The 54,751-nt window shown below is 37.7% G+C and overlaps 1 protein-coding gene across 1 annotated transcript; it reads left to right on the top strand.

The window, feature by feature from the left end:
- Positions 1-503: 503 nt before the first annotated feature.
- Positions 504-50,210, top strand: CIMIP6 (ciliary microtubule inner protein 6). The gene is made up of 5 exons (XM_079110241.1): positions 504-631; positions 10,436-10,646; positions 18,287-18,440; positions 48,942-49,057; positions 49,869-50,210. Exons 1-5 carry the CDS (start codon positions 606-608, stop codon positions 50,067-50,069), a joined length of 708 nt encoding a protein of 235 aa, XP_078966367.1. The 5' UTR covers positions 504-605; the 3' UTR covers positions 50,070-50,210.
- Positions 50,211-54,751: the final 4,541 nt, after the last annotated feature.

Below are 54,751 nucleotides of genomic sequence, written 5' to 3'. Positions count from 1 at the left end.
CTACAGGTAAGCGAATCACGACTTGCACAGCATTTAATGGTTCACGAGAAAACCAAGTTTCCTTCCTGCCTGTCCGCACTTTTGAAGCCAGCTTGGGCAGCTGCGGGCACCGGTGCAACGTCCTACCAGGATCTGGACGCTGCGGAGACCCTTAGCAGCACCGCCCCGGCATCTGAACCCTGAACTGCGGGGGAGGCTCCGGAAACGGCGCCTAGCCTATCCCTCCCACCCAGGACCCAGTTGCGGTGATAAACACCAGTCCCGGCCCTACCAGGGGAAGGGCAAGTTCAAACGCAGGGTATCCACCCTGCAGCGGATGGGCGGGGGAAACGCCGAGACAACCGGCCAGCCGCCCCGCCCGCTCCGCCGGGCAGCCGCATCCGCCACCGCGGAGCCGACCGGGATCATTGCGCATGCGCATCCGGGTCCCGCCCTCCCGTCCTCCCGCCCCATTCCGCGGCGCTGTTGCCAGGAGGCCGCTGTCGCTTAGCAACGCAACGCAAGAGTCACAGTTCGCGCTTTCTCGCGCTCCTTTCCTAGCAGGGCTATGTCCCTGTTCTTCTGGTAGAGGCTCTTCGCTGCCACGTGCCAGGCCGTAGGCGCCCATGGAGGGAAAGGAGGAAAAGCAGCAGTAAGTGCAGGGGTTTGGATTTTTATTTCTCCTTTCAAGAAAATTATTTTCCTCCCTAAGAGGGAGGGTTAGATGAAACCCGAAGGGTAGTCCCCAGTCCTATCCAGGCCAAACCTCATCCAGTCCCCTTCCTAATTGTGATTTCTAGGGGCTGAATGCTTAACGTAACAGTTTTTTAAAATGCACTGTTTACTGCTCACCATACTGTTTGTCAGCAACTTCACATGCATTGCCTTGCCTAAAACTCTTGAAGTCATCTTGAAATCACTCCTTTTCACTTCCCACATTTAACTTATTAGCAAATTCTGTAGGCTTTACTGTTAAAATCATCCAGACTTTATCCCTGTTAATCATTTCCACTATCATCCCCACCCTGTCCCAAGTCCCAGCTTCCCACTCCTGGATACTGCTACAGCCTTGGCTCCCTTGCCCCTCTGCAGCAACTCAACATAGCAGACAGAATGGTCTTTTTACAAGGTAAGTTAGATCACTGTCCTCCATTGAGCATAGCACAGCAAAAGCCAAGGCTTCTACATGAGGCCTACACAACTTGCCCCTTTTCCCTTATTTGGCCTTGTCTGCTGCTTACCTCCCTCTGGCAAGACCCTGCTCCAGTATACAGGCCTCCTTGCTGTTTTCTGCAGAGATTCTCAGAGTGATTCCCAGACCAGTTTAGCATGACCTGGGAACTTGTAGAAATGCAGATTCTTAGGGGATCCCTGTGGGGTGCAATAATCTGGGCTTTAACAAACCCTCCCACATGCGGAATGTTGTGTGATCCACTGAATCAAGGTAGTATGGCTAGTTAAGAGTGATGTGGAACCAGCAGAACCAGTGCCAGCATTTTAGTGGGTAGAAGAGTAGTTCTCAAACCTTAACGTGCCTGAGTCAGCTAGACAGCTGGTTAAAACAGGTTCCTGGGAATGAGCCCCAGAGATAATGATTTAGTAGACTGAAACGTGCCTTTAAAGTTGTATTTCTAAGGAGATCACATTGGTGCCAATGTGGCTACTCCAGCAATCACACTTTAGGTAGTACTGTTCTAAGGGTGGGGATATTCCTGCTGCAAAGCTTTGCAGTTACAGTTCACTGTTTTGGAGCGCTCTTCCCTCAGATATCCACTTAGATCTCTTCCCTCCCCTGTTTCTTTTTTCAATTGCCACCTTCACAAGCAGCCTCCACCCTACCTAAAAATGCAGCCTACCTCCCACATGCATGCACTCCTTTTCCCTGCTTTATTGTTGTTCTCACCACTTAACATGGGTCCTCAGCACTTACTGAACTGTGCATTGTATGGTTATGTTATATCTCATCTGCCTTCCCCCATTAGAATGTAAGCTCTATGAGGGCAGCAATGTTGTATCCTCCATGCTTCAAACAGCACTTGGCACATAGTAACTATTTATTGTAAGAAGGAATTATTCAGTGTTATTCTCACATCTGTCATAATAGATACTATTGTTCTTATCATGTCAATAAGGAAACTGCAGTTCAGATTTTAAATGGCAGAGTTGTGATTCTAATCTAGATCTGACTAGCTACAGAGCCTATTAGGGTTTTTATCTGTATTTTCCTTCTATAAGAAATTACTGAAGAGTCATATATTTCACATTTCTTTATCTACAACCATTCACACAAGTGCTTAATTGAAGGTTTGAATAAATGTGTAAACAAAAAGCTGTTGTCCTTCAAAGACCTGGTTCTAGCACAAATGTATTGCTGGGTTACAACCATGAGAAGCAGATGGGAAAAGACTGATGCCACAATTCTACAATGATAAATTAATTAACCCCAAAGTCACAATCTTGAAATAAATACTTATGTTCCTGGAAAGATAGTACTAAAGGCTTAGAAGTTATTTACATTTTACCAGTAATCAGTTTTTTCAACTCCTTTGCAGAAGGCAATTTTTGTTGGGAAGTGGGAACTACAATCACAAGGATCCAGTATTGTTTATGTAGTGGAGGGAGTGTAGAGGATACACAGGTAAAACAAACCCAGGGTGAAGAAAAATTCCAGCAGACTCACCAGAAAGATGTAAATATTGTAATGGCACCGTGTTTACCTTCAGGGAACAGAACCCCTTGCCCAGAAATTGGGTAAATAATAAGTCAAACAATCTCCACCTCAGGAACTTATTGACTATGACTACTAGGGTATTTCTCATGTTTACTAAAAATGAGTAAATAAAAAACTGGGTACATGCATTATAAATTGTGGTCAGGGTCATAAAGTAAATGGACAAAGCATTAAAATAGTGAATATAGAGAGGCAGGAGAAGGAAATAAATTAAAAGCTTCTGAGGGGATGACTTGCAGACTGAGAGCTAAAAGATAACCAGCAAGCTGTGCAGGGAGCTGGAGATGAGAAGTACTAGCCAGGGGCACAACATGTCAAAGGCCCTGAGGAGGAAAGAAAATGAAAAGCTGTAGGAGTGAAGCAAAGAGGCTTCAATGAGGGTGAAGAGATGAGCAGGTCACACATGAGCTCCAATCAAGAAGCAGTATTTTGGTCTTTTTTGAGTGCAGATTGCTCACTGTCAGGCGCCTATCATCTGCCATTTGCCTGCTTCTCGCCTGTCCATCACCTGCCTTACACCTATCCATCACCCAGCGCACAAGGTTCACCTCCAGATGGTCCAACAACAGTCAGCAAACTGATCGCTGACCGCCATTGGAGCACCAGCTGCCTGCTGTTGCCTGGAAGTTCACTGTTACAGTACCTGCAGGTTTGATTACACGTGGCTGCTGCCATTTTGAGACAACAGCTAGGCCCCATAGGACCCCTGGCCAGACTGACTGAGCCCCGTCTCCAGGATAACGCAGCCCAACCGATCACTCCCTGCCTCTGGGGCCCTCACATCAACTGACTGCTCCCTGCCACCAGGACCCCCAGACCAACTGACTGTGCCCTATCACCAGGACCCCAGACCGACTGATTGCACCCAACATCCAGGATCCCACAACCACACCAAACACATCGGACCTCCAGGACCCCTGCCGGACCAACCGCACCCCACCTCCAGGACCTCCAGCCGACCACGTCCACCCCTGAGCTGCAGCTCCCTATTCACCAACACATTTTGAAGCCAGAGTGGCCATCTTGGATAATCCTGGAAGCCGTGGCTCCGATCTTTTGGTGGGGCAAATCCCATCCTGAGACGCCTGCTAGAGGCTTGAAGCTCACTGTCAGGTACCTCTCATGCATCAGGCTACTGAACACTGGGAGGTTTCATTAGTATATGACTGTTATACTGCAGATTTTCTTTTTTCTCCTTTTTAAAAAAAAATTAAGTTTTTATTTCTTTACTTTTCTTGCTCTCTTTTCCTTTTGTTTACCTGTTCCCTCAGAGTCTCTTTCTCCCTTTTTTGCATGCTAATAACCAATTTCTTTTGATTACACTCTCACACTTTCTATTTTCTAGAACTTCTGTATAGTCTTTTCTTATCCCATTAACAGCCACATTCTATATCTCTCTGCATCCTCTTTGTCCTCCATTAGAAACTGCAGACCTCATTGCAAACCTGTTTGTTTTACTGAAGATAATATTGAAAAACTCATTCTGTTTACTATGACAATTTTGTTATTGTCCCCATAGGGGCTATTTGGTCTAAGATTGCATAGTGTCTGATTTGGGCACTGCTAATATTGATCTCCCGTTAAAGAAAGGGTTTTGGAAACCTATAGGGCCACTATAAGCCTATAGGGGGGAAAGTGCAATACCCCAGATCTACACTGCTAGAGGGGAAGATACATGAACAACATGAAAAAACAAGGGAAGAAAATGATCCAAACAAATCTAGATTCTATATTAATAGAATCCAATGACAGTATGTTAGAAGAAATGTCAGAAAAAGACTTCAGATTATACATGATTAAGATGATTAGCAAAACAAAGGATGAGATTAGAGAACAAATGCAGGCAATGAATGAGAATACGAATAAGCTGAGAGAATACCTGCAGGAAGCAAAAGATCATTTAAACAAGAGATAGAGATTATCAAAAAACAAAAACAAAAAACAAAAAAAACCAGAAATCCTTGAAATGAAGGAAACAATAAGCCAAATAAAAAGAATTGAAAGCATCACCAAAAGACTAGACCACTTAGAAGACAGAATCTCAGACAATGAAGACAAAATGTTTAATCTTGAAAATAAAGTTGCCCAAACAGAGAAGATGGTAAGAAATCAGGAACAGACTCTCCAAGAACTATGGGACATCATGAAAAGACCAAATTTAAGAATTATTGGGATTGAGGAAGGCACAGAGATACAAACCAAAGGAATGAACAACCTATTCAATGAAATAATATCAGAAAATTTCCCAAGCCTGAAGAATGAAATGGAAAATCAAATACAAGAGGCTAACAGAACACCAAATGCACAAAATCACAACAGATCCACACCGAGGCACATTATAATGAAAATGCCTAACATTCAAAATAAAGATAGGATTTTGAAGGCCGCAAGAGAAAAGCATCAGATTACATATAGGGGGAGACCAATACGGATAGCAGCTGACTTCTCAACCCAGACTCTAAAATCTAGAAGGGCCTGGAACAACAAATTTCACGCTCTGAAAGAACATGGTGGCCAACAAGAATCCTATACCCAGCAAAACTAACCTTCAGATTTGAAGATGAAATAAAATCCTTCCATGATAAACAAAAGTTAAAATAATTTACAAATAGAAAGCCTGCCCTACAGAATGTTCTCAACAAAATATTCCATGAGGAGAAAAAGAAAAACAGCAATGGAGGTCAGCAAAGGGAGGAACTACATTAGAGAAAAGCCACTCAAAGGAGAAACCAAGCCAACTTAAAAACCAAAAATAAGCCCAAATGACTGGGAATACAAATCATATCTCAATAATAACCCTGAATGTTAATGGCCTAAACTCATCAATCAAAAGACATAGTCTGGCAGAATGGATTAAAAAGAAAGACCCAACAATATGCTTCCTGCAAGAGACTTATCTCATAGAAAAAGACATCCATAGACTAAAGGTGAAAGGATGGGAAAAAACCTACCACACACATGGACTCAGTAAAAAAGCGGGGGTTTCCATCCTTATATCAGATAAAGTAGACTTCAAGTCAAAGTTAGTCAGAAGGGATAAAGAAGGACATTTCATACTGCTTAAGGGAACTAAATCAGAAAGACATAACGATAGTAAATATTTATGCCCCAAACAATGGAACATCCCTGTATATCAAACAAATTCTTCTCAATTTCAGGAATCACATAGACCACAACACTAATTCTGGGTGACTTTAACACACGACTCTCACCACTGGATAGATCTTCCAAACAAAAACCAAACAAAGAAACCATAGAACTCAATAACACAATCAATAACCTAGGCTTAATAGACATATATAGAATATTCCATCCATCAACAAATGGATTCACTTTCTTCTCAGCAGCACATGGAAACTTCTCGAAAATAGACCATATATTATGCCACAAAGCAGCCCTTAGGAAATGCAAAAAAATAGAGATACTGCCTTGTTCTATCACATCATAATGGAATGAGAGTAGAAATCAATGACAAAATAAAAAACAGAAATTACTCCAACACCTGGAGCCTAAATAATATGCTATTGAATGAAACATGGATAACAAAAAACATAAGGGAGGAGTTAAAAAAATTCTTAGAGCTCAATGAGAACGACGATACAATATATCAAAATCTCTGGGACACTATGAAAGTAGTACTAAGAGGAAAATTCATTGCATGGAGTGCATTCCAGAAAAGAATGAAAAGTCAACTAAATGACCTAACATTACAGCTCAAAGCCCTAGAAAAAGAAGAACAGAATAACAGAGAAGTAGTACAAAACAGGAAATAATTAAACTCAGAGCTGAAAATCAGTGAAATTGAAACAAAAGAAACAATTCAAAAAATTGACAAAACAAAAAGTTGGTTCTTTGAGAAAGTAAACAAAATAGACAAACCCTTAGCCACACTAACAAAGAGAAGGAGAGAGAAAATTCAAATTACTAAAATACATGATGCAAAAGGAAACATCACGACAGACACCACTGAGATACAGAACATGAGAAGCTACTTCGAAAATCTGTATTCCAACAAAATAGAAACCACCAAAGACATTGACAAATTTCTAGAGACATATGCTCCTCCCAAACTGAACCAGGAGGACATACACAATTTAAACAGATCAATATCAAGCAATGAAATAGAAGAAGCCATTAAAAACCTACCATCCAAGAAAGGTCCAGGACCAGACGGATTCTCAGCCGAGTTCTACAAGACCTTCAAAGAAAACCTCATTCCAATACTTCTCAAAGTATTCCAGGAAATAGAAAAGGAGGAGACCCTCCCAAACTCATTCTATGAAGCTAATATCACCTTCATACCCAAACCAGGCAAAGACACATCAAGGAAAGAAAATTTTAGACCAATATTTTTGATGAATATAGATGCAAAGATCCTTAACAAAATATTGGCAAACTGTATCCAAAAACATATTAAGAAAATTGTGCACCACGATCAAGTGGGGTTCATCCCTGGAATGCAAGGATGGGTCAACATTCGTAAATCAATAAACGTAATCCATCATGTTAATAGACTTAAGGATAAGAATCATATGGTTATTTCAATTGATGCAGAAAAGCGTTCGACAAAATACAACACCCCTTCATGCTCAAAACACTAGAAAAATTAGGGATAGTAGGAACATACCTGAACATTGTAAAGGCAATTTATGCTAAGCCAATGGCCAACATCATTCTTAATGGAGAAAAACTGAAACCATTCCCTTTAAAAACGGGAACAAGACAGGGATGTCCTCTTTCACCACTTCTATTCAACATTGTCCTCTAGACAGAGCAGTTAGGCAGACCAAAGAAATTAAAGGGATACGAATTGGAAAAGAGGAACTTAAGCTGTCACTATTTGCTGATGACATGATTCTATATTTAGAGGATCCAAAAACCTCCTCCAGAAAACTTCTAGACCTCATCAATGAATTCAGCAAAATAGCAGGCTATAAAATCAGCACGCATAAATCTAAAGCATTTTTATATGCAAGTGACAAAACAGCTGAAAGGGAAATGAGGAAAACAATCCCATTTGCAATAGCCTCAAAAAAAAAAAATAAATAAAATACTTGGGAATCAATCTAACCAAAGAGGTACAAGATCTCTACAATGAAAACTACATAACATTGAAGAAAGTAATTGAGGAAGACCTTAGAAGATGGAAAGATCTCCCATGTTCTTGGATAGGCAGAATTAATATTGTCAAAATGGCCATACTACCAAAAGTGCTATACAGATTTAATGCAATTCCAATTAAAATCCCAATGACATACCTTACAGAAATAGAGCAAGCAATCATGAAATTCATCTGGAAGAATAAGAAACCCAGAATAACTAAAGCATTCCTTAGCAGGAAGAATGAAGCAGGGGATATCGCAATACTAGAACTTCAACTATACTACAAAGCAATAGTAACAAAAACAGCATGGTATTAGCACCAAAATAGTCAGGTAGATCAATGGTAGAATAGAGAACACGGACACATACTCAAATAAATACAATTTTCTCATACTAGACAAAGGGGCCAAAAATATGCAATGGAGAAAAGATAGCCTCTTTAACAAATGGTGCTGGGAAAACTGGAAATCCATATGCAACAGAATGAAATTAAACCCCTATCTCTCACCCTGCACAAAAATCAACTCACAGTGGATCAAGGACCTTGAAATTAGACCAGAGACCCTGCATCTTAATGAAGAAAAAGTAGGTCCAAATCTTCACCTTATTGGCTTAGGATCAGACTTCCTTAACAGGACTCCCATAGCACAAGAAATAAAAGCAAGAATCAATAACTGGGATAGATTCAAACTAAATAGCTTTCTCTCAGCAAAGGAAACTATCAGCAATGTGAAGAGAGAGCCTACAGAGAGGAAGAAAATCTTTGCCACTCATACTTCAGATAGAGCACTAATTTCCAGAATCTATAAAGAACTCAAAAAACTCTACACGAAGAATATAAATAACCCAATCAACAAATGGTCTAAGGATATGAACAGACACTTCACAGAAGAACATCTACAAGTAATGAACAAACATATGAAAAAATGTTCACCATCTTTAGTAATAAGAGAAATGCAAATCAAAACTACCCTAAGATTTCATCTCACCCCAATTAGAATGGCGATTATCAAGAATACAAGCAACAATAGGTGTTGGAGAGGATGTGGGGAAAAAGGTACACTCATACATTGCTGGTGGGGCTGCAAATTAGTGCAGCCACTCTGGAAAGCAGTGTGGAGATTCCTTAGAAAACTTGGAATGGACCTACCATTTGACCCAGCTATCCCACTCCTTGGCCTATACCCAAAGGACTTAAAATCAGCCTACTATAGAGATACAACCACATCAATGTTCATAGCTGCTCAATTCACAATAGCCAGACTGTGGAATGAACCTACATGCCCTTCAATTGGTGAATGGATAAAGAAACTGTGATATATATATATATATATATATATATATATATATATACACACACACACACACGCACACACACACACAGAATGGAATATTACTTAGCCATAAAGAATAATAAAATTATGGCATTTGCAGGCAAATGGATGAAATTGGAGAATATCATGTTTAGTGAGATAAGCCAATCTCAAAAATCCAAAAGACGAATGATCTCACTGATAAGCGGATGATGACCCATAACAGAGGGTGGGAGGGGGTCAAGAATGGAGGAAGGAGGGACTGTGTAGAGGGAAAAGAGAGGTGGGAGGAGTGGGGGGGAGATAAATTAACAGAATGAATCAAACACCATTACCCTATGTAAATGTATGATTATTCAAATGGTATGCTGTTACTCCATGTACAAACAGAAAAACATGTATCCCATTTCTTTACAATAAAAATAAATTTTAAAAAAAGCAGTATTTTATTTTACTTGCGGATTTTAATTGAAAAATGACATGATAAAAGAGATGGGCCCACCTCTGGTTTGAAATAAGGTAGGGATTATAGTTTATGGACTGAGCATAAGGCTATCAATTTGATATCTTCCTAATTCACCTTTTGTGGGGTCAGAGCTTTGATTTTAAAAACCTCTACGTAAAAATTATTCAAATTAATATATTCTTTATTTTTCAAATATGTGAAATTTTAAGACTTTTATAATATGTTTTTCCTTACTTAAATGGAAAACATTCCAGAGACTTTAAACATCTCTTTAATGTTTCTCATTTCAATAATTTTACTTTTTATAGCAGTATAATTATTAGAAGTATAAAGTGATGAGACTTAATTATTTTGCCTACAAAGTAGTTTTGCCTAAAAAGATAAATATTGCTGGTCATTTGGTAGCTTTTATAAGTTTTCTGGATAAACTTTTAAAATTAAGTAGTAATCTTTGTTCGGATGGCTGAATTTATGATATAAAGTAGGGAGGTATCTCTTGGTAATAAAATTTTGAAAGAAAAAGTCTTCAGATTAGCATATAACTTAGCCACATGTATAAATACTGCAAACATGATTTGTAAGCACAAATTACTACTCTTTACTCCAGACCAATGAGAGTCTATACTCTACAATGGTCAAAATAATCATTATTGATACAAATTCCTTTATCTCATATATTTAGAATGAGAAAATGCCTCCCTAAGTTTTAATAGCACAAGCTATCAAAAACTATTAATAAAACTTAACTTGTCTTGACTAATACCTGAAATATATTTGAATCTTATTTAATTATGACTGTATGATTATTGGAAAAATTATTTACTATTTAATTATGTTTTTCAGACAGCATAAAATAGAAGATGATGGCATAGTATGTATAACTACAAAAAAAGAAGAAATCACCCAAGGGAAAAAACCTGAGAAAAGCATACAACATTCAAAACCGTGTGTCAGGAGAGGACGTGTAATTTATGCTAAATTTATTAACACAAATGCAAGAACATACTATGAACCAGTTCCCTACATAGATCCCAAAAAAGGGACAGAAGAACAGGTTGGACAGATGTTTGCTATATACGAATATAGATTTAGTTTTGGAAACTGTTTTGCAGGACAGCTTGGTCACAGACTTATTTAAAAAGATGTGACACATCTCAGTACTACTGTTTATAATCCAATAGTTAAATAACTTGGACCTGTTTTAGTAGAGAAATTTGGCATACAAGCAATATGTCTATAGGGAGGGAATCCAAATCATTATTTTTCTAAATCAAATCTGATTTTTCTAGATTATAGCCAGTATGTAATAGTTGGAGGCTTATTTCTGCTATAATATTATATTTTTGATATACTAATATGAAAATATCCCATGGCAATCAGCTAAAATAATAGCTACCACTTATTGAAAGCATATAAAATGCTAGGAATTAGCTAAGTTTTTGTATTAATTATATCTTTTAGTCCCTGAATTTAATTTCTAGGACATATTATTGGAAATATTTTACAGATGATAATACATACTCCAGTGAGGTTAATTAACATGTCAGTTACAGAGCAAGCAAGTAATCAGTCATGGTTCTGACCCAGGACTGTTGCCTTAGCCAAACCCCTCTTATTTGCTGTACTATACTAAATATATTCCATTTCTTTTTTTTAAAGTCAGATTTGTTGAGGTATGATTTATTGTATTTGCTTCCTTATTGTGGATGTTAAAAATTACTGAAAACTTATACACTGGCTGAAAGCAACACAAATCTATTCTAGTTCTGAAGTTCAGAAGTCCAAAATCAGTCTCACTGGCTATTGGCAGGGCAGGTTCCTTCTGGAGACCCTCAGAGAGAATCTGTTTCTTTGCCTTTCCCAGCCTCCAGAGGCTGTCCTCATTCCTGGGCTCTTGGCACCTTCCTTTTCAAAGCTGGCACCACAGCATTTCCAATCTTGCCCTGACTCTCCTGCCTCCTCCTTGTGGAACCCTTGTGATTACACTGCGCTCATAGTAATCACATATATGCCCAAAAGACCCAAGCTAATCTCTCCATCTCAGGATCCTGAATCACATCTACAAAGTCCCGTTGCTATCTAAAGTAACATATTTCCAGGTTCGGAGAGTAAGACATGAATATCTTTGGAGATGGGGGAGCATTTTTCTGCCCATCACATTTACACAGTAGATTCACCTTTTTTTAACATGTACAAGTCTGTGAGTTTTGGTAAAGGTGAGTCATGTTACCCAACCACAGTCAAGCTATGGAACAGTTCTGTCATTCCCAGAAGTTCTCCCTTGCTCTTTTGTAGTTATCATCTTCCCCTACTTCAGCCCATGGAGCCACTGATTTGTTTTCTGAGGTTTTACTTTTTCTAGAAAGTCCATACCAATGGAATTAGACAATGTGGAGCTTTTGAAATCCTTTTCTTGCTTTTGAGAATTCTCTAGATTGTTGCATATACCATTTGTTCATTCCTTTTTGTTGCTACTGCACACTTGTCATGTGACTTTGGGCAAGTAATTTATGCTTTCAAAACTTCAATTTTCTTCTCTATAAAATAGAGTTCGTAGGCATCTTACAGAGTTTTTGTGAGGATTAAGAGAGATTTTTGTCAGGTCCTATTTTAGGTACTTGAAGTATAGTAGTAAAATAAATGGATAAAAATAAATGGATAAAATAAATGCTTACATTCGAGTAGGAAAATAAGCATAATATACTGTGTTAGGATGTTAGATGGTAATAAGGGTTACCTTGGAAAAGGAGGTAAGAAGGAGAACCGCAAGTTTAAATCGGTAGTCTGAGAAAGCGTCACCAAAAAGGTGATATTTGAGTGAAGACCTGAAGGAGTCTGGGTGCTTGACCACATAGGAACCTGGCAGAAGAGAATTCATGGTGCACCAAGGAAACACTCAATAAACATTAGCTCTTGGTAGCAGTAGAATCCTAATCTACTGCTCTTCACACAGTTGTGGGAACTGAGAAGCCCACCATTTCCCATGGAGAGCAGGATTCTACGATACACGACCTAATACAATGCTGGGCTCAGGAAGTGATCAACAGATGGTATGCAAAATATGCCACCGGAGAGGTAATCATGATTTTCATAGGTGTTTTCCAGCATTTGAAGAAGAGAATGTGTACCATCCAAATGGTTTCAGACCGTCTTGCTGTGTTCCACTGGCCTCATCTCTGTCAGTGCGCATTAGGTGGAGTTGGGATTTTACTTGACATTTAAATGGAGATCCCTTTTGTGAACTCTCCACATCTATGACATCACCTGTTCTTGTCACAAAACTGCACGCATTGGTACTGTATGCAAATATGAAATCTCAGGGAAAGAATTCTCATGGTCAAATATGCTTTAATATCATGTTGCAACCATTGCAAGGATTGTTTGAGGCACTTCATTTTATAAACTTGTTCTTGTACCCTTTATTTGGGATTTAAAAGAAATCCATTATTATATTGTTAGACCAGACATACACTAGGGAAATAAATCTGGTACAGAAATCCAGGTGAGTGTAGTTCTCATATTTCTTACATAAGCTAATGAGTAACTTTCTTGAGCTCTAGTTCAGGGCTGAATCTAAGGGAAACTGTCAACTCCACCCATCCCTACATTGCGGACACTGTAGAAAAGCTGGTTCAAGAATAGAAATGTGTTAGACCTTAAGAAATGGTGAAAGGAAGTTTGAAATGAAGTAAGAGCACAGGTAAGAGAAGCTGATAGGGGATATGAAGAAAGGGTTACAGAGAAAAACAAGGTGCATCACAGACTTAAAGTCATGTGATTTGGGTGAGTATCAAGGGGAACATTTGTGTTTCAAAAACAAAATTAAAATGAACTTTTTAAAGCACTCATTTCCAAGTAGCCAAGAAGCAATAAAGAATGCTGGTTTGCATGTAGGTGAACTTTGTTCTTTTATTTAAGATGACAGGCTTCTTTTTAAGAATTAGCTTGGTTAAAAAAATTATAGTAAAGCTGTCTTGAAGAAATAAAATGAAGTTGACTAAATATATTTACTGACATCTGTTTTATGCATTTTGCTAAGATAATATCTTCAGAACTCAACACCAGATTGGTTGGTTTTATTTGTTTACGGGATTTTAAAATGAAATCGTCCTTTATACATTTCTAACTAAGGACATAAAATTAGTGGTACTGGAAAAAGTAAAACAGTATTTTAGCTTAGTCACTTCTAATGAAAACAAGTTATCTTGGTTTTCTAAATATTGATATTATGTAAAAGAAATTGTAGTGAGTGAGTCGATATTTTCCAAAGTGCATTTTTTCAAAGCACTAGCCCTTACCTGCAGGCTTGAAAAAATAAATTTCCAAAATTAAACATGTGTTGTAAAACATGTACTTTTATATACCATTCTTAGAGCTTAAGTTTACATTGGTTTATAAAGGTATGAGAAATCCTGTGATAAACTTTTTAACTTTGTTTATCTGACTAGTTCCCAAATTTATTTAACTATGGGAAGCTCTTTTGCATAACATCTACTAATATGCCAGGGATCTAGTGTTCCACAGTACACAGGTGAGTAACCGTATGGGAGACATTAAATGTCTCTTTAAAAGAGACATTTTTAGTATTCCTGGTATCTATAGCAAAACAACTTTAGTTTTTCTATATTTAGGAATCCCCAAAGGAGGATTTTATAAAATGTATCACAGATGACTGCTGTCACCACAGCCGTCTTGGCCAAGCTGCTTCTGGCTGCCCAACTTACTCCCTCTTGCTTTTTCTTAACTGGTTTCTCCAGGATATTCCTCATGTTTTTACCACATCTCTCCTGAGGATTCTCCCACAATTTTCCAAAGAATGAAAAATAATGTTTACTAAAACATTTCTGATAACTTAGAAGTATTAGTATTATAGACTCCCTCACACTGGCTTCTAAATTTAATTGATGGGCCCACAGTGCAGTGGCCATTAGACTTTTCAGGATTGAGGGGTTAGAAGGAGCCCTACCCAGGAATCTCCAGGAATTTTCTAACCAGGGAACCCTAGTAACTATCAGTCCTGAGTTAGAAAGGAGATAAGGCTTAAAGTGTGTGTGGGGATTGGGGAGAGTAGAGACCAGAGTGGAGGCCTCTTTTTCTCTCTGGGTCCAAAGTTTTGATTTGCAAACACCATCTCTTTAGGCAAAACCCCCTCTTACAATCTGCAAATGTAATCTGTCCCCCAAGGCCTAGCCATCACACTTAGGTGACTTCCCAGTTTGGCTTATTTTGTCTTAAATATTTCCATGTCAACCCCTCACAAATCCAATGTTAGTGATGAGCCACAGAACAGTAAATATTTTATTAGTCTCTCTCTTCAGTGTGAGGTGAAGGCAAAAGCAAGCTCCATCCATTTCTCTGATCTCATAAACTCTTATGCATAAATGCTTGGACCAAAAAGTTGCGTGACTAGGCATGGCAGTCACGCTCTCACTCCTCAGGGACAAACTATACTTTCCAGACATAGGAAGACTGTCCAGAAATAGGAAAGATAATATTCTTTGGACTGTAGGATTTCATTTAGCTGAAGTAAGGTGCATCTAATTTTAACATTCATCAGAACTCTTTCACCAACTATAGGGTCTTAAAGTCATCAATCAAATTTTAGGAAAAAATCATTCATTATTTCCTTTTTATCTATGAGAGATCATTGTGATAATATTCTCAATATAAAGAATTTTGCTTGAAAGATGAACTGGTATCTCTGCTTTAAGAATAGTTTTTGCATTGCACTTGTTTGAAAAAAGAATTGGAGTCCACCAGGCATCCGCTAGTAGTTTGCTCACCCAATATCCCTTTTCCAATAACTTGGATATTAACAAAACAAGTTTCTGATCAATAAAAATAGACGTGCTATACTATAAAGTGTATGCTTTATAACCCCTTCATAGGACTTTCTTAGGATACTAACTGCTATGGTTTGGAAGTTTGTGCCCTACAAAACTCATGTAGAAATGTAATTGCCATTGTAACAGTATTAAGAGGTGAGAAGTCAAGAGGTGATTAGACCATTCACCTTCATGACTGGAATTAATTCTGTTATAAAAGGGCAAGGTCAACTCCCTTGTGCCTTCCTTTTACCCTTACACTTCCCCACTACATGAGCATTCTAGAGGCCAACCTGAAATTAGAATTGTCAAACCTAGGGCTGGGGAGATAGCTCAATCGGTAGAGTGCTCGCCTTGCAAGCACAAGGCCCTGGGGTTGATCCCCAGCATCGAAAAAAAAAAAAAAAAAAATACCTGCCCACACCATGGCTCCTTGATATCAGGCTCCTGGGCTTCCAGAACTGTGAGCCAGTAAAATTATATTCATTATAGCTGCACAAAACAGACTAAGACACTTACTTAAAGCCAGTTTTGAAATAATATAATTAAGCTCGTGCTTTTTTGGTTTAGTATTTTATGGGAGATTTGATATAGCAATGGAGCACAGAGATTAGGGTTGTGTCTAGATAGGTGGGGGATTGAGTTGCGGCAGTCCTACTGCCTGCTAGTGATGTGCCTTGGTAAAGTTACTCAATCCGGCAGTTTTCTCATCGTAAAGTGGATGTACCTACCTTGTAGAATTGTGGTAAGATAAGGCCTGTAAATCTTATACCTTGGAGCATAATAAGCACTGTCATAATTATGAATTGCTGTGGAGGAGAGAGAGCTGTGAGAAGCAGGCACTCTGACAACAGTAAGATGTGACTATTTTTAGCCAGATAGTGAGAAGACACCATCTGCTTAGTAATCTGCTCTAGAATTTTCTGAGGATCCATATCAATTTGTCTTAATTTTAAAAATCCACCTTTTAGCCCATTCTGAAAATACATGAGGCATAACCAATCTCTCCTGTTCTCCAAAATACCCTAGTTCCTAAATTTCTGTGATCTCTGCAGAAATCACCTATTTACAATTACCCATTAGTCCATTACTCCTAGTTACAATTTGTCATTGGCCTAAAAACTGGCACTAAATTAAAGTAACAACTATTTAGTTCTAACTTCCCCCTTCATTATGTGTTCATTCCATCTTTTTCAGTCTGAAGGTAATATTTTCTTTAACAAAGGAACTCAAGTTGAGTAGTTCTGACTTTTCAGCTTTAAATAGTCTACTCCTTCCCAAATCATTAGTCTTTCCTTAATTTCTTGCTCTAAACATTTTTTTTTTTAAAACAAACCTTATTTTTGGTGCCTTTAGCGTATTTCATGAATTTCTTCTATTTATAAGCTGTTCAAGTCTTCTAACAGGTCGACTCCATCACATTTAAAAAATTTTTTTTTAGTTGTTGATGGACATTTATTTTGTTCATTTATTTATACGTGGTGCTGAGGATCAAACCCAGTGCCTCACACATGCCAGGCAAGTGCTCCACCACTGAGCCACAACCCTAGCCCCTCCACTACATTTTATTTTGAGTTGGATATTGTACTTCTTACATGTGCTTGTCTTTTTGTAAACTAAGCTCATTTGAGAGCTGACTCCCTTTGAAGCCACATAGGTTTCTTCAGATGCCTCTTCTTTTTGAATCAATGTAGCCTCAATTGTATTATCAGAACTTTTATCATTAGAATCACATATTCATTTCACTGAAATCACATTTTCAAAGTCTTTGATTACGGAATCATCACTGATTTTTTTAGGCAGATCTACTTTCTAGTCAAGCATTCTTCCACTGAGCTATATCCCCAGCCCAGGCAGATCTACTTTCTTAGCCCAACGTGTGCACTGGACACATCCCTAACTATGCCCAAGAACTCAGTTGTCACAGTTGCCTTTCCCCAAGCTTTCCTTTCTACTCATCAAGCAGTTTTTAAATTTTTGATCAAAATTAACTTGAATAGCAGTTTTCCTCCCTGCTTTCCCAACTTCTAAGAGATCAAATAGGGTTTGGATATGCTAATGAAGAATCTGTCACTTTCCTGTATACCTAGGTTTTGATACCAAAAATTCAGTATTATTGGAAACAATGAAATTTTTCAAACTGAGTCATTAGTGAATTATAAATCAATGTGAATTGTAATCAGCACTATGAAAGAAATAGAAGAGACATAGAATAATAGAAAAATGACTGAATACTCTGCAAAATAGTAAAAATAAATATTTTGTGAAATTTTTTGTTTCAGTTTTATGTATGTGTAGTACTGTGTACTCTTGCATGATATAAAATGTATTTCATGGTGTGGGTCATGGACTAAAAACTTTGAAAGCTGCCATTTTAGATGATGATACATTATTTGTATTGTCATGATAAAAAGTATAGAATGTAACTTTTAGATTAAATCATGTTTAAGGACTGGGAATATAACTCAGGTGGTATAGCACTAGCATACAGGAGGGCCTTTGTTCAGTCCCCAGTAGGGCAAAATTAAATAAATAAATCATGTTTCGTATATCCATGTATATACATGTGTATATATTAAAATAAAATCATATGCAAAACAGAGATAAAACTATTTTGTTGATTTTTACCACTTCATCTATTAATAGAAGGTAGCTTATATATTTAGCAGCTGTATTTTAGCTAAAAATATAATAATTTATTTTTAGCTACTTTTTAAGAAATACTGTCCTTATGAAAAGGTATTCCTAGATTTCAGAACTCCTTTTTAGTACTGGAATAGCCAGTAACTTGTTGAATTAGACATAAAATAACACATGAAAATGTCCTACTAGTATTCAATTTTGTGTTTCCAATTTTTTTTCTATAAAGAGTGACTGGTGGTCACATGGTGAAGCACTGGAACATGCCTTCCAACCATCTTATGATACTAAGAGCACCCAGAGAAGTGACTTCCAAAAACCAACAGGTCCATTGATTTTGCCAATCAAACACAGCAGGATGCAAAAGCCTTCTTGTGGAATAGGTAAGGTTAGCAGTAGTAAAACCTCTTTCTTGCTATTTCTGTTTACTACTATCAAATTAAGATGTATTGGAGATGCTAACACCTGAGAAACTTACTTCTCTACAGTAGTTAAAGATATACACACAGCAATGAGCAGCCCTTGACAAGCTTGTTATCCTTCCCTAGTGGATAGTTCATCTCCAAACATGTTTAATATAACATAATGACAATTGTACAAATTATTAATAACACTAGCCTCAAGTCAGAAACTTAATTGTATTCTGCTCATTGCTGCCACCAAATTTTTAAAAATCCCAACTAATAAAATAGTGGATAACACTAAATGGTAGTATTTCTTGAAGTGTACTTCGAGGAACACTAGTTTTGTATAATGTTTGTAGATAACTGCTCAAATGAAGAGGGGAAGTGGTTAAATAAGTTTTGTAAAAGTTAAGTTAAAAAAATATTTTTTGACCTATAGCACTCTTAGCACCCTTATTCTAAGCATAAGCATGATGAATTTCCAAGGAGAGTAAAGAATGCTGTGTTTTCCCTACTTTTGATCATTTCACCCTTTTTTTTAACATCCTCTTTCATGGCTGGTGAGCCACAAAACATAATTTAGGAAATACTGTTATGTAGATATTTTTGTATCTAAAATCAATTTTACCTGACAATGTCATTGTAATAAACTAAGTCACCTTGTATGAAAGTCATATCTGTTTGTTAGTCCACATCCTAATCATCTGTACCTCTGAAGTAGGATTTAGTAAGTCTTAAACAAGTCCAGAATGAAGTCAAAATTAAAATTCATTCATTGAATATCTACTCCAGTCCTCACCTCATAAAAAAGTTCATAAACTAAACTTAAAATGAGGTACTGTAACACATGACAGTAGTAAACAGAAGCTTACTTTTAGAGATCAAGAGTACCTCACTTAATTTTAGCCTTCTGACCACTATGATTTGTTCATTACACAGAATAACAAGACTGAAGGTCAGGACATTAGAAAACTGTTTATTGAGCATGATTTCTACCTCAAGAGAAGTAGTTTACAAAGAGGGCTAACTATTAAATAATCTGTATCAATGACTTCCCCTTTAGAAAGATAAAGTTTCTAATTGAAGATAGTGGACTAGGCATAAACATGTAAATTTGCTGCCTCCAAGACCCTATTAAATAATAGGAAATCAATAAATTGATAAAGGTAAAGAAAATGGAAGCAAAAACTTTCTGGAACGTGGAAAAGAATGGAAGCCTATTAACAGATAAAAGAGAAAAAGAAATAATACCTGAAAGGAAATTCAGCAAAGAAGAACCAATTCATCTCACTGAACCCCTAGTGGGCTCAGTTGGCAGATACAGGGGAAGACAAGAATGAGGTGGGAAGTCAGGGTTGCTCAAAAGTCTGTCTCAAGTAGCAGCTTCAGTCATGAGCATTCCATCTGTCTTTACATTAAGATTATTAGAGCTGGGTGCAGTGGTGCACACCTGTAATCCCAGGAGGATGAGGTAGGAGGATCACAAGTTCAAGGCCAATTTAGGCAACTTAGGGAGACCCTATACCAAAATAAAAAGTTAAAAGGCTTGTGGATGTACCTGGATGGTAGAGTAAAAAAATAAAAACCAAAAAGTATTAGGGCTTGATATTTTTAGCCAGATTTCAACTACCACAGCAGTTATATTCTGGAAAATCAGAAACCTAGAAAGTATGGGATAAGAAAAACAAAAAAGAGGATTCATTTGGGAGATCTAACTTTTCTGGAGCGTAAAAACGAAGATGAGGTAAGTACCAAAATGTAATATGACATTTATTGATCACATGCTATTTTTCAGGCACTTTACAGAACTTTCTAAACATAAACTTTAATTCTTACACAAACGCTTTGTAACATAATAGTGTAGGAATACTATTATCATTCTCATTTTTCAGATAAGAACATGTAGGGCGAAAAAATTTTACCTCTACCCTCTTAGGGGATTTTGACTGTGTCTGAGAATTAAATTGAATCAAAAATCAACAAGAGAAAAAAATTTATTTAAAGCAAGTTTTATGTAGCACAAGTGCATTCATAAGGAAATGAAGATCCAAAGAGCAGTTATAGTTATAGACTGAATTGGACAGAGTTGTAAATTGTGAAAATGTAAAAAGGCAAAGGGATTTGGGCTGGGTAGTTAAATGCGTAGAGAACTGAGTAACTGTTGGAGAAGGGTTAGTTTAACAAGGTTTATTTGTACAGATTTTCCTCACGCTCATTTCCTATACTTGATGATAACAATGATACTTTCCTTCTGGCAGAAGTAGAATATTTTTCATAGGAATTTCATCTCTAGTTTTTAAGAAAAAGAAAGGAGCTCAATGTTTTGTTTTGTTTTGTTTGCCCACTGTTTTTCAAGTACCTTTAATTCAATATACCAGCATATTTTGGGGTGGTATGCTCTGAACTCCTTCAAAAGAAAGTACAGAGATTGTGCAACTCCTAGAAGAAAACTTAGGTTCAACACTCCAGCATATAAGTACAAGCCACGACTTTCTCAGTAGGACCTCTAAAGCTCAGGAAATAATACCAAGAGCTAATAAATGGAATGGCATCAAATTAAAAGTCTTCTCCACAGCAAAGGAAACAACTAATGTGAAGAGAGAGCCTACAGAATGGAAGAAAATCTTTGCTAGCTATTCTTCTGACAGAGGAATAATATCTAGAATATATGAAGAACTCAAAAAACTTTACACCAAAATAAATCACACGTGAATTAAACAGACACTTCTCAAAAGAAGAAATAAGATTTTGAGACAACAGCCAGGCCCTGTAGGACCCCTGGCCAGACTGACTGAGCCCCATCTCCAGGATCCCTCAGCCCGACCGATCACTCCCTGCCTCTGGGGCCCTCACATCAACTGACTGCTCCCTGCCACCAGGACCCCCAGACCAACTGACTGTGCCCTATCACCAGGACCCCAGACCGACTGATTGCACCCAGCATCCAGGATCCCGCAACCACACCAAACACTCCCGACCTCCAGGACCCCTGCCGGACCAACCGCACCCCACCTCCAGGACCTCCAACCAACCACGTCCACACCCTGAGCTGCAGCTCCCCATTTGCCAACACATTTAGAAGCCAGAGTGGCCATCTTGGATACTCCTGGAAGCCGTAGCTCCCATCTTTAGGTGGGGCAATTCCCATCCTGAGACGCCTCCTGGAGACTTGAGGCTCATTGTCAGGTACCTCTCATACATCAGGCTACTGAAGACTGGGAGGCTTGAATACTATATGACTGTTATAGTGTAGATTTTCTTTGTTCTTCTTATTGAACAATTTTAAGTTTTTATTTCTTTACTTTTCTTGCTCTCTTTTCCTTTGTTTACCTGTTCCCTCAGAGTTTCTTTCTCCCTTTTTGCAATGCTAACATCCAATTTCTTTGATTATACTCTCACCCTTTCTATTATCTAGAACTTCTGTATATTCTTTCCTTATCCCATTAACAGCTACATCCTACATCCCTCTGCATCCTCTCTGTCCTCCATTAGAAACTGCAGACTTATTGCAAATCTGTTTGTTATACTGAAGATAATGTTTGAACTCATTCTCTTTATTATGACAATATTGTTAATGTCCTCATAGGGGCTATTTGGTCTAGGATGGCATACTGTCTGAATTGGGCACTGCTGATATTGATCTTCCCTTAAAGAAAAGGTTTTGGAAACCTATAGGGCCACTATAAGCCTATAGGGGGGAATCTGCAGTACCTCAGATCTGCACTGCTAGAGGGAAAGATACATGAACAACATGAAAAAACAAGGGAAGAAAATGATCCAAACAAATCTAGATTCTATATTACTAGAATCCAATGACAGTATAGTAGAAGAAATGTCAGAAAAGGACTTCAGATTATACATGATTAAGATTATTTGCAAAGCAAAGGATGAGATAAGAGAGCAAATGCAGGCAATGAATGATCATACCGATAAGCAGTTGAAAGAGCAACTGCAGGAAGCAAAAGATCATTTCAGCAAAGAGATAGAAATTCACAAAAAAAAAAAAAAAAAAAAAAAAAAAAGAAAGAAATGCTTGAAATGAAGGAAACAATAAACCAAATAAGAAGCTCAATGGAAAGCATCACCAAAAGACTAGACCACATGGAAGACAAAACCTCAGACAATGAAAACAAAATATTTAATCTTGAAAATAAAGTTACCCAAACAGAGAAGATGGTAAGAAATCAGGAACAGACTCTCCAAGAACTATGGGACATCATGAAAAGACCAAATTTAAGAATTATTGGGATTGAGGAAGGCACAGAGATACAAACCAAAGGAATGAACAACCTATTCAATGAAATAATATCAGAAAATTTCCCAAGCCTGAAGAATGAAATGGAAAATCAAATACAAGAGGCTAACAGAACACCAAATGCACAAAATCACAACAGATCCACACCGAGGCACATTATAATGAAAATGCCTAACATTCAGAATAAAGATAGGATTTTGAAGGTCGTGAGAGAAAAGCATCAGCTTACATATAGGGGAAAACCAATACGGATAGCAGACAACTTCTCAACCCAGACTCTAAAAGCTAGAAGGGCCTGAAGCAACATATTTCAAGCTCTGAAAAAACATGGTTGCCAACCAAGAATCCTATACCCAGCAAAACTAACCTTCAGATTTGAAGATGAAATAAAATCCTTCCATGATAAATAAAAGTTAAAATAATTTATAAATAGAAAGCCTGCCCTACAGAATGTTCTCAACAAAATATTCCATGAGGAGGAAATTAAAAACAACAATGGAGGTCAGCAAAGGGAGGAACTACATTGGAGAAAAATCACTCAAAGGAGAAACCAACCCAACTTAAAAACCAAAAATAAGCCCAAATGACTGGGAATACAAATCATATCTCAATAATAACCCTGAATGTTAATGGCCTAAACTCATCAATCAAAAGACATAGATTGGCAGAATGGATTAAAAAGAAAGACCCAACAATATGCTTCCTACAAGAGACTAATCTCATAGAAAAAGACATCCATAGACTAAAGGTGAAAAGATGGGAAAAAAACCTACCATGCACATGGACTCAGTAAAAAAGCAGGGGTTTCCATCCTTATATCAGATAAAGTGGACTTTAAGCCAAAGTTAGTCAGAAGGGATAAAGAAGGACATTTCATACTGCTTAAGGGAACTAAATCAGAAAGACATAACGATAGTAAATATTTATGCCCCAAACAATGGAACATCCCTGTATATCAAACAAATTCTTCTCAATTTCAGGAATCACATAGACCACAACACTAATTCTGGGTGACTTTAACACACGACTCTCACCACTGGATAGATCTTCCAAACAAAAACCAAACAAAGAAACCATAGAACTCAATAACACAATCAATAACCTAGGCTTAATAGACATATATAGAATATTCCATCCATCAACAAATGGATTCACTTTCTTCTCAGCAGCACATGGAAACTTCTCGAAAATAGACCATATATTATGCCACAAAGCAGCCCTTAGGAAATGCAAAAAAATAGAGATACTGCCTTGTTCTATCACATCATAATGGAATGAGAGTAGAAATCAATGACAAAATAAAAAACAGAAATTACTCCAACACCTGGAGCCTAAATAATATGCTATTGAATGAAACATGGATAACAAAAAACATAAGGGAGGAGTTAAAAAAATTCTTAGAGCTCAATGAGAACGACGATACAATATATCAAAATCTCTGGGACACTATGAAAGTAGTACTAAGAGGAAAATTCATTGCATGGAGTGCATTCCAGAAAAGAATGAAAAGTCAACTAAATGACCTAACATTACAGCTCAAAGCCCTAGAAAAAGAAGAACAGAATAACAGAGAAGTAGTACAAAACAGGAAATAATTAAACTCAGAGCTGAAAATCAGTGAAATTGAAACAAAAGAAACAATTCAAAAAATTGACAAAACAAAAAGTTGGTTCTTTGAGAAAGTAAACAAAATAGACAAACCCTTAGCCACACTAACAAAGAGAAGGAGAGAGAAAATTCAAATTACTAAAATACATGATGCAAAAGGAAACATCACGACAGACACCACTGAGATACAGAACATGAGAAGCTACTTCGAAAATCTGTATTCCAACAAAATAGAAACCACCAAAGACATTGACAAATTTCTAGAGACATATGCTCCTCCCAAACTGAACCAGGAGGACATACACAATTTAAACAGATCAATATCAAGCAATGAAATAGAAGAAGCCATTAAAAACCTACCATCCAAGAAAGGTCCAGGACCAGACGGATTCTCAGCCGAGTTCTACAAGACCTTCAAAGAAAACCTCATTCCAATACTTCTCAAAGTATTCCAGGAAATAGAAAAGGAGGAGACCCTCCCAAACTCATTCTATGAAGCTAATATCACCTTCATACCCAAACCAGGCAAAGACACATCAAGGAAAGAAAATTTTAGACCAATATTTTTGATGAATATAGATGCAAAGATCCTTAACAAAATATTGGCAAACTGTATCCAAAAACATATTAAGAAAATTGTGCACCACGATCAAGTGGGGTTCATCCCTGGAATGCAAGGATGGGTCAACATTCGTAAATCAATAAACGTAATCCATCATGTTAATAGACTTAAGGATAAGAATCATATGGTTATTTCAATTGATGCAGAAAAGCGTTCGACAAAATATAACACCCCTTCATGCTCAAAACACTAGAAAAATTAGGGATAGTAGGAACATACCTGAACATTGTAAAGGCAATTTATGCTAAGGCAATGGCCAACATCATTCTTAATGGAGAAAAACAGAAACCATTCCCTTTAAAAACGGGAACAAGACAGGGATGTCCTCCTTCACCACTTCTTTTCTTTTTTTTTTTTTTATTGTAAACAAATGGGATACATGTTGTTTCTCTGTTTGTACATGGCATAAAGGCATACCATTTGTGTAATCATAAATTTACATAGAGTAATGTCGTTTGATTCATTGTTATTTTTTCCCTTCCCCCCACCCCTCCCACCCCTCTTTTCCTTCAATACAGAGCTTCCTTCCTCCATACTTGCCCCCCTCCCTAACCCTAACTCTAACCCTAACACTAACTCTTCCCTCCCCCCATTATGTGTCATCATCCACTTATTAGCGATATCATTCATCCTTTGGCTTTTTGAGATTGGCTTATCTCACTTAGCATGATATTCTCCAGTTTCATCCATTTGCCTGCAAATGCCATAATTTTATCATTCTTTATGGACGAGTAATATTCCATTGTATATATATACCACAGCTTCTTTATCCACTCATCAACTGAAGGGCATCTAGGTTGGTTCCACAGTCTGGCTATTGTGAATTGAGCAGCTATGAACATTGATATGGCTGTATCTCTGTAGTATGCTGATTTTAAGTCCTTTGGGTATAGACCAAGGAGTGGGATAGCTGGGTCAAATGGAGGGTCCATTCCAAGTTTTCTAAGGAATCTCCACACTGTTTTCCAGCGTGGCTGCACTAATTTGCAGTCCCACCAGCAATGTATGAGTGTACCTTTTTCCCCACATCCTCGCGAACACCTGTTGTTGCTCGTATTCTTGATAATCACCATTCTAATTGGGGTGAGATGGAATCTTAGGGTGGTTTTGATTTGCATTTCTCTTATTACTAGAGATGTTGAGCATTTTTCCATATGTTTGTTGATTGCTTGTAGATCTTCTTCTGTGAAGCGTCTATTCATTTCCTTAGCCCATTTATCGACTGGATTATTTGAATTCTTGGAGTAGAGTTTTTTGAGTTCTTTATAGATTCTGGAGATTAGTGCTCTATCTGAAGTATGATTGGCAAAGATATTCTCCCACTCTGTAGGCTCTTTCTTCGCATTGCTGATAGTTTCCTTTGCTGAGAGAAAGCTTTTTAGTTTCAATCTATCCCAGTTATTGATTCTTGCTTTTATTTCTTGTGCTATGTGAGTCCTGTTAAGGAAGTCTGGTCCTAAGCCAACATGTTGAAGATCTGGACCTACTTTTTCTTCTATAATCTGCAGGGTCTCTGGTCTGATTCCAAGGTCCTTAATCCATTTTAAGTTTAGTTTCATGCATGGTGAGAGATACGGGTTTAGTTTCATTCTGTTGCATATGGATTTCCAATTCTCCCAGCACCATTTGTTGAAGAGGCTATCTTTTCTCCATTGCATATTTTTGGTCCCTTTGTCTACTATGAGAAAATTGTTATTTGGGTTTGTGTCCGTGTCCTCTATTCTGTACCATTGATCTACCTTTCTATTTTGGTACCAATACCATGCTGTTTTTGTTACTGTTGCTTTGTAGTAGAGTTGAAGATCTGGTATTGCAATACCCCCTGTTTCACTCTTCCTGCTAAGGATTGCTTTAGCTATTCTGGGTTTCTTATTCTTCCAGATGAATTTCATAATTGCTCGCTCTATTTCTGTAAGGTACGTCATTGGGATTTTAATTAGAATTGCATTGAATTTGTATAGCACTTTAGGTAGTATGGCCATTTTGACAATATTAATTCTTCCTATCCAAGAACATGGAAGATCTTTCCATCTTCTAAGGTGTTCTTTAATTTCTTTCTTTAGTGTTGTATAGTTCTCATTGTAGAGGTCTTTCACCTCTTTTGTGAGATTGATTCCCAAGTATTTTATTTTTTTCGAGGCTATTGTGAATGGGGTAGTTTTCCTAATTTCTCTTTCTGAAGACTCATCACTTATGTATAAAAATGCATTGGATTTATGAGCATTGATCTTGTAACCTGCTACTTTACTGAATTCACTTATGAGTTCTAAGAGTTTTCTGTTGGAATTTCCAGGTTCCTCTAAATGTATAATCATGTCATCAGCAAACAGGGATAGTTTGAGTTCTTCTTTTCCAATTCGTATCCCTTTAATTTCTTTGGTTTGTCTAATTGCTCTGGCTAGAGTCTCAAGAACGATGTTGAATAGAAGTGGTGAAAGAGGGCATCCCTGCCTTGTTCCAGTTTTTAGGGGGAATGCTTTCAGCTTTTCACCATTTAGAATGATATTAGCCATGGGCTTAGCATAAATGGCCTTTACAATGTTAAGGAATGTTCCCACTATCCCTATTTTTTCTAGTGTTTTGAGCATGAAGGGGTGCTGTATTTTATCAAATGCTTTTTCTGCATCTATTGAAATAATCATGTGATTCTTGACTTTAAGTCTATTGATATGGTGAATGACATTTATTGATTTCCTGATGTTGAACCAACCTTGCATCCCTGCGATGAAACCCACTTGATAAGGTGCACTATCTTTTTAATATGTTTTTGTATGCGATTTGCTAAAATTTTGTTGAGAATTTTTGCGTCGATGTTCATTAAGGATATTGGTCTGAAATTTTCTTTCCTTGATGAGTCTCTGTGGTTTAGGTATCAGTGTGATATTGGCTTCATAGAATGAGTTTGGGAGGGTTCCCTCCTCTTCTATTTTATGGAATACTTTGAGAAGTATTGGAATGAGCTCTTCTTTAAAGGTTTTGTAGAACTCGGCTGAGAACCCATCTGGTTCCGGACTTTTCTTTGTTGGTAGGCTTTTGATGACTTCTTCTATTTCAGTACTTGAAATTCATCTATTTAAATTGTGTATGTCCTCCTCGTTCAGTTTAGGCAATTCATATGTCTCTAGAAACCTGTTGATGTCTTCGAGGTTTTCTGTTTTCTTGGAGTATAGATTTTCAAAATAGCTTCTAATTATGTTTTGTATTTCAATCCTGTCTGTTGTGATATTTCCTTGTTCATTCCGAATTTTAGTGATTTGGGTTTTCTCTCGTCTTCTCTTTGTTAGCGTGGCTAAAGGTTTATCAATTTTGTTTATTTTTTCGAAGAACCAGCTATTTATTTTGTCAATTTTTTGTATTGTTTCTTTTGTTTCAATTTCATTGATTTCAGCTCTGAGTTTATCTATTTCCTGTCTTCTACTACGTTTGGTGCTGCTCTGTTCTTCTTTTTCTAGGGTTTTGAGCTGTAGTGTTAGGTCATTTATTTTTTGAGTTTTATTTCTTTTATTAAATGCGCTCCATGAAATAAATTTCCCTCTAAGTACTGCTTTCATAGTGTCCCAGAGGTTTTGATATGATGTTTCTTTGTTCTCATTTACCTCTAAGAATTTTTTAATTTCCTTCCTAATATCTTCTGTTATCCATTCATCATATAATAGCATATTGTTTAATCTCCAGATGTTGGAATAGTTTATGTGTTTTACTCTTTCATTTATTTCTAACTTCAATCCATTATGATCTGATAGAATACATGCTAGTGTCTCTATCTTCTTGTATTTGCTAACATTAGCTTTGTGGCATAATATATGGTCTATTTTAGAGAAGGATCCATGTGCTGTTCAGAAGAAAGTGTATTCACTCTTGGTTGGATGGTATATTCTATAAATGTCCGTTAAGTCTAAATTATTGATTGTGTTATTGAGACCTATGGTTTCTTTGTTCAATTTTTGTCTGGAAGATCTGTCCAGTGGTGAGAGAGTCGTGTTAAAATCACCTAGTATTATTGTGTTATGGTCTATTTGGTTTCTGAAATTGAGAAGGATTTGTTTGACATACATGGATGAGCCACTGTTTGGGGCATAGATGTTTATGATTGTTATGTCTTGGTGATTTATGCTTCCCTTAAGCAGTATGAAATGACCTTCTTTATCGCTTCTGACTAACTTTGGCTTGAAGTCCACATTATCGGAAATGAGGATGGATACTCCAGCTTTTTTGCTGAGTCCATGTGCATGGTATGTTTTTCCCCATCCTTTCACCTTTAGTCTATGGGTATCTTTTTCTATGAGGTGAGTCTCTTGCAGGCAACATATTGTTGGATCTTTCTTTTTAATCCAATCTGCCAGTCTATGTCTTTTGATTGATGAATTCAGGCCATTAACATTCAGGGTTATTATTGAGATGTGATTTGGTTTCCTGGTCATTTGGTTCATTTTTTAAATTTTATTTATTTATTTGTTTGACACAACTTGGCTCTTCCTTTATTTGACAATTCCTTTAGGATAATTCCTCCCTTTGCTGATTTGCTTCTTTGTTTTTCATCTCTTCCTCATGGAATATTTTGCTGAGAATGTTCTGTAATGCTGGCTTCCTTTTTGTAAATTCTTTTAGCTTTTGTTTATCATGGAAGGATTTTATTTCATCGTGAAATTTGAAGGTAAGTTTTGCTGGGTATAAGATTCTTGGTTGGCATCCATTTTCTTTCAGGGCTTGAAAAATGTTGTTCCAGGCCCTTCTAGCTTTTAGGGTCTGGATTGAAAAATCTGCTGATATCCGTATTGGTTTCCCCCTGAATGTAATTTGGTTCTTTTCTCTCACAGCCTTTAAAATTCTGTCTTTATTTTGTATGTTAGGCATTTTCATTATAATGTGCCTTGGTATGGGTCTGTTGTAATTTTGTGTATTTGGAGTCCTATAAGCCTCTTGAACTTGATTTTCCATTTCATTCTTCAGATTTGGGAAATTTTCTGATATTATTTCATGGAATAGATTGTTCATTCCTTTGGTTTGTTTCTCTAAGCCTTCCTCAATCCCAATAATTCTTAAATTTGGCCTTTTCATGATATCCCATAGTTCTTGTAGATTCTGTTCATGATTTCTTACCATCTTCTCTGTTTGTTCAACTTTGTTTTCAAGGTTAAATATTTTGTCTTCAATGTCTGAGGTTCTGTCTTCCAGGTGTTCTATCCTATTGGATATGTTTTCTATGGAGTTCTTAATTTGGTTTATTGTTTCCTTCATGTCAAGGATTTGTGTTTGGTTTTTTTTCAATATCGAAATGATCTTTTGCTTCCTGTATTTGCTCTTTTAACTGTCGATTGGTGCGATCATTCAATGCCTGCATTTGCTCTTTCATCTCATCGTTTGCTTCTCTGATCATTTTAATTATGTACAATCTGAACTCCTTTTCTGTCATTTCTTCTGCCATGCTGTCATTGGGTTTTATTGATGTAACATCTAGATTTGTTTGCAGCATTTTCTTTCCTTGTTTTCTCATATTGTTCAGGTATCAGTGGACCGCTGAGATATTGCAGATTTCCTTTATTGACTTACAATATCCCTGAAGATTTCTATATGTATCCCCTCTTAGCCTTCAGTAGGCTGAAGTCTTGGAAGAAGTTGATAATGCGGTGCTCCACAAGGAATCTGCCTCTCTAGGAGTGGTGGCCTTCAGGTGGGGTATATTCCCTGCTAGTGGTCAGAGGTGCCTCCACTTGTTGACCAATGGTCATCCAAAGGGAACTAGGCTGTGGGCTGAGGCAAGGCCTGTTTGGGCCTGTGTCTCTGGTTTTACCGTCCTTGTGGGGAAACCTCACCCGGCAGGGAAGACTCACCTGGTGGGGAGGTCTCGCTGGTCAGTTCCCTCCTAGAGGTTCCCCTCAATTTACAGCTACCACCTGGGCTGGGCTGCCTTGCTCTGCAACGTTCCCAGGGGCCCGGCCCTACCTCCTGGGCCTGGCAGCCTCACCCTTCGCAGATGAATCTCCTTAGGCTGCCCCTCCTCAGAGAATCTGCCCACAGGCCTGGAACCTTCGCTCTGCCCCTAAGCCTGTCTCTGTGCGGCTCTTCCACCAAGAAGCCTCCTAGATCCTGGGACCCTGCTCTGCACCTAATCACCTGGCTATGTAGCCCCTCCTCTGAGCAGCCAACTGGGGCCCTGTACAATTGGTCTGAGTCCCAGAGATCCGCCACACGCCTCTTCCTCCAGACAGCCGCCCAGTATTCTGGTGCAGTCACTAGGAGTCCAAGCAACTCACTGCATGCCTCCTCCTCCCACCGACCACCCATAGCCCGGGGCAATCAATCACTCCGAGTCAAAATGACCCTCCCTGTTCCTCCTCCTCCTCCAGGTAATCCCCCAGGAGTTCAGGAGCGGTCACTCTGAGTGGCTCTGAATCCACGTGACCAGCTGCACGCGTCCTCTGGGCAGCCGCCCGGAGCTCTGGTGCGGCCACTGGAGACCAAGCGACCCACCGCGCTTCTCCTCCAGGCAGCCCCCCTGTGTTCAGGAGCAGTCGCTTTAAGTCCAAACAACTCACCACTCGCCTTCTCCTCTGAGCAGCCGCCTGGAGCTCCAATGCAGTCACTGCGAGTCCAAACGCCCTGCCATGCTCCTCCTCCTCCTCCTCCTACTCCTCCGGGCAGGCCCCGGTGTTCAGAAGTGGTCTGAGTCCAAACAGCTCGCCACGCAGCTTTTCCTCTGGCAACTGCCTGTAGCTCTGGTGTAGTCACTCCGAATCCAAGCGGCCACGTTCCTCCTCCTCCTCCTCAGGGCAGGCCCCGGTGTCCTGATTCCACACAGCTCTCCTCGCCGCTCCTCCCCCAGGCAGCCTCTGGAGCCTCAGTGGTGGCTCCGAGTCCCAGCGCTGTGCTGAGCGGACTCCTCTCCGATGCTCCCAGTTGTTCGAGTTCACTGCTCCAGCGGGGGGAGGGGCATCTCGCCGGCAGCTCTACTTCACAAAGTTCCCTGCGTTGCGGGACTACCGCCCCATCCAGGATGCCTCCCCAATGGGAGAGACTCACCCGGCTGCTTTGAGTTGGTCCCACGTCTCTCAATTTCTCCTCTTTTGAATCCTGAGTCCTGGAGCAACATGAAATGCAGCCACCCTCTAGGCCGCCATCTTGAAAACCCCTCTTTCACCACTTCTATTCAACATTGTCCTCGAAACTCTAGCCAGAGCAATTAGGCAAATTAAAGAAATTAAAGGGATACGAATAGGAAAAGAGGAACTTAAGCTGTCACTATTTGCAGATGACATTATTCTATATTTAGAGGATCCAAAAACCTCCTCCAGAAAACTTCTAAACCTCATCAATGAATCAGCAAAATAGCAGGCTATAAAATCAACATGCATAAATCTAAAGCATTTTTATACACAAGTGATGAAACATCTGAAAGGGAAATGATGAAAACAAACCCATTTGCAATAGCCTAAAAAAATAATAATAAAATACTTGGGAATCAATCTAACCAAAGAAGTAAAAGATCTCTACAATGAAAACTACAAAACATCAAAGAAAGAAATTCAGGAAGACCTTAGAAGATGGAATGATCTCCCATGTTCTTGGATAGGCAGAATTAATATTGTCAAAATGGCCATACTACCAAAAGTGCTATACAGATTCAATGCAATTCCAACAAAACCCCAATGATGTACCTTACAGAAATAGAGCAAGCAATCATGAAATTCATCTGGAAGAATAAGAAACCCAAAATACCTAAAGCAATCCTTAGCAGGAAGAATGAAGCATGGGATATCGCAATACCAGAATTTCAACTATACTACAAAGCAATGGTAACAAAAACAGCATGGTATTGGTACCAAAATAGACAGGTAGATCAATGGTACAGAATAGAGGACACGGACACAAACCGAAATAAATACAATTTTCTCATACTAGACAAAGGTGCCAAAAATATGCAATGGAGAAAAGACAGCCTCTTCAACAAATGGTGCTGGGAAAACTGGAAATCCATATACAGCAGAATTAAACTAAACCCCTATCTCTCACCCTGCACAAAACTCAACTCAAAATGGATCAAGGAACTCAGAATCAGACCAGAGACCCTGCATCATATAGAAGAAAAAGTAGGTACAAATCTTCAACATGTCGGCTTAGGATCAGACTTCCTTAATAGGACTCCCATAGCACAAGAAATAAAAGCAAGAATCAATAACTGGGATAGATTCAAACTAAATAGCTTTCTCTCAGCAAAGGAAACTATCAGCAATGTGAAGAGAGAGCCTACAGAGTGGGAGAAAATCTTTGCCAATCATACTTCAGATAGAGCACTAATCTCCAGAATCTATAAAAAACTCTACACCAAGAATACAAATAACCCAATCAACAAATGGGCTAAGGAAATGAACAGACACTTCACAGAAGAAGATGTACAAGCAATCAACAGATATATGAAAAAATGTTCAACATCTTTAGTAATAAGAGAAATGCAAATCAAAACTACACTAAGATTCCATCTCATCCCAATTAGAATGGTGATTATCAAGAACACAAGCAACAATAGGTGTTGGAGAGGATGTGGGGAAAAAGGAACACTCATACATTGCTGGTGGGACTGCAAATTAGTGCAGCCACTCTGGAAAGCAGTGTGGAGATTCCTTAGAAAACTTGGAATGGACCTACCAATTTGACCCAGCTCTCCCCCTCCTTGGCCTATACCCAAAGGACTTAAAATCAACACACTACATAGACACAACCACATCAATGTTCATAGCTGCTCAATTCACAATAGCCAGACTATGGAACCAACCTAGATGCCCTTCAATTGATGAATGGATAAAGAAACTGTGGTATATATGTACAATGGAATATTACTCAGCTATAAAGAATAATAAAATTATGGCATTTGCAGGCAAATGGATGAAATTGAAGAATATCATGCTAAGTGAGATAAGCCAATCTCAAAAATCCAAAAGAGGAATGATCTCACTGATAAGTGGATGATGACACTTAATGGGAGGTGGGAGGGGGACAAGAATGGAGGAAGGAGGGACTGTAGAGAGGGAAAAGAGAGGTGGGAGGGGTGGGGGGAAGGAAAAATATAATGGAATGAATCAAACATCATTACTCTATGTAAATATATGAATATGCAAATGGTATGCTGTTACTCCATGTACAAACAGAAACAACATGTATCCCATTTGTTTACAATAAAAATAAATTTTAAAAAATTGTTTTAAAGGAAAAAAGGAAAAAAATGTTCAACATCTCTAGTAATAAGAGAAATGCAAATCAAAATTACCCTAAGATTTCATCTCACCCCAATCAGAATGGTGATTATCAAGAATACAAGCAACAGGTGTTGGCGAGGATGTGGGAAAGAAGGTACACTCATACATTTCCGGTGGACTTTCATATTAGTGCAGCCACTCTGGAAAGCAGTATGGAGATTCCTCAGAAAACTTGGAATGGACCCATCATTTGACCCAGCTATCCCTCTCCTTGGCCTATACCCAAAGGACTTAAAATCAGCATACTATAGAGATACAGCCACATCAATGTTCATAGCTGCTCAATTCACAATAGCCAGATTGTGGAACCTACCTAGATGCCCTTCAATTGATGAATGGATAAAGAAACTGTGGTATATATATATACAATGGAATATTACTCAGCCATAAAGAATAATAAAATTATGGCATTTGCAGGCAAATGGATGAAATTGGAGAATATCATGCTGAGATAAGCCAATCTCAAAAACCAAAGGACAAATGATCTCGCTGATAAGCGGATGATGACACATAATGGAGGGTAGGAGGGTGGCAAGAATGGAGGAAGGAGGGACTGTATAGAGGGAAAAGAGTGGTGGGAGGGGTGGGGGGAAGGAAAAAATAACAGAATGAATCAAACACCATTACCTATGTAAATGTATGATTACACAAATGGTATGCCTTTACTTCATGTACCAATAGAAACAACATGTATCCCATTTGTTTATAATAAAAATAAATTTAAAAAAGAAGAAATAAAATGGTTGACAAATATATGAAAAAATGTTCAACATTATTAACAATTAGGAAAATGCAAATCAAAACCACACTGAGATTTCATCTTATACCAGTCAGAATGACAATCATCAAGAATACAAATAATAAAAAATGCTGGAGAGGATTTGGAGAAAAAGGAACACTTTTACACTGTTGGTGGGATTGTAATTAGTACAACCACCATTGAAAGCAGAATAAATGCTTCTCAAAATGCTAGGCTTTGGACCACCATATGACCCTGCTACACCACTCCTTGGTATCTATCCTAAAGAATTAAAGTCATCATACTACAGTGGTACATGCATATCCATGTTTATAGCATCACAATTCACAATAGCCAAACTATGGAACCAGCCTAGGTGTCCATCAACAGATGAATGAAGAAAATGTGGTATATATACCCAATGGACTTTTATTCTATTCTAAGAAAGATATTATGTCATTTGCTGGAAAATGGATGGAACTAGAGACCATTATGTTAAGTGAAATAAGTCAAAATCAGAAGGTTAAAGGACATGTTTTCTTTCATATATGGAATTTAGACAGGAAAGGAAGAGAAAGATGGGAGCAGGTCCCATGAAAATCAAAGGGAGATCAGTAGAGGAAAAGGGACCAAGAGGTAGGAGGTGGGGAGGAAGGGGGAAAGTGCTGGGAAGTGATATTGGTCAAATTATATTATTATATTATGTGCATGTACGTACAAATATGTAACAACAAATTCCACCTGTATGTTCAACTATTATGCACCAATCAAATGTGGAAAAAATTAGACTTAGGCATGGCTATAAAGTATTAATAGTAGGCATGTAAATTAGGTCACAAAATTAGGTCATAATGTTTTTTAATGATAACATCTACTATTTTTAGAGCCATATACTAATTTTTGAAAGCAAAATCTAGAATTCAGAAAGGCTTTGTGTTTAAGTAAAAATATTCTTTATTGCCCAAATATTTAAGGAAAAGTCTCTGGGTGTGTGTGTGTGTGTGTGTGTGTGTGTGTGTGTGTGTGTGTGTGTTAGCTGATTTGGTTAGATAAAGGAATACATTGTTCAAAATGATTTTTGAGGAATTATACAACTTCATTTGCATTTGGGGTATAATTTTAAGAAAATAAATTAGCTATACTACAAATTACCACATTAAAAAAAAGAAAGCACCAAGTTTAAATAACTTTCTCAAAGCTACACAGTGAATGATTGTTATTCAAATCCATATAGACTGATCTGAGTATCTGTACACATAACAAGTTCTCTGCATAGCCTCTAAAATAAGGAGAAAGTTTCCTTGTGTCAAAGAGTTTCTCTGTATTGAAAGGGTCCGGTGAGTGTTTTCAGGTATGAATGAAAAAAAAATACACTCCTGGATATCATTATGAAATGGTGAAACAATCATCAAGAGAAGATTCTAACAGTTTCCACAAAGAGAAAGAAAAATGTCACCACCTAAGGAATAAGAATCAATAAAAAACAGCACTGGTGCAAGGGAACAATGGACTAAATGTCTTTAAAGTTCCCAGGGGAAATAATTTTTAACCTAGAGAAGAGGATTTACTTGGCATGGATACTCCAACCAGTTTCTTCAAGTGGCACTGGACATTAAACCTGCTGAGAAGGAAATGAAGTCCTAGAACACTATTCGACCTTTAAGTGAACAAGATTCATATAGTTACATAATATTATGAATGCTATTTAGTAGTTTTAGGGTCAATCTGTCTGCACAATGTTGGAAGTATAAATATGGTTACATAACAGAATTTGTGTTAACGGCCTTAATAAGAAAAGTAAATTTACGGTTGATAGAAGATGGGAAATAGAGGCTGGAGGTGTAGCTCAGTGGTAGAGAACTTGCCTAGAACACCTGGGGCCCTGGGTTCCATCTCCAGCACTGGGAAAAATAAAGATGGGAAATAGAAGAAGAGAGATATGTTAATATTATTTAACATATGGGTAATCGAGGTACTATCCACTGTGGATGAAACAAAGAGGAGAAATTTAAAGGTCCAGGGAGGGGTATATAAGCGGTAGAGTGCTTATCTGCCATGCATGAGGCCCCTGGTTCAGTCCTTAGCACCGTCAGTGAGGCAGGGATCCAGAGAGAGGCTCTTTAAAGGTCAGAGGAACCAGCATAAGAACCCTAGCCTCTTCACTGAGCTCAACCTCACATAATCCACCACCCACTTAACATTTCCTCTTGAATATCTAATCACCTTTTCAAGTTCGGTAAGATCAGAACAGAAAGTTTCATTTCCCCCATCCAAACTGATGCCCCTACCAGTATACCTCATGTTCAGTGAGTGGTATCTCCATTCCTCCAGGTGCTCATGGTTTGATAATCAAGAAGTCATTCTAAAACTTTCCCTTTCCTTCCTCTATGTTCAGTCTATTGTGATTCTTGATACCTCTAGCTCCAAGTCTGTTCATTTCCTTCCTCATGTACTGTAGCCACTACAACCTGCTGCCTTTCTTCCTCTGTCATGATGTGTTTTCTACATCATCGTCAGAAGGGTCTTTGAAAAGCACCAATGAAATCCCTCTCCTCCTTTAGGTTTTTCAGTTACTTCTTATTGTTCATAGAACAAATTTCAAATTCTTCACAGTAAGTCACCTGACACTACTGGATCTGCCAAATCTGCCTTTATCTTCTTTTTTTTTTTTTTTCCTTCCATACAAGGAACCATTTATTTGCGCAGACAAATTCACGTCTGCACGGGGGACGGGGAAAAGCAAAGAGGGAAGATGGCAGATGGCTCATCTCAGACATAGGAATTTCGCGGGCTGAAAGGAACCAATCACGGAGGAGAATTCTTACAGACTGACTGATGGGCCAATGACATAGTGGGACGTAATGCTGGAGGCAGGAAGCAATGTAAGCCGGAAATTCCTGTAACGTGAGAGGCGGGCTAACGCAGATTGACAGGTGGTGGGGAGGACGGGAAATTCCTGTAACCGGAGAGGCGGGGAAACGCAGATTGACAGGTCATTGGGAGGTGGGAAATTCCTATCCGGGAGAGAAAGATGGCCTTATATCTTACATTCCCCCATTTCATTTTATATAAAAAATTTTTTAAAATCTTATTTGGGTACATGGATGAAGGTCAATCTTCTGTAATTACTTCCTGCTGGGTGTGGATGTAGAGCTGGTATCATTGTGGTAGGAAGAACTGGGGACTTGATAGTTTCTCTGGAGGCACATCTGCAGCCAGGCTTCGATTTTTTGTGAGATCCTGATATTTCTGCAATACAAGTTGATTAGTTGACATGGAAGTAAAAGACAGGGGGTGGAAGAACTGAGAAGTTGTTCCCATAACAAGGTCTAGCAAAGGCTGGAGAGGACAGGCCTTTATTTGGGAGCTTTATCATTGTCTAGGTTATCAGGAATGTGAACACAACATTTAGTAGAGATGGTTACTATTATTTTTAAATGCCCAAGAATGGCTATACTTTGGTTTTAACTGATTTGCTAGGTGTTTAAGATCAAGCTGGTCAAAGTGACCTGTTCCTGTCTGTTAAAGAGTCAGCTGAGACAGGGGTAACTCATAGAGAACTTAAGAGCAGCTTTTTAGCTCCATTAGTGCCATTTGGTTAGGCAGGGTCTTTTCCATGATGTGGCTTTCTTTGAAAGCATCAGGGATGTTTCCCTTTTTTCCATGACCCTCCTCTGCAGCAGGTGCACTGAGTGGCTTTTCCTCTAGTCTCAACAGTCTCCTTGATCAGGAGGTTGTGTGACCCAGAGTTGCAACACTCCTTAGAGAAGTTCTCTTATTTCCTGGGTTCAGGCTGACTTTGAGGGCAAGACCCAAATATGGACTTTTCTTGATCTCTCTATTTAAAATCTCTATTTCTAAGTTTGATCTTAACCATCAAGCAAGTCAGTCTCACCAGTCATAAAGTAAAGAGTACTGGGCTTTGGCTTTAATGTCTATAACTTTACAGTTATTTACCCCCTTTTATCTAATTGGGGTTTACATTATCTGTTCTATAGGTGATGGCTTACTATTCCAAGTTAATTTATGATGTTTCCTCTTGAAGCAGTACTTCTGCAAAATATTGATCAGGCAACAATTAGAGTTTATAAGGAAAATTACAAAATGGAGGTCATCAACAGTAAAACATTCAGTTTGTGCAATAGCTATTTTGAATTTTGGCTGGGTTCCCATTTGAAATTACAGTAGTCTTTACAACAAACATTAAACTTTTGAACACAACTTTAAATGAGTTAAAGTCAGGCTTACTTTGGAGCCATTGTAATGTGTAGCAGGGTGGTGAGGCAGAGCCTTATCTCAAGGTAACGTGGGGCTTTTCAGTGAGGGGCAAAGGAGTATATAAAACAGATTTTGAAGATTAAGCTGAGATCAGATGGAGCTCTGTTCTCTGATGGAAATGTGGATCTAAAGAGTTATGTTAGCAATCTTAGCAATCTTTATATGTGTGCATATAAAGATTGTGCATATAAAGATTAGGTTATACCCTATTGATGACAGGTAATACAACATTAAATGATAGGTTTACCATTACAGACAAGTTTAATTTGGAGAATAGCAGCTTGATAAATTTTCTGCTTTAAAGGCTTGTATACCTGGAAAATATGAACACATTTAATATACAAAGAATAATGTTTTTAAATATGTTACTCCATGGAATAGCTTTATAAATTAATCAGATGTCTCTAACAAACACATTTGAGTAATCCCATACATGTTGCTTATTGTAGAAAAACCAAGACATCAGACAAGTGTGCCACTAGTATTTGCCGTCTCTTTCCTGTTGAAAAAAAGTCCTAGAAAAATTGATGTTAGACATTTTATAAACATTAATATTTTATTAGTTTGACCACTTAGAGACTTGTAAGTTAATTTTAAGGACATTTTACTTTTATTAGTTTACCCAATTTAAATTGAACCTTTTTAAACCTTAAAATTGAACCTTATTAAATCTTAAAATTGAACCTTATTAAATCACGTGACTTAAAAATATTTGGATCCATTTTTAAAATTTTAATTTTTATGCGCACTTATATTTAACACAAAAGCAAAGGCCTTGTAATATTTATTTCCATTGCAATGTAATGGATGTTCAAAAATAACTGTAGAGTTGGATAAAAAGAACTGATCAAAAATTATTAACCTAGGTCTGTAGGATCAAAATTGTGAGCTCAAAAATACAGCATTTAAGAAAATAAAGTCCTGGAAGAAAAATGATAATGGTTATTAATTAAAGCATGAGAAAATGAGAAGGAGAGAAAAGTTGAAAGGGAGAAAAGTATTCTGAGTTGTAGCCGAGGAGAAATTTAAAATGGACACTTTTACACTTTTTTTTTCCTTAGGTTTGAAACTGGTTTCCTACTGCGCCTTTCTTCATTCACATGTTAATGTAACGCTTGACTGAGATCTGAATCTGAAAGGGGCCAATATGTTCTAGCAGAAACTTGATGCTTAGGTCCTTTTAATTTCTTGAGCCTGCAGGGAGAGCTGAGAGAGAAAGAAAAGATTTGAAAATAAGGAATTAGCCAAGAGAACGTGTTCAGGTGTTACTCCTTCTGCGCCAGCCACCTCCCGTAAAGAAGCTAGAATGTGTGTACGAGACCACGTGGTGGGGGGACTTGGTGAGCTGAATGGCAGAGTGGAAGGAGAAACAGAATGGGGTAAAGGAGAGAAATGAACAGGAACTTCTGCAGTAGGAGGCCTGTAAGGACATGACTCATCAGCTGGATTAAACTTAGAAGAGAAAGGATTAAAAGGGGAAGGAGAAGTAGCAAGAAAGAAAGAAAAAAGATGAAAGGGAAAGGTTCCTTTCCATTCACCAGGTTGCCCGCATATGTATTTAATTATAACTAGTACAACTAGGCATATAATTATGCCTAGTACAAAACTAAAATTTAGGGTGTCATAAATGGACCATTTTGACTTACTATCTAAAGGACAATTTAGCTCTGATTCAGCGAATAGGTGAAGGGGTTTGAGATGATTCAATAAACATCTCAGGGGCGCGTTTGCTGGGGTGGATGTTCTGAATCCCATGGTAAACTGAGACCCACCCGGCTAGTGATTTCAGCATCCCGAGACCATGATGCCAGGCAACAAGAGGTTAGCACAAAGGCTTGATCATCACCAAGACGAATGTTAACCGGGCATATGCTGAGAACAGTCTGAATACCTGGCCAGGATTTTGAGCGAGACGCAGCAGGAAATAAGAGAGAGAGAGTTTCAGACTCTGAGAAAGAATCTCAGCACCATAAAACCCAGGAGTCCACCCAGCAACTCGGACCAGCTATTCCCACACCTCGGCAGTCCGGTGGCTGAGCTGCGGCCCAGGCGGCGGAAGCCACGATAGGGAGGGGAAAGCCACGGGTGGCGAGCGAGAGGGAATGGGACCACGGTGCCACGGGCTGCGGAGATGTGTTTCTGGTCAGGGGCCTAAGGGAACTCACAGATTCTGGATTCTGGTGTTGTGTGCAGAGAAGTGGGCATCCCGGTAAATGGAAGATGAACCTGTATAAGGGGGCGCACACAGGAGCTTGCAGATGGGGTACCGCCTGCTAGGCAGTGAAAAAAAAACCCATCCCCGAGTCTTAGGCACCAGATGTTAGGTTGGAAAAAGAGGCGCGCAATATGATTCGGCGCTAGCTCCCAGACACGCTCCACAGATACAGGTCTCATACAAGGAACCATTTATTTGTGCAGATGAATTCACGTCTGCACGGGGGAAGGAGGAAAAGCAAAGAGGCCTTTATCTTCTATTGCACACAATATGGAGATTTAGGGATGGGGAAGACATCACAGACCAAGGAGGTCGAGAAACTCTCTGGAAGTCAGGCTTGTTCCAAACCAATTTATGTCTGCTTACTTGTTATTGCATTTCTGTAAATTTAATTACATATTCTTATAAATTAAAACTGAGTATGAAAATAAAACAGTTGTTTCTATAAAACATTCAAAGTTGGGTACGTTGGAAAGACTTGAGAAATGGTCAGTCATTAACTTTAGAAAATGATGATTAGGTAGGGGCAAGATAACCATAAAAAAAGAGGAGTTGGAATGAATTTTTTAAGTCTTGAAGCATTGTGAGCTCATTTTGCTTCAAATGTATATTTACATTTCATTCTGTGTTAAAGAAACAGAAACTGGAAAGGATGCATTAGAGATGTGGTTTGCACAAGAAACAAAGTAGAATTCCAATCAGTGCATACATAAAGAAAAATGACTTGGAACTCCAATAAAAGTTTGATGAATGAATTGATTAAAATTAAACATATAAGTATGGTATATGATTCTTTGCTTTAACTGACATTTTTTGGTTAAACAACTCTTTCTTTTCACATAAGGAAGAGTCACTTCTAATCTGGTTGAAGGGATGTGGAAGAATGGTGGAAGATGAAGCCAGACAGATGGACTTTGTTCCAGACTGGTCAGGAAGGTCTAGCCTTTCATAAGGGATTCCCCAAATTAGGGTTTGTGGGTCTGCTCTGTCGAGCTAATCAACTTTTCTAGAGAGAAACCCTCCAAACCCCTGTGTGGGGTAGAGGAGAGATTATCCAAGAACCCCTCAATCCTGTTTGCAACTTCACCTGGTACCACTGCTCCATGCTCCCTCCTTCTCAGGTAGGTGTCTGATACCTCCAAGTTACTGCAACACTGGGGCATGAGCTGGCATGATTTTTACCCCACTTTCATCCCCACATGCACTTAGTTTCCAGTTTTCTGAGGTCTACTCAAGTCAATTGCCACTTACTCATCCGCTTTCTAGTTTCCAATTTGTTAACATCTTGGTTCCCATTTAGTTCTTTTTTTCCTTAAGGATTTAGGCCCTCTTGATTTCTTTATTGTTGTTTTCCTGGTGTTAGGGAAGGAATGACAGGAAATGCACTGGTTGACATTCCCACTCTTGATTGGAAATCAGCCTTCTGACTGTTACCATTACCACTATTTAGGATTGGTTCAGTACTTAGAGTTGTCTGATCCTGGGCCCCTTACTAAACTTCATCATTTTTTTCATTCAATTTATGAAATGAGAATAATAATTCCTACTTGGCAGGACTGTTATGAGAACTAAATGAAATAAAAAGTGCCTACCACAGTTCTTGTACATATTAGGCAATAAATGGTAGCTATTTCTATTATTAATTGCAACTAAGTTAGGTGTCCAGTTGGAATTTAGCTTTGGCAAGCTGGCATGGAGCCTCTCTCTCTCCCTCACTTTTTCCCTCCCTCCAGACTTCCAGACCTCCCCACCTTCTTCCCTCTCCTCATTTATTGGCATTTCCCATTATTGTGTTCATTATTATATCCTAAGACCTAGTATAATGCCCAAACTCAATAATATTTATTGAATAATTGAATGATAATTATACACTACTCAAAAAAATGTTTAAAGTCAATGTAATTTAAACTAACAGGAAAAACAACATAGGTCTGTAATTAATTCCTAATTTAGGTGGTGTGTGGATACCAGATAAAAAAGATTTTTAAAAAGAAAATATTTTAATGTAACATTTTAAAATATGTACAAAACTAGTCTGAATGTGCCAGATTTTAATATATGCATTTAAATAGGAAAAAATGTGCACATCAACATGTGCTAATACCAATTAAAAGTCATTTCATAGTCATTCCGTTCCATCAGCCCACTTAATTACGCCTGGTCTTTGGTATTTCAGCAATTTTATCTTGTGCTGACAATGAAAGTGCCCTTTATGTCTTGTACCACCACACAATTTCCTGGCTGCCATCCATAGTGAATTAACAAATGGCTATGCTTCACCATATCTGAGTCCAGTAAGACTAAGTCTTCACATTTGATTTTATATAATAAAATTTTATAAATTGAAAAGCTGATCTAATTAGTGAAGGGGGCGTATTTCATATTTAAATGAAACTTTGGCTATTTATCGGTCTACTTGATATTTTAATGTTCTTCTGCATTGCAAATCCATGTACAGTAGTCAAATTAATTTTCTAAAATAGGTTTTAGCTTATGTTACTTCTTTAGTACCAAGGTGTGGTATAGGAATGACTTCTTGCTATAGTTATGTTTGTTTTTAATCTGGATTTTTTTTTTTGAAGTGTTTTTGAAGATATATAGTATTTTTACATTAACAATCTTTTTAAATAAGATCAAAATAAATACTATTGAGTAGAGTTTCTAAGAGAAAATATTTATTGGCAAATGTTTCTTAAGCAGACCCAAACAAAAGGTTAAGAAAAATTTTCAGAGTAAAACTGCTAAGTTCTCACCAATATGAGGAGCAAATTGTGGGATTGAATGAATCCTGGTTTTGTTGATAAAATTTGAATGGCTAGATACCAACTTTTTTAGAAAATTCTTATTTTAATTAGATCAAGTTTCCAAGAATCCGTGGATTTCCAACATTCTTCACAGACTTTGCTTTATGTTTATAGCTCTCAGGTAATAACACTTCTTTCAAGTAATCACTGGGGTCCTTTTGAATTATAAGTAAAGTAAACACGAAGAACCTGAATGTCTTCTCTCATGTTGTCCCACTTAGATATTCTTCACTATTATAAGTTTTTTTTTTTTAATCTCATGTGTTTGCATAAATGAACATGTCTCATAGGTGTAATGTCTGGATGAGGAATTTCCTTCTATGGATCGTAGCTCAGAGTACTTTCGGTCCTCCATGAAGAAATGAATCCTTTTATGTTATTATTTTTGAGATTCTGGGAGATTCTAGGTTCCCATTTAAAAAATGATTTATTCTGATTTACTTAAATGGCTTTCTTTGGAATTATTTCTCTTTCGGTTTTCTGTAAAACAAGCTACCTCAAATTTAGTGGCTCAAAACAACAATCATACTTGCTCAGTGTGCTTCACTCTGTTGCGTTCAGCTGGGCTGTTCTTTTGGTCTTGATGGGGGTCATTTGTATAGCTGCATTCTATTGACAGGTGTCTGAGGACTGGACTCAGCTAGGACACTGAGATGCCTGGGTTTTCCTTCTCCATGTGGTTTTTCCAGCAGATTGACTGGATATCTTAACCTGGCAGCTCCAGGCTTCTAAGAAAACAAAAGGCAGAAGTTGGATTATGCCTAGCTCTGACCCAGTGATAAAGCTGCCACGTTGTTTTGGCCAAAGCTAATCACAAGGCCAACCCATTTTTATTGATAATATGTTCTGTGTTTTTATGGGTATAATACTATTTTTTTCTGCTCTGTAGTCCTTGTCTTTTTCAGGAAATAAAAACTTTTATTATTTTCTTTCATATATCTTAGGCATTCTCCTTGTTTTATTTCTTACTTAGTCTTACTTAAGAACTTCCTCTAGAAATTCTTCCAAGTAGGTCTGATTTCCTTGCCTCCTAATATTTTTTTAAAATTTTGTCTTCGTAGTTAAACGATAGTTTGGTTAGATATTAAAATTCTAGGCTTTAACTTATTTTCCTTTCAGTATTTTCAAAATATTACCCAGTTATCTTATATCCAGCTTTGCTATTGAGATATTTGATACTAAGCTGCTTCCTACTCCTTTGCTGACAATATGTCTTCTCTATAAAAATATTTATAATTTTTTCATTGTCTCAGATGATCTTAAACTTCTGTTTAAAGTGTCTTAGATGTGAGGTTTTCCTTATGCACCCTGTAGGACTGGGTGCAGAGTGAATCTAGTGAAAGACCTGGGGTGCAAACTTTAAAGAGGGACTCACTCCCCAGTCATAAGGTCCCTCCTTAAATCTGACATTCCTTGTACTTCCCTTGCTTTTTCAGTATTCTGTGAGTTCTTGCAATCTGAGACCTTTTATCTTTCTTTAAATTCTTAAATATTCATCCTCATTATTTCTTTGAATATTTCCTTCTATTTCTTTTGAATTCTGATGTTGGTATTTCCCCCCTCCATGTCTCTTAAATTTTGTTTTTTCTTTCTTCTTTCCTGCTGTATTCTGGGACATCTTCTCAATTTAATTTTCTAGTTCGTGAATCTCATTGTTTATTAAATCTTTTTTTTTGTTGTTGTTGTTTGCCTTATTTCAATTGTTTTTATTTTCAATCTCTAACATTTTACGTGATTTTTTTATGATCTCTTACTCTTGCCTCACATTACTGACAACTTCTATGTATCTTTGAAGATATCTGTTATGCTTCTTTTAAATTATTGGTGTATTGGTTCTAATAATTCTGCTTCCCGTGGTATATGTTAAACTTCTCTTTCTTTTACGGGGTGTGTAATTCATCATAGATCATGCTCCCCTGAGGGGATCAGCGGCCTTATGTGGGCAAATGGCTAAGACCAGGGTCTGGTTTGCATACCTCCCAGTGAATTTAAGGAAAGAAAACGAGGCCTAGTCTGCAGAGCTTTAGACATCACAAAACCAGCTTTGACCATCCCCAGTTGCTATCACTCTACTAAGCCAGACCTCTAGTCAGGAATTCACCCCCACCACCCTTAAACTGTTTAAAAGTGGCATCCCTGAGGGAAGGCACTCTCTTGGTGTTTCAGATCCGTCAGTGCTGACAGTTGCTGGAGAAAGAGTGGAGCAGAGATGCCCAAGGGGACAGCATGCACCCATTTCCATCAGTCCCTTATCCTGAAGAGACTGCTGTGCTGACTGATGTTACTGTGTTGACAACAGATGGCTGGCTAATCAGTTAATGCCAGTATCTGTGGCACTGGGGCAAGTCATGATCTTCCCAGGGCAATGTGAGGCGAGGCAAGGCCAGGAGCAAATTTAAAAGTTCTCTCCCAACCTGTTGTCCCTGAACTGCATGTGAACCTTTTTTTTTTTTTTTTTTTTTTTTTTTGCAGTACTGGGGATCCGAACGCAGGGCCTTGTGCTGGCGAGGCAAGCACTCTACCAGCCGAGCTATCTCCCCAGCACACATTTGAACCTTTCTACCCTCTCACTCAAACTGCTGCTCCCGGTCACACCAGTTCACTAAAGCCTTCATACCCATCTACTGAAGCCTTTGGCTTTCTCACAGGTGTTCTGCCTGTCTGTTTTGTTTTATTTGTTTTGTTTTGTTTTGTTTTGTTTTGATGAGTCATTGGATTCATGCTTTCCCCATCCTTCCGTGTTTTCCCCAGAATAGAAAGGCCTGGCCCCTTGCTGAGACCCTCCATAATTTGACCCCAACATCCTAGAGACTTCATAAACATTGCTCTTAATCCTCACAATTCTGAAAACAAATTATCATTATCCCCATTTTAGAGAAGAGGAAATTGTATCTCAGTAAAGTTAAGTAATTTTTTCCAAGGTCACATGGGTAGGAAATGTAGGGGTGCCAGAATCTGAAAATATAAGGAACCTCTATCAAAACCTGTGCTTTGGATGGGTTTAATCCGTGAAACCTACCTGACTAATGCTTAAATTTAGAGTTGCTTTATTTTATTCAAGAAGTTATCAAATTATGCTCCAGAAAACATTAATGTTCTGTGAGCTAAAACTTGTTATTCTTCCAAAAAAATGGTAGTCTTTTCCCAATTTGAAGGAGAAAAATATGAATTATGGACAGAATTTTCTCAGTGTTGTAGTTATTAAATTTTTAGCACCTTCTGTTCTTTTGTGTGCTAGTTAGTCCTTAAAGAAAGGTACTGACTAGGTTAAAAAAAAAAAAAAAACGAGTTTTGAGCAGCTGATCTCAACTAGAAATCAAGAAAATTTTATCAGTTAACATTTTTTTTCCCTACTAACTGGGGGGTATTAAACAAATTAAATTTTACTTTATTTTTAATAGTTAATATATGCGTCTAGTACGAATTTCAAAGAATACAAAGGAATATGCAGTGAAAAGTGAATCTACCTCTTTCTACTTCTATCCTTCAGTAACCCAGGTCTTTCCTTTATAGTGGTCTGTTTTTTGGTGGTGGTGCTGGGACTTAGAACCCAGGGCTTGGCACACGCTAGGCAAGCACTCTACCAACTGAGCTGTATCTCCAGCCCTTCTATAGTAGTCTTTGATATCAGTTTCTCATATATCATTCCGCTGATATGTTAGGTATATGTAAACTCTTATAAACGCTCTCTCCCACCCTATTTTCTTTTGATAGAGTCTGAACCTTCCTACCCTCCAGTCCAAGCTGCTGCTTGCCTTTCATACCAGTTCATATTTTTTAAAAAGTATATTAATTTTTTTTCCTTGGCAGAATTACTTCATGAAACTTTTGTGATTGTCAGCAGCAGTTGGGAATTGCTCTGATTCTTTAAATAATTTTGCCTGCTAAAAATAAAACTAAAGTGAGTTTTTAAAAATATTTAAAATGTTAAACATACATGAAATAGAGACTAACATGATGAATATATATTCATCATCTTGATTAAAAGATACTTAAAAATGATTTCTAAAGGGTCTAATGTTACACAATTCTTACAAAATTCTTTTTGTTTCACCTAATGACAGAGATTTTGAATTTTTGCAAGAACTTGAGCATGGAATTCCTTGCCCATCATTGTGACCACTTGGCCAGGACTGCAGATTCAGCATAAAAAAATTTCTCATACTCTTTCTGATAGTAAAAAATAATTTGACAATTAAGTTATACATATGTTTTCTCTAAAATGTATTACTATCTGTGTAAAAGAGCATATCTAATAGATTTTTAAGACCAATAGCTTCTTAATATAATTGTATTAGTATTAATATATTTGATTTAAAAATTAATAATTTCACATTTGGAACTAATTTGGTTGTTTTTTAAATTATTTACTTATTCATTTTTTTTACAGACTGCATTTTGATTCATTGGACACAAATGGGGTACATCATTTCATTCTTAGTTGTACACGATGTAGATTCATACCATTCATGTAATCATACATATATAGGGTAAATGATGTCTGTCTCATTTGGTTGTTTTGATTTGGTCCTTTTCGTGGAAAAAGAATGGTGAGTCCTTATATTTGGGTAAGTAACCTTGCATACTTAGAGAATATCATTCTGCAGGCATTTTTATGAAGCCTGGATATTATGAATACCAGTTATGATTCTATAGACAAATCTAATCATTATTTTGACTTCACAAAAAATCTCTATTCCTTTTTTAGTTCCACTTGCCTGTCCAGATGCATCAGCAGAGCTTCAAAACAAGTTTAAAGAATACATGTCTTTTATACACCAATATGATGCCAGGAAAACTCCCAATGAGCCCATCTGGGGAAAGGTAAGACTTTATTTAGAATTAATTATTTAATACATGTTTAAGAACAGATTTATGATAGAACATAAAGTCTTTCAAGTCATAATCATCTTTCTAAAAGTTTATTTAAACAAACAAACATAGTTGTTAGTAGGACAGAATCCCAACCACATGCATAATGAAAATCAAGGAATGATGTCATAATTTGGAATCACAGTTTGGGAACTTAGTTTACTTAAATTATTAAAATCATTTCCTTAAGATAATATCAAAACAGCTAATAACATTTTTGGATATTCTTAATGTGCATGTGTGGCAGGGGGATGCATGTCATGTTTGTAAATCCAGGTAGAAATATAATAGTGAGTGGTTGGAGTTTTTTCAGCTACAGATGTTTGCTTTTAGATTTCATTATAACTAAACCTTTTGTTGGAACTAGTAGACATTTGGGACATGATCATAAATTCTTAGGTCTATGAACTGTTTCTATTGTATCCATAGTAACCTATACAACAAGAAATAAAATTTGATACGAACAGCCTTGAACAATCCCCAAACGATAGAAAAGTTGAGAAATGGGAGATAATGAGATTTGATTTTCTACTGTTTTTTCCTTCCTGCTCATTTTCTGGCACACCCTATTTTGTAATTTATTTACAAGTTTCGCCAATAATTTTTATGGTGGTGTCTTCAGTTTTGGACTAGGGTGACAGCCAAGGAAGAAGCAATGAAATACATGCCTGCATCACCAGGATTTGACCTAACCCACAAACTCAGCTGCATCTTCCGGTAATTCGTGTTCCCCAGTTAATGTCAACTTTGTTTTCCTTTCCAGAGACATGGAACTTTTGTGCAGAGAGAGATAAAACCAGGGAGTAGGCCAATAGTTCCTAAGGGAACAGAGGTATTACTGAATGCTCCGGGGTTGTGTTCATCAGAACAGTCCGAAAAAACAGAGAAAGGAAATCCAACGGGAAGAAGAATGATCTCACCAGGTCTCTGCCAACAAAATTCCCAAGAGCTGTTAGAGACTTAAAACTCACTTATCAGAAACAGACGTCAGACAGGCAGCCAAGGCATGCCCCAGAAGCCCTGAGAGGAGAGAAGGCTGCAGGCGTCTTTCACACAGCTATGGGACGTTCTCTTCTCACCAGGCCAAAACCTTTAAATCCACCAATAAAAAATCAGGATAAGTTGCCTTCTTTAGATAAAACATAATCCCTGGAATGTAAAGAAATTTCATAATCATCATACAGGCCCTGGTGCTTGCTTTTTTTTTTAATTACTTCAGAATATACAGGTTATGTAAATAGGAAAAAAGGAAAGAAAAAACAAAGACAAAATACCTCCAAATATTAAGAGTGGACTCCGTAAGTGACAGATCATGAGACATTATTTCTATCATAGTGTTTATAAACAAAACAACTTTATTTTGCACAAAATTAATGTTATTAACAAATAATATAAAATCATTAAAGGAGAGATCCTATTAGTCATTAGTTACAGCTCCAAAATCAAAACAAACTGGGGTTGGAATATTGATTTCACTTTGTATAAGCTGTGTAACCTAGAGTAAGTTACTTAACCTCTCTAGATTTCAGTTTTCTCCTCTGTAACATTAGGAAAATAGCAACTTCATAAAATTGTTGAGCATGAGGCAATAATGTACATTGATCAAAAAGTGGTCATGTAATCACATTATTACTATTACTGAATTAAAATTTCAACTAAAGGATAATGTAAATTGTAAATTTAAGTTTTCCTATAAATTTAAGTTTTCCTTATTCTAAAGCTTAGAACTCCAATGTATACAATTAAGAGTGTGAAATTCTAAAATCATTTCTACTAGTACAAGATACACACACACACACTTTATAGATTACATGGATACTTAGGGTTTCAAAATATTTCCTAAATGGTTTTCTGTTTTACATGGATCATATGTAACACTAATTCAACCTTTACTTTTTGATGAGTTTGGTAAGGATTAACTCTACCAGCTCTTCTAATTTGATGCGTGTGATGTGCCATAGTATGTCTACTATACATATGAGTAGACATAAGTGGACTATTGCTCTGCTATAAAGAGTATTTACAGATTTCCAAGGGATGTATCAGCTTCTCACTATTATCTGCAATACTGAAAAGACTATAGCTTTATCTTTATCCCTTTATCCTCTCTCCACTAAAGAAATTTTAGTAGACTGCAAAAGAATGAGTGCCATCAGAATATATTTGTATATTGGGGTTTCCTTGTTCTTACAACGTGGCAAACTAAGGCTTATAGTGAATCTTTTCTATTATAAACACCTCGAAATGCTGAATGAAAGGTTGAACAACAAACGAATGTATAGCCAAGCTCATAAATCAGTAAAACTTTCATGTTCCAAAATAGTGAATTTGCTTATTTCTATATCAATATGGATCCTAAAGCTCTTTCCTGGTCAATACATGCAGACTACCTTATTATTTTAATAGACTTACAGCCTTCGAAGTACAGGTGTACTGCTATAAAACTGCAACAATAAGAATGCAAGCTTTGACATGGGAAGAGGGGAAGAGGGGAAGCGGAAGGTAAGCAGTTTGGGAGAAGGTCTTAAGGGCTAAGAACTTGAATTTTAATCCACATTTTAACAAAGATAGAAACTTATAGTTTCCAAAGTAGAGAGAGAAAATTGAAACCTGCATGAAGCAAGAACTCTCAAACAACTGATCTGTCAATACAAGGCAGGCTCCATTCCACAAGACAGCAAGAAAGTTTACCTCTGCCTGAAGCTATAGAGAGTGAATAAACTCTTTGTGAGAAAGTAAAACCCTGTTTATGCCGCATTCCAGTTCGGAATATGAATTTACATGTAGGATTTCTCATAGGACAAAAAATTAACATAAAAATCCTGCTGGTGATACCTCTGAGGTACCTCACAAAAGCAAATGCAGATCCCCCTAGAGAAATATTTCCATGATTCTCAGAAAAAAAAATCTCTATTCAAGATGAGGTCACAATCAAAAATTGCAAAACATACAAAGGAGAAAAGCAAACAGAGGAAGTGTCTGCAGTACACAGAATGATTCAAACTTCAAAACTGGAGATAATAGACTCAAAACACTTTCAAATTGAAGATCAATCCTCCTCACCCCAGCACTTTCCATCATCTCTTCATGGCCGTTGACTCTAAGCTTGCAGTTCTGCCAGCCCTACCTCCCCATTAGTCATCTCTGCCCACAGGTTGGGCTTTTGTTTTCCTCAGTTTGGTTGTCCCAACATTTGTTCTCCTTGTAATATCTTTCAGAATTTCCTTAAAATCCACTCTTTTTGATCATAAGTTTCCTGGTCCTCTAATTTTATTAAAACGGATTTTATTATCTGTATTTATCTTACAGGCACTTTCATAAGATTTAGGGGGCACCAAGCAGCAAATGTACATGATCGGTCTGCCATCTTGAGTCAATCTCTAATTCTCTATTAAGTAAATCATGTGCAAACTTAGCACTTTAATTAACACATTATCTGCAGTGAACCTCTATGTTGATTAACACTGACAGTCTTCTGTCTTAGAGAATGTATTAGTGAGAGGTGGAGGGCCTGGTGCCAAAAAGTTCTTGCTAGTGAACTACTATCATAGCCTTAGTTGGTTCTCAACCTTTCCAAATATGAGGACATCTTTTCTAATACTTTTTTGGTACCAAGGATTGAACTCAGGGGTGCTTAACCACTGAACAACACCCCCAGCTCTTTTTAAAAATATTTTTTCTTATTTTGAGATAGAGTCTCACTAAGTTTCTTGGGGCCTTGCTAAGTTGCTGAGGCTGGCTTTGAACTTGCAATCCTCCTGCCTCAGCTCCCAAGTGACTGGGATTACAGGCATGTGCCATCACATCCAGCAAGGACATCTTTTCTATATTAAAAAAGGTTTATGACTCCTTACAAAATAGTAATTGTATTTTCAGTATTTGTAGTTTGAGAAAATGCCTAATAACAAAATATAGTGATTATTGCCATGTTCGAGTCTCTTTTTTCCTTTTTTTTTTTTTTTTTTTTAAGCTGTGAAGGGCGTTTCTTTCCAAAATGAATTCCATAGTCTATCAAAGTCATAACTGCCTGTCAGTACAAATAATGCTGTTAAATTTCACAAGAATGTCTCCATGTAATTCCCTCATAGAATGATAGCCTTTACAAGGACATAGGATTTTTTTGGTTATCAAAAAACCAAAAAACTAACCAAGTCCATGGTCCTTCATATAATTTAGTATTTTAAAACACCTTAGTGAATGTATTAATGGTGTTCCACCCTAACATTGCTATTAATAATAACAAATTTGCATAATATGGTTTAAGTGCTAAAATATATTCAAATCTATTAACTCATTTGATCCTTAAAATAATCGTTTTGAAACAGGGAAAATAATAACATTCCAATTTGACAGCTAATAATAGGCTCAGAGAATATAAATGATTTCTCTAACTGTATAGTTAGCAGAGCCAGGACCAGAACCAAAGTTTCTCAGTGCCCAGTCAAGTTCATCAGCTCACAGATGTCAACCCACAGGAAAATGCTGGCCCATTACAAATGAAAAAACAAGGACAGTGTAAGAAGTATCAAAACAAATAATTTCAACATTTTTATTAAGAGACTGATTTTACTGCTTTGGGGAATTTAAAATGTTCTGTTAGACTTCTTATCACTATGATGACTAAATGTTTGTGGGAAAAACCCATCATTCCTAAGGCAGATACAGGCTGGATAAAATATAACACAAACATTTAAACCATATATAGCCAAGCACTAAAACAAATTAAAATCCTCAGGTCAGAAATGAAAAAAAGCAGTGATCAAAAAGTGAGGGTAAACAGGGAAGTAGAGAATTAGAATCAGAAGATTAATGGAGGGACTGTGATCTTAATGCCTGAGCTGGAGTGGAATGGAGGTAGCATATGCAGTGGAGTTGGAACTGATCATGGAGCTAGGATCCGGGAAGAGCTTTGCTGCCATGAAGAGGATCCTAGACTACATCCTCCCATTAGCCTGGGAATTAGTGGAGGAAGCAGACTGATTACCACCAGGTGACCCATCTACCAAACTCAGCTGTGTGCAGGAGTGGGGTCCAAAAGTGCTTTCATGAGTAGTACAGGTTTTATGCTTTGATTTTGAAGTGCTCCCCAAAGGTTCATGTGTTAAGGGCCTGGTCACCAGCCTGTGGTCACCAGTCTCTTAAGAAGTGGTAGAACATTTAGGAAGTGGAGCCTAGTGAAAGGAAGTTAGGCCATTGGGGTATGCCCTTGAAGGGAATATGAGTCCCCGGATCCTTTCCTTTTTTTCTTCCTAGTTGCCATGAGGTGAGCAACCTCTGTTACTGTGTGCTTTCTGCCATGATGGCCACAGGGCCAAATGATCATGGATGAAACTCCTGAAACTGTGAACCAATATATATCTTCCCTCCTTTTAAGTGGATTTTTTTCTGGTATTTTGTCACAGCAGCAGAAAGCTGACTAACCCAGTAAGAAACCCAAACAAATATAAAACTGTCCCAAATGACTCTTTATAATCCCATATGCATGAGACACCAAGATGATATGATTAAAAACAAAAACATAAGAGGCAAGGAAAAAACTTCCAGGGAAGGGAGTTAGCAGAATTCATACCTCAAGAATTACAGACAAGAGCACAAATACTACAAAGCAAGTATGCCTAATAAATCATCACCTAAAATAATATAAGC

This window comes from Sciurus vulgaris (assembly GCF_902686455.1).
Source record: "Sciurus vulgaris genome assembly, chromosome: 14".
NCBI lineage: Eukaryota > Metazoa > Chordata > Mammalia > Rodentia > Sciuridae > Sciurus > Sciurus vulgaris.
This window is presented reverse-complemented; position numbering and strand designations above follow the sequence as displayed.

Excerpts from the sequence above, each read along its gene's own strand:
- CIMIP6 (XM_079110241.1), top strand. The coding sequence starts at position 606 with ATGGAGGGAAAGGAGGAAAAGCAGCA. Across the intron at positions 10,647-18,286 it reads AAAAAGGGACAGAAGAACAG|AGTGACTGGTGGTCACATGG; the intron begins GTTGGACAGATG and ends TTTTCTATAAAG. Across the intron at positions 49,058-49,868 it reads ATGAGCCCATCTGGGGAAAG|AGACATGGAACTTTTGTGCA; the intron begins GTAAGACTTTAT and ends TTTCCTTTCCAG.